Source organism: Theropithecus gelada, chromosome 3 (assembly GCF_003255815.1).
Source record: "Theropithecus gelada isolate Dixy chromosome 3, Tgel_1.0, whole genome shotgun sequence".
NCBI lineage: Eukaryota > Metazoa > Chordata > Mammalia > Primates > Cercopithecidae > Theropithecus > Theropithecus gelada.
Window position 1 is genome coordinate 131,240,497 of NC_037670.1, and position 72,089 is coordinate 131,312,585.

A 72,089-nucleotide genomic window follows, 5' to 3' on the forward strand; every position below is an offset into this window, starting at 1 on the left:
AATGAAGTGGAAGGTCCCATAGGGACCTAGATCTGGCTGTAGGTCCATGGAGTTGTGTTGACTGTGACTGATTTCCCATAGCTTCTTTTCTCAGAACCTGAAGTGTCTCCCCTCCACCCACATGGCATAATAATAGCCTACATTCCTAATGGCATCAAGACTGGTACAGTCTCCTACAATCCTCCCTAATGCCATTTGTCCTTACAGTCAGAACCCTGACATTCGGTTCTGGTGTCCACCACTCTCTAGCTAGCCAGGAACTCAAGGGGCAAATCCTGAGCAGCTTAAACCATTCACATAATTCTATCCCCCTTTCCTACTGAATGGCTGAGGTATCGACAGGCCCTTGCCACAGTTCTTGCCAGAGACATAAGGGAACCCAGAAGACCTTTGGGAAAATCTTCCTCTCTATGAAAAAGAAACACACAAGATGGCATGGACTTTTCTTCCTCTGTGTGTTGTGTTGGTGTTTGATACCCGGAATTCTGTACCTTCTAGAGTCATCTAACATAATATCCGACATAGTACAGTGAGACAAATTTTTGTTCCATTGAAAATTGAGTATTTATATCAACTCCCCATGAAATACATAGGGTAGTTGTTATCCTTTGGTAGATTAGGAAGCCCAAAGAAATGAAGGGGCATATACGAGGCCTGAAGAATGTGCAGGAATAAACCTAGGTCTCATTAATGTGTGTGTTTCCTTTTTTTTTTTTTTCTTTTTTCTTTTTTTTGAGACGGAGTCTCGCTCTGTTGCCCAGGCTGGAGTACAGTGGTGTGACCTTGGCTCACTGCAAGCTCCGTCTCCCAGGTTCACACCATTCTCCTGCTTCAGCCTCCTGAGTAGCTGGGAGTAAAGGTGGCCGCCACCACACCTGGCTAATTTTTGTGTATTTTTAGTAGAGACGGGGTTTCACCATGTTAGCCAGGATGGTCTCAATCTCCTGATCTCGTGATCCGCCCACCTCGGCCTCCAAAAGTGCTGGGATTACAGGCGTGAGCCACCACACCCAGCCTGTGTTTCTACAATACCAGGATGCTTCTCTTAAATCTTACCAAATACAGACCAAAAAATGTCAGGCACAGCTTCATAAAGGTTTGCCTTTGTGCTCAGACAATAAAGCAAGGTATGAAGGTGAACTAAACTGTTAGATTAGATTAAAATGCCTTTTTGCATTTTTATCACAATGTATAAACCATCTGAAGCTGAGTTAAAAAAATATGAAAAAATGATCATGTTTTTTCAAGATGCAAGATTCCCTCAAGTCTGAGTGACATAGATACTCCAACAGTAAATAACCAATAACAGAGTTCCCAGCCAGTATGCCCAAAGCGGTGAGGGCCTTGGGGATGCACCCATTGTCTCATGCTTTGAGGAGCTTCCTCAGTTCACCCCAGTGTGCCATACACATGTCACCACTATTTACATGTGCCAAGACGTGAAATACATGTGGGAAGCACACATTTGTCTTGCCATGTCTCTGCCCGTCTCTCTCACTGCTGTCTTTTGCAAACTCTCCATTTCAGTGAACTGATCTGTTCACTGTCCCACAGATGCCTTCTGGCTTGAGGACTTGCCCCTGTGAATTCTCTTCCTGGAATCCTGGACCTTCCCCTGCATACTTAAAACAAAAATTTTCAAATCCCACCCAAAGTGAGCTCCTCCAGTAAACCGTTGGCTTGCATAATGAAAGTTACATCACACAGTTAAACTTATGCTAACACATCGCATATGTTATTCTTTCCTCTGCATGCTCTGTCTCTCCAAGCAGACCATAAATAATCTCTCTGAAGGCCTTTGCAAAGAGCCTTCCTCATAACAAATAATTAATTTTTAATGTCTATTGATCACCAATACGTCCTACTGTGTCATTTTCTAAACTGTTCTATCTTGTCATTGCTGTGATCACTGATGTGATATTGAAGGTCCGAGCCTTTGATTGTATTTTTCTTTTTCCCCCAGTCAAAATGATTTGTATGTCTACAGATTCACAGAAGGGAAAAATAGTATGTTATTAAAACAGGACATTAATGAGGACTGAAGGTCTTCTAAATATTCTGGGGATATAAAATATTCTTACTCATAAAAGATGCCTCTGCATGGAGGAAGTATCCACAGAGGAAGGAAATCTTTGCCATTACTTCTGCCTGGGAGCATTTCCTACAGATAGTCAAATTTTAGTGGCTATATTAAGATTTGGGGAAAAGCAGGGTACTTTTAATCTCAAGCCACCAATAAACCTGACGTATTTGCAAATTCAGTCATAGAACAGAAAATCCTTTGCCTAATCAAACTTAGCTGAATAGTTCCTTCAGAAGCAGGCAGGGCCAAGAGGCTGACTCTCGTGTTTCTGGAATAATGTAGGGTGCGCGTGTGCATGTGCAGTGCCAGATTGGGACCTGGCCCCCTGGAAGTGACTGAGCCAGGACAGGGAAGGGATGTGTTGAATGGTCCGGGGAACAGAGCTGGCCAAGCTCACGGTCCCTTTGAGGTCAGCCCTCCCACCCTCAAACCTCCTCCTACTCCACCCACCCCCAGGAACCCTCCCACACACTCTGGGTAAAACACAGCTTGTCAAGCTCTCACATCATGGCTTGGTGGCTGCAGTGTTTTGATCTTCCCTCAGGACCAACCAAGAAGGCCAGCCTTGACGCTTCTAAAGCTGCCAGCCTCCTAAGGGAGTATTCCTACATAGGAATATACTTTGGGAAGCTGATAAGCCCCCTCTAAATATTTGGTTGGCAGCCTTTGAATTAAATTATTTGCCTGCTGATGTCAACTATTAGAGTGCTATTTAAAAGTTAAAACCCAAGGGACATATGTAAAAGGAGATAAGTCAAATCCTATCTCAGTATCAGAGTAATTCAGAGGAACTCTTAATTATATACTTCCAAGAGACTTGTGAGGCCACCTCCATTCTATCTGCTGCCCTTGAAGCTCAGGTGGAGTCCCTGAACACCCCGGTTGGAGGATGAACTCTTGCGTAGGGAACTCTGAGATGGAGGAGAGGGGGCGTGGGTTCAGGATGCTTGGAGGTTCTGGAAAGAACTGAGGTCACCTGGAAGATACAAAGCTACTCTAAAAATGATTTAGGATGGCTTTTCTATGCATTCTCTACTCCCATAGGCATCAGGAGCCAACTCCCAGGATGGACCCTGTCTGATGCTGTAACAGTGTTCAGCTCCCCAATGTCCCCACGATACCAAGCAACCTCCTTCTCTTTTGTCTACAGTCAATTAATCAATCATTGCTGACAATAAGGCTTCATCCTCAACACAGGATATTTTCTGAATCATTAATTTTTGTTTCAGTAGTTGATCCTTGTTTGGAATATAACGTATTACAATGTGGTGGTAGTAAGTATTAAAATCAAAATACCTTTTTATTCATCTTTCAATTTTAATACTTTTAGCATTTCAACCATTATTTGAAGGGTTACTTACTGCAGTATGTCACATTTATATACACACACCATGCACATGCTGCAGTGCTTTCAGCTTCAGCCAGTGATATTTTAGGCCCCAAATGCTCTGAAAAAAAAGACAAAGCTCTCACCAAGCTAAGGAAGTGAGCTTCGAGACCGTGCCTTTAAAAATTTTCAGCTGGATAACTTAGTCCTCAAGATGACTAGGTTTCTCTTTCCCCACTCCTCAGTTAGTGTGTACGAACAAGGATTCTTTTGAATTCCCAGGAGGGAAATGAGTTTAATTTGACTGGTAAAAGTCTTCTTAATAGGACACTTAATACTGTGGCTCTTAAACCTTTTCTTTTACTTAGAACTAGCTACAAAGATATTTCATATGTTTATGTCTCATAATGGGTAATTTTGGTTTGGATTTATGTCATTTTGTCTCAGTATCACAATTTTTGAAAAATTAGTTCAAAGAGAAAAAAAAGAAAGAAAAACCATGGTAAACATTGCTTAGTCTCATACTCTTACCCTCTCTCTCTATGCTAAAACAGGAAATGCATTTCTGACACTTTTAAAATGAGCAATCACACGTATAATCAACTTGGTTAAAACTTCCTTCCTGGTAACTGCAACACTTCCTCTGCATCTGGATATGAAGGGAGCCCCAGAAAAGCGGAAGAATTTAGAGGCACACTGGGTAGGTCTGAATTTGTTTTGTTTTTAAAAATTAAACAAATGATCCTTCAGCATCATCGCCTCCGCTGCTTTATCAGGTATTGCTTCCTTCTATTTTTTGCTCTTTGTTGGGTCTGACTCGGAATAGTGGCACTTCCTCCTCGGCTAGATTATTTTTATCTGGAACTGTTGTCGGTTCTCGAGATGATACTACCACCGAATGTCTGTGTTTCATTGTCTAGTCCAACCTGTATTGTGGATATTCACAAGGTTCCGGCAAAAGTTTTGCAGGTGCATCAGATTTTTCTTTTTGTTTTGGGAGGAAAAGGGAGGGCACGGTGGCCAGGCTTCATATTCCTACAAGTGCATACTTCAAGATTACTGTACTTACTGTGTTTCCAACATCTTCTCATAAAAGGGGAAAGTGTCATAGCCTCAGCCATGAAGGAAACCAGTGAGTATTATCCTGTTTTCCTCTGCATCTTATAAGATCGTTCGGTATCACTGAGGCAGAAGTTATTGCTGTGTATTTATATGCTGCCTAAATTTGGACATGTTTTATTTCAAGTTAGTGTCAACATCAATGTATCTTACAGTTCTCTTGTTAGTTATTCTATAATGTAGCAAAAGACCAAAATGAATGTTTTAAGCCACAAGAGACAGTTCTTTGGGACAGTTGGTTTCACTTACTAAGTATAACTTCATATTTTAAGAGAGGGAATATTGGCTTTAAAGTTAAGCCAAGATTTGAACATAAGTTTGGATCAAATGAAATGTGTCTTTCTTATCTTTTTATCAAGCTCTCCTTTTTGGTACACATCAAATGCTCCACTATTTCTTAAAGAAATAATGTAGTTTTGAGTCTAACATTAGTTATTTAAGAGAGTAAATGATATTTTCTGAAACTTTTTTTCTTTCAGTGATTGATTCTTGTTTAGAATATAATGTATTACAATGTAGTGATACTAAATATTAAAAGCAAATACCTATTAATCTTTCAGTGTTAATACATTTCAAATTTCAATTATTACTTGAAGGATTTCATATTGCAGTATGTTCCATTTATACTTAAGTGCTTTGTGAAGGGTAGGTACTTATTGAATTCTGTGGAAAGAGTAAGTTAATGAGAATAAATTTGTGAACTTGTGTCATAAAAATGAAAATATTAGAGCAAAAAAGAAGTTAGATGATTGGGGGTCTAAACAGAAGGTCACTGGAATCCAGAAATCCTGCCTTCCATCCTGTGGCTCTTCCACTATTAAGCAGAGACAGATCAAATTAATTTAAATTAATTAATTAAACAATGTTAAAGTTACCTACATGTTCCTATTGGGAGAGTACAGGCTTGGGTGACTCTTCTAAGATACTGACCTAATATAGCAATGACAGCCACAATGCTGACAAATTCAGAGATTCAAAATTTTACGTATCTGCAAATGGTTTTGACTGTAACTTTACTAATTCCGACATGTTTTAGCTTTACGAATGAAATGACTTGCTTTCCTAATTAGAAAGAAAAAAAGATGAAACCAAGTGACAGGAAATTTATTAGGGTGTAGATCGTGGGTCCAGGCAGTTTGAAAACAGACAACATGAAGCAAGGTTGGGTGAGGTGTCTGGGTTCCAAGAAGTGTGAGACTGAACAAAGAGGAAGTAAGTTAAAGGCCTGTTTTCAAAGTGAGGTTTTTTGGCATCTCATGTTGCACCTTGTAAACTAGGACTTGATCCTTAACTGTACTATTTTAGTCATCTATGTTTCAGTATGTTTAAGAACAATTTCCATTCTCAGCCATTATAATGTGTCATGCACTGTGCTGGCTGAGTGTTTTACCCACCTCTTTAAAATTTTCAAAGTATACAGAAGTAGAACGACCAATAAGCCCCCATATACCCGTCACCTATATTGAACAAGTATTATTTAATTCTCCCTCTGGGACATTCATTACTAACCTGTCTGAGAGATGAGAAACAGGATCAGAGATTAAACAGCCCAAATCACCCAGAAAGTAAGTGGCTGGACCAGGCCTCATGGGCCCGACTCCAAAGCCCATGCTCTGAAGGGCTGTAGTGCTTCCAGTTTAAAATACTTGGTCCCTCTGGGTGCCTGCACACATGTACGCCGCCTACACCTCCTCTTTCCTCATCTCACCAGAAAATATAAAGGGAAAGTGCCTTTCTTGTGACAAATCCCTGTCTCCCTCTGCTCCCAGGTCGCGTAGGGCATGGAGCTGGAGAACTATGAACAGCCCGTGGTGCTGAGAGAGGACAACTGCCGCAGGCGCCGGAGGATGAAGCCGCGCAGTGTTGCGGCCTGCCTGTCCTCCATGGAGCTCATCCCCATCGAGTTCGTGCTGCCCACCAGCCAGCGCAAATGCAAGAGCCCCGAAACGGCGCTGCTGCACGTGGCGGGCCACGGCAACGTGGAGCAGATGAAGGCCCAGGTGTGGCTGCGAGTGCTGGAGACCAGCGTGGCGTCGGACTTCTACCACCGACTGGGGCCGGACCACTTCCTCCTGCTCTACCAGAAGAAGGGGCAGTGGTATGAGATCTACGACAAGTACCAGGTGGTGCAGACTCTGGACTGCCTGCGCTACTGGAAGGCCACTCACCGCAGCCCCGGCCAGATCCACCTGGTGCAGCGGCGCCCGCCCTCTGAGGAGTCGCAGGCCTTCCAGCGGCAGCTCACCGCGCTGATTGGCTATGATGTCACCGACGTCAGCAACGTGCACGACGACGAGCTGGAGTTCACGCGCCGCGGCCTGGTGACGCCGCGCATGGCGGAGGTGGCCAGTCGCGACCCGAGGCTCTACGCCATGCACCCCTGGGTGACGTCCAAGCCCCTCCCGGAGTACCTGTGGAAGAAGATTGCCAACAACTGCATCTTCATCGTCATTCACCGCAGCACCACCAGCCAGACCATTAAGGTCTCGCCCGACGACACCCCTGGAACCATCCTGCAGAGCTTCTTCACCAAGATGGCCAAGAAGAAATCTCTGATGGATATTCCTGAAAGCCAAAGCGAACAGGATTTTGTGCTGCGCGTCTGTGGCCGGGATGAGTACCTGGTGGGCGAAACGCCCATCAAAAACTTCCAGTGGGTGAGGCACTGCCTCAAGAACGGAGAAGAAATTCACCTGGTACTGGACACGCCTCCAGACCCAGCTCTAGACGAGGTAAGGAAGGAAGAGTGGCCGCTGGTGGATGACTGCACAGGAGTCACTGGCTACCATGAGCAGCTGACCATCCACGGCAAGGACCACGAGAGTGTGTTCACCGTGTCCCTGTGGGACTGCGACCGCAAGTTCAGGGTCAAGATCAGAGGCATTGATATCCCTGTCCTGCCCCGGAACACCGACCTCACAGTTTTTGTAGAGGCAAACATCCAGCATGGGCAGCAAGTCCTTTGCCAAAGGAGAACCAGCCCCAAACCCTTCACAGAGGAGGTGCTCTGGAATGTGTGGCTTGAGTTCAGTATCAAAATCAAAGACTTGCCCAAAGGAGCTCTACTGAACCTCCAGATCTACTGTGGTAAAGCTCCAGCAGTGTCCAGCAAGGCCCCTGCAGAGTCCCACAGTTCTGAGTCCAAGGGCAAAGTTCAGCTTCTCTATTATGTGAACCTGCTGCTGATAGACCACCGGTTCCTTCTGCGCCGTGGAGAATACGTTCTCCACATGTGGCAGATATCCGGGAAGGGAGAAGACCAAGGAAGCTTCAGTGCTGACAAACTCACGTCTGCAACTAACCCAGACAAGGAGAACTCAATGTCCATCTCCATTCTTCTGGACAATTACTGCCACCCGATAGCCCTGCCTAAGCATCAGCCCACCCCTGACCCGGAAGGGGACCGGGTTCGAGCAGAAATGCCCAACCAGCTTCGCAAGCAATTGGAGGCGATCATAGCTACTGATCCACTTAACCCTCTCACAGCAGAGGACAAAGAATTGCTCTGGCACTTTAGATATGAAAGCCTTAAGCACCCAAAAGCATATCCTAAGCTATTTAGTTCAGTGAAATGGGGACAGCAAGAAATTGTGGCCAAAACATACCAATTGTTGGCCAGAAGGGAAGTCTGGGATCAAAGTGCTTTGGATGTTGGGTTAACAATGCAGCTCCTGGACTGCAACTTCTCAGATGAAAATGTAAGAGCCATTGCAGTTCAGAAACTGGAGAGCTTGGAGGACGATGATGTTCTGCATTACCTTCTACAGTTGGTACAGGTAGGGGATGTTGGTGTTATCAATGGAAGCCTTCTCAAAAGGAATTTATTTGCATATGCACAGGCACCCCATTCAGTTGTCATCAAATGCCCTTTGTTCAGAGCTTCATCATCGGCCAAAGTAGATCTGATGAAGCCACCTCAAAAAGTAGTAAACTGTTGCATGTACATTTTTACTGTCTTGGAGGGTTTGCCGACAAGCGTTTTGCAGACATTAGTACTTCACGTTTTTAGGAGAATTGGCCCTGTGGGAATACTTTGTTCTCATTTATTATTTTAATGATAGATTCCACTTAATGTGCCAAGGCTCCAAGTGACTGACATGCTTTCAGTGTATTATCTCATTTAACTCTTTCAATAACTATGATGGAGGTCAAATTAACATTTGCACTTTTTCCATGAGGAAACTGAGGTACAAAGAGGCTAAGTAATGTGCCCAAGATCACATACTTTGAAAGAGGCAGACCAGAATTCAAACCCAGGAGGTCTGCCTCCAAATCCTGCTCTTTTCACTACCCGAAACCCTTCACAAATCCACCACCATATCCTTTGTCAGTCTGGTGTCAGGATTCTGGGACTAGAGATAAAAGGTCTTACTCTCTGTCTAAGTCTATTACAGTTCACAGAATAATATCTCATATCTGGGTAGAATCTTGAAAGCTCCTCTCTGCAGATAGGTACAGGACTGTATGTATTTCTACTCCGTTTCTCATGATGTTTCTTGGGATCCTGAGAGGACAAGTGATTTTTCTAAGGTTTAGCTAAGAAGTTAAAGAAAGAAAGGGGAACAGTTCCCCTGCTCACTTTAGCAGTTCTCAACTTATATTGTACTGCTTGACAAGGGAAAGGAAGTAAAGGAATTTGAATAGAAGTGCTATTTTAGAGCACAGACCTATTCATTCATTAATTCAACAACATGTACTGAGAAGACTGGCATTAAATGAGTAGACACACAAACAGATGTTTAATACCAAATTGTGACAAATACTTTCGGGAAAACTATACCGTATTATGAGAAAACAGTCCAGGGGTCCAAGGTACACTTAATTTTGATTAAGGGACCCAGGGACAGTTCTGAGTAAGTGATGTTTGACCTGAGATCTTTAGGAGTAGCCAGGCTAAATATTACACACTAAACTGTCTAATCACTATCTGTATTTATAGGAAGTTCTGGAGTTTTCTGATAAGCATTTTGGATAGCCTCAACTTTAACTCTCAATCTTCACCTTCCTGTTAGTCAGATTCTTGAAACATTACATTTGGGTTTGTTTTCATCCGTTAAATATATTCAGTAGTTTTTTCACTACATCAGATATTTGTATAACACTAAAGAATTTTAGAATAATTAAATAGTCTTCAGTTTTCTAGCTCTCCATAAGAAAAACAACATGAAACAAACTTGAATGAGCTCTGTTGCAAATCCTAAGGCTAACATGAATTATTTTTCATTGTCATGTTCACAAGTGAACTTTAAAGAGCTGGAAAATGAATAATCTTCTTTTTAGAAATGTGTTAAATGGAAGAGGTCAATACATAATATTAACATTGAATTTGTGGTCTTAAATCTGAAGAAGAGTAGTCATTTGTAAAACTACTTGAGACATTTTCAGCTATGGCTAAATGACTCATTCCTCATCAAAATGGTCTCCTAGTTGAGATCTGCACTGTCTTTACAGAAGTGAAACCTGAAGAAGGTCAGAAAGACTCACATCTGGGTTAGAAACTTAAAACATTGTGAAAATGAGTACTGGTGGCTAAAAGACCACATTCTCAGAATTAAGGCCTTTGATGCAGTTACAGTGGCACCTATTTGACCATAACTTTGAAAAGCATTTTTGTAAAAACTTGTATAATTGAAACATGATGAAGTCACTACTGATCATGTCCAAACTGGAAAACCAGAGGAAGAATTGTAAATCCTTCCAAGGAGCCTCCAGTTTCTAAAATACAAACTAGAATGGGAATTTCTTCCGTTCCTTAGGAAAAAAGGATACTCCATTTCTATTCATAAAGTGCATACTCAGAGATATTTAATATTAAGTCTCTCTTCATGTTTACATATGATATCTATCCTCTAACTTTGTATATGCTTTTATAATAATCTGAACAATGTTAGTGTTGCTGCTTTTAAAGTTACGAACTATTTCAAACTTACAGAAAAGCACAGAGAACAATGAAACAAATACCCATGCACTCACAAAATTTAATTGTGTTTTTTACATTTTATCAGTTCTTCCTCTTCAGTAATAGAGCTGTACTAAGTCAATAGTCTCTAACATCAGCCAAGTGATATGAAAATTACTAAACACTAAAAATGAAGATCAAATTATACCTAAGAAAACATAAAATCAGGGACTTTTGGACAGAAAGCTCTGTACACACCACAGTGTGGCAGGGGGTAGTGATTGCTCTATGTGGATTGATCTAGACCCACTGTTTACTTGTAGTTAAGAACCTGTGAGACAGTTCAGTGACTTGCCAGTAAGATGCCAAAAAGAGAGGCTATAGGGCTTTTAGGATCTTTTCATCTAACAAATATTTTTCTCCTTATGTGTATTATACTATATGTCCACTGTCCATTTTCTTTCTCACATTCTCTCTTACCTTCCACTTTATAGATTTGTTACAGTGTCTCCATCTTTCCCCTCTACCCCTCCAACAAAACCAGTAAGACCTAATTAGAGCAAATTCCCTCACCTCTTCACCTTTGAATTTATCAATAGCACATGACCGTGAGTCAAGAGTTTCAGCCTCTAATCCCAGTTATGTCATCGGTTGCTCTATGATCTTAAGTCAAGTGGTTCAGTCTGGTCCTAAGTGTCCTCTAAAAGACAGAATTAAACTTAAGTTACTATTAAGATTTTCATCTTTCTAGCCATGAAGTCCCACTAAAGCAGAGCACCAGTTCTCCATTTCCTTTTCCCTGATTCAACAATGTAGAGTATAGTCCTACAAATGCCAATGTGTTCTTCCTTTAGGCTGTGAAATTTGAACCATACCATGATAGCGCCCTTGCCAGATTTCTGCTGAAGCGTGGTTTAAGAGTAAGTACTTCCATTTTGATAATAGCATGACATTTTAAGTTGCCAAGAATTGACTGGTAGACCTAAAGCATTAGTCATAATAATTTCAACTTTCTTGTACCTGCCCTCAGAACAAAAGAATTGGTCACTTTTTGTTTTGGTTCTTGAGAAGTGAGATAGCCCAGTCCAGACACTATCAGCAGAGGTTCGCCGTGATTCTGGAAGCCTATTTGAGGGGCTGTGGCACAGCCATGCTGCACGACTTTACCCAACAAGTCCAAGTAATCGAGATGTTACAAAAAGTCACCCTTGATATTAAATCGCTCTCTGCTGAAAAGTATGATGTCAGTTCCCAAGGTATGGTGGCTATATTTTCTTGGTTCTCTTTCCAAATGCCTTCGTCTCCAAATGCCATTGTTCCTATAATTATTTTTCTTCCTGGAATCCAAGTTGCATCCTCCTGAAGGCACCAAGAACACATTTTTGAGTCTTCTGTCTGCATGGAGTAAACAAATTTAAAGTTCTCCTTTTACAAGTTCATAATTTTTAACTATATATTTACATATTCTTAACTCTGAAAAATTAACTAGCATTATGCAGATGTAAGATGTATTTTTTAAGAACAGTTGCATACACAAAGATTAGATATTTCCAAATCTTTACCTTTTTCTTCACATCTCTGAATATGCACATATAGTTTTCAAGTTTTCAGTCTTATAAAATGATGAATTTTTGAGAGGCTATTTTAATTTTTTGGCATTTCTTCGTCTATATATCTCAGAGTAATATATAGAGATACATTCATTCTTCCCTATCTGTGGCCCAACATCTGTAAATTCAGCCAAGCACGGATAGAAAACATTTGGAAAAAAATTGCATCTGCATTGAACACGTACAGACTTTTATTCTTGTCATTATTCCCTAAACAGTACAGTATAACAACTATTTACTTAGCATTTACATTTTATCAGATATTATAGGTATCTAGAGATGATTTACAGTATATGGGAGGAAGTGCATAGGTTATATGCAAATACTACACCATTTTATATCAGAGACTTGAGCATTCATGGATTATGATATCTGCAGGAGGTCCTGGAACCAATCCTTACAGAGACCAAGAGATGACTGTATCTGTGTCTGTTTGTGTATGTGTGTGTAAAGGTAATAAACACACACACACACACACACACACACACACACCCCACCTTCTCTCTCAAGCTGTTTCCAATATCTTATCCCTACCCTAAGAAAACCTGCTTCTGCCCTAGGAAAATTAATCACTCCTTCTCTGTAATTCTGTAGATTTTGATTGATATTACATTAAATTAAAGTCTTTAACATATCTTCCTGGTCTGGTAAACTGTATGAACCTTGAATCTAGAGAATATCTCGTTTTCATTTTTACATACCTAGACCTAGCACTGTGGCTTATTACATAGAGCCTTCATGTACTCAACCAGTATTTTAAACTCCTGAAAATTTAAAATGTCTTTCTCCCTTTGATTCTTACAATGCTTCCTCCTAAAAATGATAATGGTAATAATAATATTTCATTTGTATCTTAAGAAAGGAAAACATTTGTACTGACCCTCATTCTGTCAGTTATCCAGTAATTTTTAATTCACATATTTTGCTTTTAGAATTTTGAGGCTGTCACATCCATCTTCTCTACAGAACCTAACTTCCTCTTCTGAAAAGAAATTACAGAACCCTAACCAAATTCCATTTATTATTTTCCTCAAATGTCTGTTCCTCAAATCAGATGGTAGTTTAAAGTTTAACATGCTGGAAAGAAAACTACAGTATTAATTCCTTAGCATTACCCTCAGAGCATCCTTCTCTACTTGGATTGTGTTGGTGTCTATGTGTTATCCCACATATATTCACATATTTCTGTCCCCTGTTGTAGTATGTGCACATGGTTATGTTGCTCACAGTAAGCCCAATGTATCTTACCACCTCATATGGTTAGTTCCTCAAAGGCAGGGCCCACCCAGTTTTCTCCTGCTCTACACCAGAACAAATATATAGAATGCTATGAATAAGTGTGTTCTCAGGAAATGTAATAGATAATATTGATGATTTCTTGAACTCACATAACTCTTGTGTACTTTTGACAATTACAGTTATTTCACAACTTAAACAAAAACTTGAAAACCTGCAGAATTCTCAACTCCCCAAAAGCTTTAGAGTTCCATATGATCCTGGACTGAAAGCAGGAGCGCTGGCAGTAGGTATCACTTGGATGTCTCCACGTGGTCTTTATGTCTTGAAGATGTCTAACATGCTTGCTGGGGCCCAGTACTTAAAACCTAATGTTTATGCATAGACAGGGAAGCTGGAGAGTCTCTGGATGGGTTTCTCATAAGCCCTTGTCTAATCACTGGTTATGAAAGCCTCAACACCAGATAATTTCCCTTCCATATTTTTTAAATCAGCTTGAGATACTCTTTGTATACAATAAAAATTGTCCATTTAAAATGTAGAATTCAGGGAACAGGCACAGTTCAAGGTCAGGAGTTCAAGACCAGGATGGCCAACATGGTGAAACCCTGTCTCTACTAAAAAATACAAAACAAAGTTAGCTGGGCATGGTGGCACATTCTTGTAATCCCAGCTACTCGGGAGGCTGAGGCAGGAGAATTGCTTGAACTGGGGCCCAGGAGGCAGAGGTTGCAGTGCGCCGAGATCGCACCACTGCACTCTAGCCTGGGTGACAGAGCAAGACTCCATCTCAAAAAAAAAAAACATAGAATTCAGTGAGTTTTGAGAAATGTATACAATTATATAACCACCACCACAATCAAGATCTAGAACATTTCCATAGACATGTTAGAGAAAAAGTTCTGTCATGTTCCATTGCAGTTAATCCTTTTTCTCCTCCCATTCTCTCTGCAAATGCAGCAGATCTACTTTCTATCATAAAATGCCTTTTCTAGACTTTTATTAAGAGGAATCATACAGTACATAGTTTTATATCTGAATTATTTTATTTTCCATAACGCTTTTAAGATTCATTCATGTTATTGTATGTATCAGTAATTTGTTTCTTTTTATGAGTGAGTAGTAGTCCCTTGTATGGATATACCACAGTTTATTTTCCATTCATTTTTTGAATAAATGTTTAACAGTGGGGTAGTTGGGTCAGATGGTGTGTGTGTGCAATTTTACAAGATACCCATTTTTCCAAAGTGGTTGTACCATTTAAATTCCAGCAATGTATACAATGAGTTCTAGTTGTTCCACATCCTAGCAAGCACTTGTTATTATCAGTCTTTTTAATCTTAGTCATTCAAATGAGTATGAAGTGATATCTCACTATTTTTTTATTTGCATTTCCATAATGAGGTTGAGTGTCTTTCTATGTGCTCATTTTCCATTAGAGTACCTTCTGAAAATTTTCCATTCAAATATTTCACCAGTTTTTTTAGTTGGGTTGCCCTTTTTTTTTTTTTTTTTTTTTTTTTTGAGACAGAGTCTCACTCTGTTGCCCAGGTTGGAGTGCAGTGGCATGATCTCAGCTCACTGCAAGCTCCATCTCCCAGGTTCATGCCATTCTCCTGCCTCAGCCTCCCGAGTAGCTGGGACTACAGGCGCCCAACACCATGCCCAGCTAATTTTTTTTTTTTTTTGTATTTTTAGTAAAGATGGGGTTTCACTGTGTTAGCCAGGATGGTCTCAATCTCCTGACCTTGTGATCCACCCACCTCGGCCTCCCAAAGTGCTGGGATTACAGGAGTGAGCCACTGCGCCTGGCCCTTATTTTTATTTATGAGAGTTACTCATATAAACTGGATACAAATTCTGTATCAGATATACATTTTACAGATATTTTCTGTTAGTCTGTGACTTGCCTTTTTATTTTCTTAGAAGTGTCTTTCAAAGAACAGAAGCTTTAAATTTTGATTAAGTCAAATTTGCAACTTTTTCTTAAATGGTTTGTGCTTTCAGTGTCTTATCTAAGAAATCTGTGTAGGCCTAGCACAGTGTCTCACACCTGTAATTCCAGCATTTTGGGAGGCCAAGGCGGGAGGATCCCTTGAGGCAAGGAGTACGAGACCAGACTGGGCAACATGGCAAGACTCCATCTCTATAAAAAATTTAAAAAATAGCCAGGCATGGTGGCATGTGCCATAGTCCCCGCTACTTGGAAGGCTGTGGTGGGAGGATCACTTGAGCTCAGGAGTTTGATACTGCAGTGAGCTGTGTTTGTGCCACTACATTCCAACCTGGGCTACAGAGTGAGACCCTGTTTCAAAAAAAATGAAAACTATCTAATCCAGTGCCTCAGCTTGGGGTAATCCCTTTGTCTGCCAAGGCCACATTTGGCAATGTCTGAAGACATTCTTGATGGTTAGTTATAACTGGGAGAATGCTACTGGCATCTAGTGGGTAGAGGCCAGGGATGCTGCTGAATACCCTGCAATGTACAGGATAGTCCCCCAGAACAAACACTATCCACCCCAAAATGGCAACAGTGCCAAGGTTAAGAAATTCTGGTTTAACTCAATGTGGCAGATATTTTTTCTTAGAAGGGTTATGGTTTTAATTCTTACATTGAAGTCTGCAATCCAATTTGAGTTAATTTTTGTGTACAGTGTGAGGTGAAGGTCAGAGTTCACTTTTTAACATGAATATCCAGATTTTTCAGCACCATGTGTTGAAAAGACTGTTTTGTTTTGTTTTGTTTTTCCTGGAGAATTACCTTGGCACCTTTGTCAAGTATCGACTGACCATATATGTGTGGGTCTACACCTAGATTCTCTGTTCTTCCACTGATCTAAATGTCTGTCCTTGCATCAATACCACACACTCTTGATTCTGTTTAAACAACAAAGCACTTCATATACGTGTGCTTATACAGGCAACAGTATACTTCCATTAACCCGCACATCCTTTGCATTATTTTTATTATGATTTTAACTTCTACATATGTTATAAATGGCACAATACGTTACTATTTTTGCTGTAAACAGTTAAAAAATAGACTTCACAGATTTAATAGATGAAATAATTTTTAACTATTTACCTACATATTTACCATTTTTGTTACTCTTTATTGCCTTATATAGGTCCAGATTTCCTTGAGCTTCTAACATCTTTTTTACTGCAAGTTTGCTGACAATAAATTCTTTCAGCTTTTGTTTATCTGAAACACTTTTTATTCTGCTTTCATTTTTGAAAAATATTTTCCCTGAATATGGAATTCTAGATTAACTGGTTTTTTTCTTGCAGTAGCATTTTTTTCTGGCTTGCATATTTTCTGATGATGAGTCTTATCTTTGATTCTGTCTGCATAATATGTCTTTTTTTTTCCCCCAGGCTGTTTTTAAGATTCTCTTTTATTTCTGGTTTTCAGCAATTTGATTATGATGTACCCTGGTCTGGGTTTCCTTTGTGTTTAGCCTACTGGAGTTTATGGAGCTCCTTGAATTTGTGAGTTTATAGTCTTATCAAATTTGGAAATTTTTCAACCAGTTTTTTCTGTTGCCTCTTTTTTCTCCTCTCCGAGACTTCAGTTACAGTAATTTAGACTGCTGGACTCTGGGCTCAGTCTGGATTTCTTTCCTCTGTGCTGTAGCCTAGAAACAGCCCCCAGGCAGTAATCTGGGGCAATTACAGGGCTCACTTCATTTGTCTTCCTTTTCTCGGGGGTCAGGGACCTCCACTGCTTGTTCAATGTCTGGAAAGAGTTTTATATATTTTTCATAGTTTTCTAGTTGTTTATGGCAGGATGGCAACTCCCGTAGCAGTGAAGCCACGTGAAAAGATGAGGAAGTTCTTCCCCTGAATGTTTAATTTTATATACAATTACCAGCAAACTGGCCTTATAGCAGAAGCACACACTATCCACTGTCCATTATTTAGAGATTAGAAGGAATTATGACATATTAATACAGCTTCAAATTGTGTGTGCTTCTCTTTTTTTTTTTTTTTTTTTGGAGATGGAGTCTCACTCTGTTGCCCAGGCTGGAGTGTAGTGGCGTGATCTCCACTCACTGCAAGCCCCACCTCCCAGGTTCAATGCCATTCTCCCACCTCAGCCTCCCAAATAGCTGGGACTACAGGTGCCCACCACCACGCCCGGCTAATTTTGTTTTTGTATTTTTAGTAGAGACAGGATTTCACCGTGTTAGCTAGGATGGTCTTGATCTCCTGACCTCGTGATCCACCCACCTCGTCCTCCCAGAGTGCTGGGATTACAGGCGTGAGTCACGGCGCCCAGCCTGTGTTTGCTTCTTTAAACGACTACATAACAATTTTGATCTGTGGTGAACTCACCTTTGCCTGAAACACCTACTTTTTTTATGTTTAAGTGAGTGACTGCCAAGCCACATTTCCCCTACCTTGAATTTATTTAGATGTATGAGGTTTAGGGGGAGGGCATGTTGTACCTAAATGCCAGATTTTCCATTTATTTCTGTTAAATTTCATCTTCTTAGATGTAGCCTATTGCATCTGATTCTGCAATAATAGTTTTTTTGACATTGTGGAAGCATTAGAATTCTTTTTACAAAATAAATCTTAGAGGACAAATGTAACAGCCAGGTTGCTGTCCATTAAAGAGGATGTCGGAGTGCCAGAGCTCTGTGTGCATGGGGAGCGTGAGATCTGCCATACCTCTTAGGCACCTCCAAAGACTCTTGCAGTTCTTTGGAGCAGTTTGAGAGGCACTGGTTTAAGAGTTGTGAATTCACTCTCACATGGAGTTTCCAGATTTGGTGAAAACAACTTCTGTATTTTTACCCAAATATTGAAAATCATTTTCTAACTAGGGCTTTGTCCTTGTTGTTTATAGTGATGTTTTGCAAGAGAATTTGTGTCTCCACCATGTGTGTTCATTGTTCATTGTGTGTGGTAAACATGTGACTGCTTCCTTACAGATTGAAAAATGTAAAGTAATGGCCTCCAAGAAAAAACCACTGTGGCTTGAGTTTAAATGTGCCGATCCTACAGCCCTATCAAATGAAACAATTGGAATTATATTTAAACATGGTGATGATCTGCGCCAAGACATGCTTATTTTACAGGTATGCTAATTTTAAGATTGTTTTCAATTATCTGGAAACACAATTCTGTATTACATCAAAAACATGCCTTCTCCTACTGGCTCTGTTCCCACACTCTTCTTTCATATGATGAATTGTGATCAAATAGTACATAATAGAGAGTTTTCACTTGGGGAATATGGCTGCAGACTATTAGATATGCAATCTAATGAGCATTATAGTTCTGTCCAAGATGCATATCTGGCACTCCCAAGTAGCCAGATATACCTCCCTCACCTAATGTCTTTTTTATACACCCCATTCTAAGCTTGATAACATAGAAAATAGCCATGTTTATCCCCAGCACTCACTTCATTCCTGCCCATAGATATGTCTGCACATCTCTAGGCACTCTTAGATACCTCTCCTCTGATACACATAAACAAATCAAGCAATGATTTGATGGGAAGGAGAGAGAAGATGAGCAAGTAGGTCACCACAGAAATCCTGCAGGTAAGTGACGAGAGTGAAGTACTATTAGGGCAGAAGGTGAATGGTCAAGGTATCAGTGCTAATTATTTTCATATTTTCTAACATTTCTAGATAAACTTTAGCTTCACAAGTCTGTAATGTTCTCCAGATTCCAGTTGGTCAGTATTGTAGGGGTAATCATTTCTAATACTTAATATGATTTATTTAAAGTAGACAAATCACATTGATTTCAAGGTAGCCTATTTAAAACTGGTCATGTTTCCAGTTCTAAGTCTCTGTTTTTACTTATTTCTTTTTTTTTTTTTTTTTTTTTTTGAGACGTCGTCTTGCTTTATCGCCAAGGCTGGAGTGCAGTGGCGCCATTTCGGCTCACTGCAAGCTCCGCCTCCCGGGTTCACGCCATTCTCCTGCCTCAGCCTCCCGAGTAGCTGGGACTACAGGCGCCCGCCATTATGCCTGGCTAATTTTTGTATTTTTAGTACAGACGGGGTTTCACCATGTTAGCCAGGATGGTCTCAATATCCTGACCTCGTGATCCACCCGCCTCAGCCTCCCAAAGTGCAGGGATTACAGGTGTGAGCCACCGTGCCCAGCCTACTTATTTCTAATATAGAAACAGGAATACCTTTGCTTTGCCTTTGCTTTGCTTTCATTTCAAGAATGGTCTATGTATTGCCCAGGAGGTATTTTAGTAAAGAAAAAGAGAAATCCTTCAAACTTTTTGCAAGTTTATTAAATTTCAAATAAATCTGTAGAATATTTCGAATTCTTTGAAGATGGACATTTTAAAAACACAAAAATTACTCTGTTGGTCTTCTCATTTTAAGGGAAAGTTTGCCTTTGTCCTTTAGTTACTTCATGGTTTTGTTTTTTTAATTTTTTAAGGTAAGATCTTGCTTTATTGCCCAGGTTGGAGTACAGTGGCACGATCACGGCCCACTGTAGCCTCAAACTCCTAGGCTCAAGCAATCCTCCTGCCTTAGTCTCTGAAGTAGCTAGGACTATAGGTGTTCTCCACCATACCTGGCAAATTTTATTTTTTGTAGAGATGGGGTCTTGCCATGTTGCCCATGCTGGCCTCAAACTCCTGGGCTCAATGAATCTTCCCACCTCAGCCTCCCACACAACTTTCACGTTCTTCTCCTTTTCTTTCTCTTCCTCATAAGAAAACCAACAGTGTGGACCTAGAAAATAGCTCTCTGGTCAAAAAAAAAAACTTCTCGGCCCTTCACTCAACAAAAACATAGCCTTTCCTTCTCTGGGCCAGGCATCAGCCACCAATCTCCATTAGACCCTTCATCCTTCTATAGGAATGGTTAAGATTGTGAAAGACACCATGACAATGGCCAAAATTGCTGGGATTCTAGGCATGAGCCAGATAATCGCCAAAATTGCTGGGATTCTAAGTGTGAGCCATCATGCCCAGCCTACTTGGTTTATTTGTTGGGGCGCATAATTTGGCAGCTAAGGGCAAGTTATTTAAGTTCTTTAAGGCTTTGTTCCTTCTCCTGTAGAATGGGAATAATAATCTTATCCACATTATAGGGCAATGCAAGGATCACATAAAGCAGCATTCAGTATATATTCGCTATCATTATCATCATTGTAGTTACTGCTCTTTGGTTGTTGCCTTAGAGTGATAAATATATGTAAAAATGTTAGAGTTTTGTGGTAAAATAGACACAAGTAGAGCAGAACATTTTGAGCAGAGAGGTGATGAACCACAGCTAAAACCTACTCCAAAAGAAATTTATTGGCCGAGCACGGTGGCTCACGCCTGTAGTCCCAGCACTTTGGGAGGCCGAGGTGGGCGGATCACTTGAGGTCAGGAGTTTGAGACCAGCTTGGCCAACATGGTGAAACCCCATCTCTACTACAAATACAAAAAAAAATTAGCCGGGCATCATGGTGTGTCCCTGTAATCCCAGCTACTCAGGAGGCTGAGGCAGGAGAATCACTTGAACCTGGGAGGTGGAGGTTGCAGTGAGCCAAAATCACACCACTGCACTCCAGCCTGGACAACAGAGCAAGATTCCGTCTTCAAAATCAAAACAAAACAAGAAATGTATTTATCCTCTTCCCCAAGGTACATTTCGGAAACCAAAATTAACAAGCTCACAAAGAAGAGAAACTTTAGTGTGCCAGATTGACCAATAAACATACAGTTGTTACTTACATGTTTTACATTCACTTTTATATTTTGTGTTACAAGATATGATTGCTATTTTCAAGGGAGGAGAAAAATATATTAAGTTTATATATATATATATATAATATAAACATTTTTGTCTTTTGATGCCCAGATTCTACGAATCATGGAGTCCATTTGGGAGACTGAATCTTTGGATCTGTGCCTCCTGCCATATGGTTGCATTTCAACTGGTGACAAAATAGGTATGTAGTTACCTCAGGAGATGAATAGACCACTCAGCTCATTTGAAAGGATTATAATTCCTTCAGTATAGACATTTAATAACTGAAAAATCATAATCTTAATGAAAAGGAAGAAAATATTTCCATGCTGGTGAATGTGACTATCAACTTAATGTGGATATATTGAAAATACATGAATGCATGATTCAAATCCTTGTGACTATACATGGAAATGATTTTAGTAAGAACTTGTTCCCTCCTCTTTCCTTCTCCACCTCTAAACTTTAACTCATTTCATTACATATTAAACTTTTCTCTCACAAATAACATTTAAAAATAGATGGAAAGATCTGTCACTTATTTTAGTATTCCAGAATTCACATTATCAAAGCTATTACACACTCTACTATCAGGTATTTTTATAGACATTCACCATTAGTTTCAATGAAACATATGTTTATTCAAGTTTCTGATCTGAGAACTCTACAAAATCATTTACATTGAACCCTGTAATTTAAAAAAGGAAAAGGCACAGATTGCCATCTGAGGAAGAATATGCTCAGCATATAAATGCTTTTATTTATTACTATTCAAAACCAGCCCTTTCCTCTTGTCATTCTGGGATATTGAAAGCATATCCCACACAACTTCCATGTCCTCCTTCTTTCCTTTCTATTCCTCATAAGAAAACCAATAGCATAGACCTGGAAAATAGCTCTCTGGTCAAAAAAAAAAAAAAAAAAAAAAAAAAACCTGCCCTTCACTCAACAAAGACATAGCTTTTCGTCCTCTGGGCCAGGCACTGGCCCCCAGTCTCCATCAGACTCTGTGCATCCTTCTATAGGAATGATCGAGATTGTGAAAGACGCCACAACAATTGCCAAAATTCAGCAAAGCACCGTGGGCAACACGGGAGCATTTAAAGATGAAGTCCTGAATCACTGGCTCAAAGAAAAATCTCCTACTGAAGAAAAGGTGAGCTCATGCTTTTTCCCAGTCTAACGGCTCCTTACAAGTTGTCATTTATATAGCAATAGTGGCTTCACGTTTTCAAAGAATCTGTCAGTGTCTTGCCTCCTGACATATCAGTGAAATTTTTTACTTGTGAAATAATGAAGTACTCTCCCATGGTGACAGCACATCTGTGTGAAACAGAGGCACTCAGTTCAGGACTCCATGAGCATTTGCTTCTCTTTTGATTATCAGGCATGCTTTGCTTAAAATTTGGTTCTGTGAAATAATCTGTTAGCACTTTTTATGGCTATTTTTGTTGTTCAGCCAAAATATTTAGTTACCATGTATAAATTCTTATGTACCTGGGAAATACAACATACACAACAAAGTAATTTATAATTTTCTGCTGAACTCTAATCTAAATGGTAAATCATGGATGCTGAAAATGTCAGTTCCACCATTCCTTGGAAGTGCATATGCTCCATCCTTCACAAGCTGTGTGGTTAGGCTGTTTGGCTGTCGTTTAAAGTTCTGCTGCACAGGATTAGCACTTCTCATTTGCATGGTTAGCAGTCTTTTGGGGAGGAAATATAATGAGTAGCACTTATTAATCTGTTATACATGTAGATCTGTGAACCCAAGCATACTCTTAGTGGTCACAAGCAAAACCTGTTCACAAATGAAGGAGAAATTACCATGGGTTCTGTATAGTTGTTGGCAAGTGATGCATGGAGAGGAAGTGAACCCTTTGATTAAATTACTGTTGCCCTTTGACTCTTGTTTCTTCCTCATGCCATTGTGCTTCACTGAATCTTCACCTAAAATATAAGCAGGGCAATGAGAAAGATGGCAATTCATAGATATAATGCTAATGAAATCTGGCACAACTAACTTGCTCTCTGAAAATGGTTTCCAGAATAGTCTCTTTTTAGAAGTCATTTGTAGATTCATGTTGCTTTTTATAGTTAGAAGACAACTAATATTCAAATGCATTTTAATTAGTTTCAGGCAGCAGTGGAGAGATTTGTTTATTCCTGTGCAGGCTACTGTGTGGCAACCTTTGTTCTTGGAATAGGCGACAGACACAATGACAATATTATGATCACAGAGACAGGTGAGTTTATTTAGTGCAGAATAAACTTTTATTGTGGTAAAATATATATAACATTTACTATTTTAACTGTAATTTAACTGTTAAGTGTTCAGTTCAGTGGCATTACATATGTTCACCTTGTTGTACAACCATCATCACCATTCATCCCCAGAATTTTTCCATCTTCCCCAGCTGAAACTCTGTACCCATTAAACACTAACTCCCCATGTTCCCCTCCTTTCAAACAGAGTAGTCTTTAAATGGAGTTTAAGACTGAATCACATATTTAGAAGTCATTGTTTAGAGACATTGGTGCTTCGGTTACTCTAGAGTGGTGGCCCCCAACCCCTTTGGCACCAGGGATCGGTTTCTTGGAAGACAACTTTTCCACAGACAGGGGTGGGGGAACAAGGATGGTTTCGGGATCATTGCACACTTTTTTTTTCAACTTGCTTGCCACTGTAAAGCCTGCCACCAGATGCAGCTCAATTGTCACTTGCCACTCACTGAGAGGGTTTTGATATGAGTCTGCAAGGAATTGATTTATTATGGTCTCTGTGCAGTGAAACCTCTCTGCTAATGTTAATCTGTATTTACAGCCACTCCCCAGTGCTAGCATCACCACCTCAGCTCCACCTGAGATCATCAGGCATTAGATTCTCATAAGGGGCACGCAATCTAGATCTCTCTCATGCACAGCTCACAATAGAGTTTGCATTCCTGTGAGAATCTAATGCCACCACTCATCTGACAGGAGGTGGAGCTCAGGCACTAATTCAAGTGTTGGGGAGCAGCTGTAAATATAGATGAAGTTGCTCACTTGCCCATCGCTCACCTCCTGCTGTGTGGCCCAGTTCCTAACAGGCATGGACCGGTCCATGGCCCAGGGGCTGGGGACCCCTGCTCTAAAGAGACCACCTCACTTGAGGACTGAGGTGTGAGTGAAGGAGGTGGAGCCAGGAAATGAGTCTTAAGAAGGCAAAGTTAGAGCGACAGCTGGGAAACTAGGAGAGGGTCATATCCCAGAAGCTGGCGAAGGTGGGAGTGATCACCAGTGACAGATGTTGCAGAGAAGCAACAGAAAGAACTCATAGATATCCTTAAATCTCCCTAACCCACTCCACTTTAGTGGTTCACTGTCCACTCTGACAACAGTCAGTAGTGGCCACCAAAGCATGAGATTTTTCTCTATGAATTTGAGCCATTTTAAGAGTAGAGTCTGGAAAAAGCATCAGATGGGGATAGATTGCTTACTTCCTATGAGAATTAAAAGAGATAATGTATTTATGGCAATAGAAATGATAAAGGACTAAACAAATAAGATGATGATGATTGTGGTGGTGATAGTAGTAGAGGTAGAAATTGACCCAAAGGAGACTCAAAATGATTTGCTTCTCTCATGCTGCCCAAGTTTCCGAGATCGGACACGCTTAGATACATTCAGGATGGTATGGCCACAGATGGCTACTCAAAAGGAAAAGGTGAATATCCCTGCCCCCAAGCAGAGTGAAACATCAGTCTATCCTGAGTTACATAAAGAGCATAAGAGAGTCTTAGGGATAATGATGACATACTGGCCAGAGAGTTTGATTTATGTTTCTGAGAATAATTTTGAGATGAGAATTTTATAGTGGCATCTGGCTGTCATCTAAAGAACACCAGAAGGATATCAAAAACATACTTGGTTCAAAGAATGTTTTGTAGCTACGACTTTCACACACCTGCTAAGACGAAAAATATCACAAGCTGACAAACATTGTAAAAAATACTTTCATCACAAGATAGCTCATTTTTAGGCAACTCAAAGAAATATTTTAAGGAACAAAGTGCTGTGCCACTGTAATGATGTCAGATACTTTCTTCTCTTAAGGAAACCTATTTCATATTGACTTCGGGCACATTCTTGGGAATTACAAAAGTTTCCTGGGCATTAATAAAGAGAGAGTGCCATTTGTGCTAACCCCTGACTTCCTGTTCGTCATGGGAACTTCTGGAAAGAAGACAAGCCTACACTTCCAGAAATTTCAGGTAAGTCACCTCCTTCTTCATTGCCTGCTGAGAATAGCACCCAAGCAGATGGTACCTGCAGCACGCCGCAGCCCTCACCTCTCACTCAGCTTGGAGGCCAGTCCAGCCTTCACCCCTACCCTTTTCTGGCATGGCCAACCCTACCTCTTCCCTGTCACTTCCATTCATTCCTTCCCCAAGTGCAAAATGACACTTCTCAGTAATCCTCCCACCTAAAACCAAACAGAAGTAGAAATATTTCATAAGCAGTGAGATGGGAAAATGTGGAACATCAAGATGACGCTGGCACTAAAGAGGACTTTCTGGAAGGGTGTCTGCTGAGCAGGTTAGCCACTAGATATTTGTCTATTAAAGACCTTAGCTAGAAGACTCAAATTTTACACGTATTTTCCAGAACTCACAAAACGTTGTGAGCTTCTTTTGGTTTTTGCTACAGGTGAATTCTTGATGCGCCACCTGCGCTTATCTCATTTTTTTAAGGCAGAGTACCCAGTATTTCATTTGAAATCTGTTGGTTTGACTACAGGTTCTGCTAAGACTTCTAGCTTTTCCTGCTCACCTGTAAACAAGCTCCTGCATAAGTCTGTCCATCTCCCTGGGAATATGTAGATCAGGGGAGTCCAATCTCTTGGCTTCCCTGGGCCACATTGGAAGAATTGTCTTGGGCCACATGTAAAATACACTAGATAGCTGATGAACTAAAAAAAATTACAGAAAAAGCCTCACAATGTTTTAAGAAAGTTTACAGATTTGTGTTGGGCCACATTAAAAGCCATCCTGGGCTGCATTTGGGTTGGACAAGTTTGGTGTACATTCTACCTGCTTTCCGTTCCTTCCTGGTCTGTATCCAGTTTTGACTATCAAATACTTCAAATACCCAAGAGAATTAAACACTGGCAAAATTAATACCGTTAATGAACATAATTCATAAGAGTTGTAACTACTACTGTAATATACCTACGTTATAGCAATACAAACACAAAACAAAGACAAAGAATAATTACTTTGTATGTACATTTGCCTTGGGTGCCCTTTAAATAGCCACCTCCCTTAGTGCATCTGAAACATGATGTGCTTTGCATTTCACATCTCAGACTTGCTCTCTTTTCCCTGAGTCTCTTCTTGAGTCCAGGGTTACCCTTGGGAGGTGACACGACCCTTAAAGTTCAGTAGAACAGGAACTAGGATATATTGTTTTGAAACCTGTCTGTTCTTGTTTGTTCTCCTGACTGATTTTCAATATGGTGATTACAAGACTTACCCTCCCACAGTTCCAGTGGTGTTGTCAGAGAAACTGAGATCTCTGTGGCCAGATGGTCTTGTGATTTTTAGTGTGTGTTTTTCTGCATAAACTCAATTGAGTTTCAGACTATTTCCAGGGACTTGACACATTTCAGTCCTGTTTTTCTTTAAAGTTAAAAATCACATGTTTTGACAACTTCCTGGAACAGAGAAATGGTTCCAAAAAAAAACCCTGGAAGAATTTCACCATTTAAAGCGGGGAAAACACTCATTTCTTCTCTCCTCTCAGCGGGGTTCATCCTACTAGCTTCGGACAAACAGACCAGCAATAAACTGCAACTTAAAGAATCAGACATGCACAAGGAATCTGGCCTCACTGACAGGCTCTCCTTTTTTGTTTTTTTTGTTTTTTGTTTTTTTTTTTAGATGGAGTCCTGCCTGTCACCCAGGCTGGAGTGCAATGGTGCAATCTCAGTACACTGCAGCCTCTACCTCCCAGGTTCAAGTAATTCTCCTGCCTCAGCCTCCCGAGTAGCTGGGACTACAGGTGTGCACCACCATGCCCGGCTAATTTTTGTATTTTTACTAGAGATGGGGTTTCATCATATTGGCCAGGATGGTCTCAATCTCTTAACCTTGTGATCCGCCCGCCTTGGCCTCCCAAAGTGCTGGGATTATAGGCATGAGCCAGCGTGCCCAGCCGGCTCTCCTTCTTTTTGTATATATGTTCTCTTCCTTTTAGCCAGTAATTTTTCCTAGAATGACTGCACATTTGTCCTGTTGCTAACAACATTCCCATAGACCCCCTGGTGCCCATGTCACCCTGTCATATCCCAGCAGTACTTCTCTTTCTTTGGTTGTTACTGTTTTTAAGTTTCAAAATATTCTTTCACAAAAAGATTTGCAGTATGGGGAGGCCAAGGAGAGCTTGCTTCCCCCTATCAGCATCTTCTACCCAAAGCAACAAACCTTTGCAGTGAGCCTTTGTGCAGTCTGTCCTCTCAGTCTGGAGTATTTCTCCATCCTTAGTGACCAAAGCTTGTTTCTCAAGTCACATACCTTTTTTACTAAAGCAACGTTTAGGCAGTGTGCCCCACTAAAAACACACTTTTGTACATTTGTTGTACTTGTGTGGTATCCGTGTTTTGGAGTACTGTTAAACATACATGTTAAGCATACACGTTAAACGCCTGTGAATCTGTACACATTGAGCCTTAAGCACACATACGGCTTAACATGGTGGTTAAAAGGATGGGCTTTATAGTGGAGAAACTTGAGTTTGAATGCTGGACCTGCTACTTAATAACCACATCTATGATGATTATTCATCCTTTCATAACATCAGCCTCTTCATCTGTAAAGTGGGAATAATAAGACCTACTTGCTGTGGTTTTTTTGGGATTACTTAAATGAAATATTCAGAATGCTTAGCCCAGTACCTAGATCACAGCAGAGAATCAATAAACGCCAGCCACCATTGTTGTAGTCATCACGGTGTGTCTTCAAACTTTGAAAACTTTTGAGAAACCATTTTTGAAATGAGATCTCAGGTAATATATAAAACAAAGTAGCATGCTCTGCTTGAAGAGTAAATGGAGTTCCAACTCAACCTGCTCTGCTTCCCCCTTCCCCACCCCCTCTCTGCTCACTCTCTCCCTATGTTCCCTCATACTTCACAACAGGAAAAAACCTGAATACCACAGCTTTAAATTACGTATATGCAGAATTTCCAAAGTTTACGGCATGACAACGATGGGCAGCAGATTTTTTCATCATTTGACTCTGACCTCGTGGTAATTTTTTTTTCTTCTACATACTGCTAAGCATTCTGAAAAGATTTTCTGTTTCTTGGTTTTATCTTTTATTTTAGAATTGAAGTTCTTCAAGATCAGGGACCACATCTCTAAACTCTCCAAATAGTGTCTTAGAATCTTGTATAATAAAGGCTGCCATTTTTAGGGAAGCTGGGAAATGTTGTATACATTTGCATTTTGAATTAAAGGCGTCCTCATTTCCAGTGGATTGCTTATTTTGAATTGATAAGGTTAACTAATACACGCTGCATATTTGAATAACGTGTTAGGAACAATGGAGAAAAATTGACCCACTTTTTTGTTGAGGGTGAAGTGAGCCTGGTCCACAAAGAAAAAGAAAAACATACCTAACTGGTGGCCTGAGCATGGAAGTAACAGGAGCTGAAAGAAGCTCTACTGCATCCCACCTCTCTGCTTCCCAAGGGAGCTACTTTAGCCTAGGACCATAGCCACAGTTACTTCTAGAATAGGGGAGAGTTCAGGAACAAGCTATAATTAGATAGAGAAACACAAAACCAAGGCCCAGCATTTGATCCCAGGAGTATCTGTTGGCCTTTGGAGCAGCATCCTACACACAGGTGCTAAACAAAACATTTCAATGATGACGATTTCGATAAATTCTCCATAGAAAAATCTCCCTTATGGGAGGAATAAAAAAGAAAACAATGCTTCTACTCATTGGTAATTTATTCTAGACCACATGATTTTAAATTTCACTGAACAGTTATAGAATGTATATAATACGCAAATATATTTATATCATTGGCAAATGAAATTTGGCTTGTAAGTTTTTTAAATGTCAGAATGTGTTGTTTTGTTTTGTTGTTGTTGTTGTTGTTGTTTTGAGACGGAGTCTCACTTTGTTGCCCAGGCTGGAATGCAGTGGCACAATCTCGGCTCACTGCAAGCTCCGCCTCCTGGGTTCACGCCATTCTCCTGCCTCAGCCTCCTGAGTAGCTGGGACTACAGGCGCCCGCCACCATGCCCGGCTAATGTTTTGTATTTTTAGTAGAGACAGGGTCCCACCGTGTTAGCCAGGATGGTCTCAATCTCCTGACCTCATGATCCGCCCGCCTCGGCCTCCCAAAGTGCTGGGATTACAGGCGTGAGCCACCGCGCCCGGCCCCGAATGTGTTGTTTTTTAACTTTTTTTTTTTTGTTTTTTTTTTTTTTTTTTTTGAGACGGAGTCTCGCTCTGCTGCCCAGGCTGGAGTGCAGTGGCCGGATCTCAGCTCACTGCAAGCTCCGCCTCCCGGGTTCACGCCATTCTCCTGCCCCAGCCTCCCGAGTAGCTGGGACTACAGGCGCCCGCCACCTCGCCCGGCTAGTGTTCTGTATTTTTTAGTAGAGACGGGGTTTCACCATGTCGGCCAGGATGGTCTCGATCTCCTGACCTCGTGATCCGCCCGTCTCGGCCTCCCAAAGTGCTGGGATTACAGGCTTGAGCCACCGCGCCCAGCCGTTTTTTAACATTTTAAAACTAGTAAATGTTGTTTATTAAAATCAAGAGCCAGCAAAATATTGAAAATACCAAAAGATATAAAAATCCATTATCCTGCTTTCCAAAGATAATACTGTCAACATGTTAAAGTTTCTCCTTCATTCAATTAACTGTTTGGTCTTTTTAGAAAATTATAAATTAATCAGAATTTGCTTAAAAACTAAACTTAAGAAATAGCTATGTTCATCTCTCCAAACTGAGTAAGGCTGATTAACATCCATGAGATGGTAGTTTGTCATTTTGAATAAAATCTAAATATCCAGGCTCGGCCTACTAGGCCCTGTGTGAGGAAGCCCCTGCCCCTTCAGCCTTACGCCACACTGTTCCCCTCATCTGCTCCCTTATCACTGTGGCCTTCCTGTACATCTTCCCCCATCCGAGCTACCCACTGCCTTCTTCCCCGAATGCTCTATGCTACCCTGTGGTCTCAGCACAAATGTCATTCTGCAGAGCAGTGTTTTAAATCAGGTTCCCTCCTGTTACCCTTTGCCACAGTCCCCTGCCAGGTCCTTCGTTGCATATATCACAAAATACAGTTATTTGTACTGATTTGCTTTTGGTCTTTCCCTCTCCCAACTGTGAGCTCTGTGCAGCAGGGCCACATGTGTCCTGTGTCCCTCATAAGGGGCTGAGCCACAGTAAGCAGTCGGTAGGTATTTGCTGAGTGGAGTAGTGGAGGGACAGCTCCTCGTAGGGGAGGAGCTAGATAAAACTGGATGACCTCTGGGGTGTCTTCCTTCCATATCATACATTGTATTCCATGAGTTTCACAGTAACTCAGGCCCAGATTGACAGACCACCGTCACGTGGAAGGTAATAAGCCTTCAGGAGGCAGGTTAAACATGCATATTTTAGATGAGGAAATAAATCAGACTGTGAAATCTAATGTTTCATTAAATAATACAAATATGTGAGTGTAATATGGTACATATTCACATTTTTGTAGAGATTTCTTTATTGACATGAATCTTACATATTCCTTTCCACTCAGAGCTGTACCTTTTGCCAAGAGAACAGAGCATGGAGTATATACACATAGTGTACATTCAATACAGGACAGTGGTTAAAGGGCAGGAACAACTTGTTCTTTTATAAACAAGCATTTTGGAATGTTGTGCACACAGTAGCTACCAAGCAAATCTGAAGTCATCAGGGGAGCCAAATAACACATCCACAGACAAATCTATGCAAAGCAGGTCATTTGAGGAGTGTCTTTAAAAGGCACTTGCCCCTAGATGTCACTCTTAAGAAGCATTTTATAGGAAAGAAGTCTGGAGCCCATTCATTGTGTTATTTTAATCTAGGATGACTGTGGAAATTTTCTTGTCAGTTTCATCAGACCTGCCCTGTTTCCAGTTCCGCGGTCTCATCCCCATGCCAGGGTATACCCAAGCCTCCAACCTGGAGGCTTAGCCACATGCCCAGTCTCTATGCAGGGTCCTGACTCAGGAGGTGTTTAAGAACCTTTATTCAACCACAGTCCCTCTCTTCTGTGGTCGAGCTCTACTCTTGGGTCCCACATTGTTTTAACTGCTTCTGTTTCAGTTTCTCCACCAGAGGTGCCTCTGTTTGTTACCCAGCTGCTAGAACTAGGGCCCTAATCCCTTCTGTCATTTTTCTTGCTGGAGACTCGAGTATTCTCCCAAGCCCAGCCACAGGGACCACAGAGACCTTGTGATCTGACATTCTTCCAAGGACTGCAGCCACCTCAGCATCATTTCCGATCACTATTCTCTACCTCCCCTTCCTTTGTGTGGTAGCCCTCATCCTTGTCTACACCTATAACCTGCTAGGCTGGAGTTTCTCAGCCTCCTGCTCTAGCCTGTTGTAGTTACCAGGCCTTATTCACCATATCCAAAGTAAGACACTAATTCAACGCACACTGACTAAATACATACTACATTTTAGGCACCGTGAGAGGCATAAAGAAGGGTCAGGTACCGCCTTTGGCAAGGCAAGATATTTTCCCAGTTTGGTCCCTTTCAAATACGATCGTTCCCTAATGCATCCTGATTTTAAAGTAGTGAATTATGTCCAATATTGAACGTGGCTTCTGTACATTAAGCATTCACCCATCATATCTATTCAGATTATCTGTAGTGTGTCAGACACTGCACTGGGCACAGGTGAGACAATAGAGCATGGCCCCAGAACATGGCAAGAGAGCTACTTACACAACTTCGTGCCAAGGAATACTTTGTGCTAACAGTGTCCACAGTGGTTTGCAGAGGGAGCAATTAATCCTGCCCTAGAGGATAGAAAAGGGCTATTCAGAGAAGCGTGTGTTTTTCTCAGGCCTTAAGGAATGAATTCAGTTTCATTTTTCCAGGCAGATACAGGGAAGGGAGGGAACATCCAGACAGAAAGAACAGCACAAGCAAGTGCATGAAGTTAGAAAAGTACACACAATCAGTATTTAGGAACAAGAAGTATATTTACCTGGTGTGGATAGAAAGTGGATATTTCTGGAAGTGTGTAGTAGAATTTGAGTCAAAAAAGGAAATTTGGGTCCAACTTGAAGCAGTACATAGGCTGGATTAAAGGGGTGGAGGGTAGAGCAAAGCAAAGAAGCCATTTGGAGCTCATTCGATTAATCACAAATAACCATAATTAAGGTCTATTATGGGTCAAGTGGGAGATGACCAGTTTATCTGTCACCCGTAATGTACTGAGCTGATAAAGGATTCCGTCTTGGGATCTGCACCCCAACCCACTGACTAGGCCAGGCTCAGCCTCCTGTCTCATTATGAAGACTTTCAGTACTCACTATCTCTCCATGTTATGCATTGGAACTTATTCTCAAAGAAGGGTCTGATATCAGCCATTTGTAGGAGTTTGAATATGTTGGTGTGGTATCTCCCCCATAATGCAGACTTATGGGAGTTGTCAAATTTAGGACTTTATTAAGCTTGTCAAATTTAAATTACTATTCTGGAAAAGACGCAAGTCCAAAACTGGAAAGATAATAACCTTTTGACTGACATCATTCTCTCAAATTTAGTTTCTTTTAGAACATTTTGTCTAACATAGAATATTGTCAAGGACATTGTTTAGCATATTACAAAACATACTCTCTCTATAAAGATCTTCTGGTGAAATTTCTGTTGGTCTTAGTTTCTAGAAACGCTGTGCTTCTCCTAAATAGAGATGTTTTCTTTTAAATTTTCTGAACATTGACTAGAGTAACAGATTAGTGTCCTTTTAGCTAGAGATATATTTGAAGACTTCCTGTAGCAAGTACTGTCATGCATTGCTTAACAATGGGGATACATACAGAGAAATGCATCATTAGGCAATTTCATCATTGTGCAAACATCATAGAGTTAACTTACACGAATCTACTACACACCTAGGCTATATAATATAGCCCATTGCTCCCAGGCTTCAAACCTTTACAGCATGTTACTTACTGAATACTGTAGGCAGTTGTGACACAATGTTATGCACTTGTGTATCTGAACAGAAAAGTTACAGTAAAAATATGGAATTATAATCTTATGAAACAACTATGATATATGCAGTCCATGGTTGACCAAAACATTGTTACGCAGTAGATGACTGTATATAGGACTCGTGATGTACAGTTTTAAATTAGCCTCCTTCCCCAACCCATTGTGGATTGTTTCCTTTCCTTTTTTCACCCACTTCTAACTAATGTTATTTTGACTTTTGTATCTCCAAATAGTCCACCTTAAATCCTTTTTGGAACAAGGCTGAAAAATAAATCACACACGCGCACACACACACACACACACACACACCCACCCCATGTGCACGCTGTTCAGAATATTGACTAAAGTAGAATAGCTTATTGTAGCATTTAGGTTTCTAATGTGCTTCTAGCTAAATATTCGAGAAGATGGCAGTACAGCCCTTCCCCTGGTAAACAGAGCTAGTCTGAGAATCATTTTTCAAGTAATTATAGATAAGAATCCTAATTCAAACTCATCAAATGCATGGCCAAGTACCAGACACACTCCTCTTTCGGATTTACCAGAAAGTGTGCTCTCATGCACTATTAGGTCTAATAATCAGTGACCTTCTCTGTTTTGCTAAAATAATTCCTAGAGGCTGGCTAGCCAATGCCTTGATTTTTATTTAAAAAATAAAATAAAATCCTCTGTCTTTGACTGAAATGATTTTTATCCATTGTCTCCTTCCTCTAGCATACAAAGGCAACATTACCATTTAGGAAAAGTCAGTGGAGGTTCCACTTCATTTCTAGATGAAAATGGAGGATTTTGATCTTAAGAAAAGTATTTCGTGTGACCTCAGACAGTCTGTAGCAGCCACAGCTCATCAGTGGTTAAATTAGTAGGCTGTATATAAAAGTAGTTTGTTTTCAGTTTAGTGAACTGATAGTTGGGGCAGTTAGCAAATCAAGTAAAAGTTTGGGCCCTGAAATGATAATGAATTCCTTTGTTCCCAAGACTTCTGAGGGCGGTAGCTTTGTAACAACAATTCTTTCTGTTAGTCCTAGATGCTATAATTAAGGCATTTGAATCAACAATGAAATTGAGAGCAGATGTACTACGTAGGCTCAATCTATTTATTAGCTACTAATGGAGAATGTTCTAGCTAATGGCATTAATAATAATGTAATGTTCCCCACATTTGTGCTCATTAACAAGTGTATTAAACCAAGTCACCGAAGTCAGATTTTTCCATTACTCTTCTTTCAATAATACAAATGCTTCAACAGTCAGTTGAAAAGGAGAGAATGAGGATGTTTGAGGTCAAGGAGAGGCAGCCCTGGCAGAAGGGAAAATTACAGCCAGTAACTTCTGTGTTCTGTGTTTTCCCCTGAGCTCCCCAGGCCACATCCTCATAGTCCCTGAAACCACAGGCCTCTAGGCCAAGGTAGTATCAGAACACTCCCACAGACCCTGTGGCTGAGTCCAAAGGGCAGAAATGAAACTTCTGGGGCTGAGTGGGCAGGGCAGGTGCTCAGCTGTGCCCCCCAAGGTGAGAGAACCACCTGCAGGAAGCCAGTGTTGCTGTACGCTTCCATCCTGCCCACCTCAGTGGGCTAGCGCCATGACAGCCTCCCTTTGACACTGGTTGGAGTGAGGCTTAGCCCCAACTCCAACCTACCTCACCCACTAGGCCTTTACTAAGAGACCTTGTGGGCAGGTGGTCTAGAGGGACAGTGAGCCCCTTAGCATTGAACAGAGTGTGTATTCAATAATGCAGCTCCTCGTGGTATTGATTAGTAATCATAGCCAACTACTTATGTAGCACTTAAGTCTCACCACAACAATATGAAATGGGTATCATTCTTATTATTCTTAATCTATATTTAAAAGAGGTTAAGTGACTTCTCCAGTGATATAGTTAACCAGTAATAAAGCCAAAATTAGAATTCATTCAGCTTGATGTGAATCTGTGTTGTTAACCACCACAATACACTGCCTTTCAGCAAAGGGTGATTAAAGCTGCACCAAGTCTCTAAGTGTGTACAGCCAGTCAGAATCTGGACACTGTGTTTGACAAGCATGGGACATGCAGTTAAACTGGGGAAGAAATTTCTTTCTCATAGAAGAGATCCTTGTGTGTGAAAATTAGAACTATCTGAATAAATTAGAATCAACAGAAATTCTTTATATGAGTGAAAGCCTTCAAGAAAAGCAGGGCAGGTTCTTTCCTTTAACGCCTCTCCTTGGGTGCAGCAGGGATAGGTGAATTCCTGCGTCACTGCTTAACAAGTATTTACTGAGCACCAGTGGATTGGTTTTATAATAACTTGGCCTTAGGTTAATTTCCCTCCTCGAAAATTTTCTATTAAAAAGAGTTTGACCACACAGTGGGCTCACACAGCAGGGGATTTGTGTGGATCCCCTAGTGTATAGAAGGATAGAAAATAATTAAAAATCAGAATGTACTCTAATTCAAAACCAAAAGGCGTCCCCATCTATGTCCTTGTGAAAATTGTGCAAGTTGGCAAATTAATGAGGCTGTTGCCTGGGGTGAAGTCTGCACTTAGCCTGTGTAATTACGAAGAAATGAGAGAGACCTCAGTGGGTCCTACAGATGAGCAAAAGAAAATAATTTCCGGACATAAGTGGAGTCATTAAGAATGCAAGAGCACTAATGCACTGGGGCCACTTCCAGGGGACAAGTGATGGCTGGGCAGCAGCCGCAACAGCCCACACAAGTGTCCCACTTCTTGGTGAACAGGGAGGAAATGCAGAGGGGATGGTAGGCAAGGGAGAGGACGACGTTTATTGAGCCCTCACTATGTGCTGGCCTCCATGCTGGGCACTTTATGTATATTGTCTCACTTGGAAAATGCCAGAATAGTCCATGGGTTTTGTATTGCATAGGATGATGTGTACTCTGCCCAGCCTTGACATACAGAATGACATAAGCCTGACCTCAATTATCATTGCAGTCACTCTGCCACATACAAATGTCACAGACAATATCAGCTAAAGGCAAAAGAAAACTATTAGTATTTTGTCCTATAAAATATTCTTTTTTCTATATAAATATTTTGTGTTAATTTACTAAAATGGGATGCGTTGTTTTATACCTACTTCTTAAACACTTTTACATGTTTATTAAATATCCTTCCACAGTATCTTTCTAGTAGTTCCAGGACATGCAATTTTAAGTACTTTTCGTGAATCTTTTTTTATCTGTCCCCTATTGTAGGACATTATTAAACCATGTTCCAATGGACATCCTTGTAGATAAATCACTGCAAAATTATTCAGTATTTTTAAAGGTAGATTCCTAGCATGGAAGTTGCTGAGTAAAAGGATATAGATATTTTTTAAGCCAAGTTTATTGAGGCATGTTTTACATAGAGTAAAAATCACCCTTTCTTTTCTTTTTGGCTTGGGGTACATGTGAAGGTTTGTTACATAGGTAAACACATGTCACAGGGGTTTTGTTGTACACATCATTTCGTCACCCAGGCGTTAAGCCCAGTACCCAATAGTTACCTTTTTTGCTCCTCTCCCTCCTCTCATTCTCTCCCCTCAAGTAGATCCCAGTGTCTGTTGTTTCCTTCCTTAGGTTCATAAGTTCTTATCATTTAGCTCCCACTTACAAGGGAGAATATGCAGTATTTGGTTTTCTGCCTCTGCGTTAGTTTGCTAAAGATAATAGCCCCCAGCTCCATCCATGTTCCGCAAAACACATGATCTCATTCTTTTTTATGACTGCATAGTATTCCGTGGTGTATATGTACCACATTTTCTTTAATCAGTCTATCATTGGTGGGCATTTAGGTTGATTTTATGTCTTTGCTATTGTGAATAGTACTGCAGTGAATATTTCTGTACATGTGTTTTTATGGTATAATGATTTCTATTCCTCTGGGTATATACCCAGTAATGAGATTGCTGGATCAAAATGGCAGTCATGCTTTTAGCTCTTTGAGGAATCGCCACATTGCTTTCCACAATGGTTGAACTAATTTACGCTCCCACCAACAGTGTATAAGTGTTCCTTTTTCTCCACAACCTTGCCAGCATCTGTTATTTTTTTACTTTTTAATATAGCCATTCTAAGTGGTGGGAGATGGTATCTCATTGTGCTTTTGATTTGCATTTCTCTAATGATCAGGGATGTTAAGCTTTTTTTGTATGCTTATTGGCTGCACATATGCCTTCTTTTGAGAAGTATCTGTTTGAGTCATTTGCCTACTTCTTAATGGGATTGTTTTTCTCTTGTAAATTTAAGTTCTTTATAGATGCTGGATATTAGACATTTGTCAGATGCATAGTTTGCAAATATTTTCTCCCATTCTGTAGGTTGTCTGTTCATTGTCTTGATAATTTCTTTTGCTGTGCAGAAGCTCTTAAGTTTAATTAGATCCCACTTGTCAATTTTTCCTTTTGTTGCAGTTGCTTTTGGTGTCTTTGTCATGAAATGTTTGCCCATTCCTACATCCAGGATGGCATTGCCTAGGTTGTCTTCCAGGGTTTTTATAGTTTTGGGTTTTACATGTAAGTCTTTAATCCATCTTGAGTTGATGTTTGTATGTGATATAAGGAAGGGGTCCAACTTCAGTCTTCTGCATATGGCTAGCCAGTTTATCCCAGCACTATTTATTAAATAGGGAGTCTTTTCCTTGTTGCTTTTGTCAGCTCTGTCAAAGATTAGATGGTCATAGATGTGTGGCCTTATTTCTGGGCTCTCTGTTCTGCTCCTTCAGTCTGTGTGCCTGTTTTTGTACCATTACCACGCTGTTTTTGTTACTGTAGCCTTGTAATAATATAGTTTAAAGTCAGGTAACATGATGCCTCCAGATTTGTTCTTTTTGCTTAGGATTGCCTTGGCTATTTGGGCTCTTTTTTGGTTCTACATGAATTTTAAAATAGTTTTTTCTAGTTCTGTGAAGAATGTCATTTGTAGTTTGATAGGAATAGCATCAAATTCCTTTGGGCAGTATAGCCATTTTAATGATAGTGACTGTTTCTACCCATGAGCATGGTATGTTTTTCCATTTGTGTCTTCTCTGATTTCTTTGAGCAGTGTTTTATAATTCTCATTATAGAGATCTTTACCTCCCTGGTTGGCTGTATTCCTAAGTATTTTATTCTTTTTGTGGCAATTGTGAATGGGATTGCCTTTCTGATTTGGCTCTTGATTTGGCTGTTGTTAGTGTATAGGAATGCTAGTGATTTTTGTACACTGATTTTGGATCCTACAACTTTGCTGAAGTTGTTTATCAGCTGGAGGAGCTTTTAGGCAGAGACTATGGGGTTTTCTAGATATAAAATCATGTCATCTGCAAACAAAGATAGTTTGACTTCCTCTCTTCCTATTTAGATGTTCTTTCTTTCTTTCTTCCTCTTGCCTGATTTCTCTGGCCAGGACTTCCAATACTATGTTGAATAGAAGTGGTGAGAGACGGGTTCCTTGTCTTGTGCCAGTTTTCAAGGGGAATGCTTCCAGGTTTGCCCATTCAGTATAATGTTGGCTGTGGGTTTGTCATAAATGGCTCTTATTATTTTGAGATATGTTCCTTCAATACCTAGTTTATTGAGAGTTTTTAACATGAAAGGGTGTTGAATTTTATTGAAAGCCTTTTCTGCATCTATGGAAATAATCATGTGGTTTTTGTCTTTAGTTCTTTGTGAGAATCAAATTTATTGATTTGCATATGTTGAACCAACCTTACATTCCAGGGATGAAGCCTACTTGATCATGGTGGATTAGCTTTTTGATGTGCTGCTGGATTCGGTTTGCAAGTATTTAGTTGAAGATTTTTGTATTGATGTTTACCAAGGATATTGGCCTGAAGTTTTCTTTTTTAATGTCTCTGCCAGGTTTTAGTATCAAGATGATTCTGGTCTCATAGAATGAGTTGGGGAGGAGTCCCTCCTCAATTTTTTGGAATAGCTTATATAGGAAGGGTACCAGTTCTTCTTTGTACATCTGGTAGAATTCAGCTGTGAATTGATCAGGTCCTGGGCTTTTTTTGGTTGATAGGCTGTTTATTACTGTTTCAGTTTTGGAGCTCATTATTGGTCTGTTCAGGGAATCAGTTTCTTCCTGACTCAGTCTTGGGAGGGTGTATGTGTCCAGAAATGTATCCATCTCTTCTAGGTTTTCTAGTTTGTGTGCATATTTGTAGTAGTTTCTGATGGTTGTTTTTATTTCTGTAGGGTCAGTAATAACATACCCTTCTTCATTTCTAATTGTGTTTATTTGGATTTTATATATAGAGAGAGAGAGAGAGAGTACTTTATATATATATTAAGGTTAGTTAAGTCTTCTTGTTGAATTGAACCTATTACCATTATGTAATGCCATTCTTTGTCTTTTTTTATCTTTGTTAGTTTGAAATCTGTTTTGTCTGAAATTAGGAGAAACCCCTGCTTTTTTTCTGTTTTCCATTTGCTTGGTATATTTTCCTCCATCCCTTTATTTTGAGCCTATGAGTGTCATTATACATGAGATGGGTCTCTTGAAGACAGCGTTACTATTGGGTCTTGCTTTTTTATCCAGCTTGCCACTCTGTCTTTTAAGTGGGGCATTTAGCCCATTACATTCAAGGTCAGTATTGATATGTATGGATTTGATCCTGTCATTGTGCTCTTAGCTGGTTATTATGTTGGCTTGTGTGGGTGCTTTATAATGACACTGGTCTGTGTGTTTAAGCATGTTTTTGTATTAGCTGATAGCAGTTTTTCCTTTCTATATTGAGTGCTCCTTTCAGGGTCTCTTGTAAGGCAGGTCTGGTGGGAATGAATTCCCTCAACATTTGCTTATCTGAAAAGGATCTTATGTCTCCTTCACTTAGGAAGCTTAGTTTGGCTGGATATGAAATTCTTGGCTGAAGATTTTTTATTTAAGAATGTTGAATATAGGTTCCAAATCTCTTCTGGCTTGTAGGGTTTCAGTGGAGAGGTCCACTGTTAGCCTGATGGAGTTCCCTTGTAGGTTACCCACCCTTTCTCTGTAGCTGCCTTTAACATTCTTTCCTTCATTTCAACCTTGGAAAATCTGATGATTACGTATCTTGGGGATGATCTTCTTGTGTAGAATCTCGCAGTTCTCTGTATTTCCCAAATTTGACTGTAAGCCTCTTTAGCAAGCTTGGGGAAGTTTTCATGGACAATATCCTGAAATGTGTTTCCAAGTTGTTTGCTTTATCCTCCTCCATTTTAGGGATGCCAGTGATCTGTAGATTTGGACTTTTTACATAATCCCATACTTCTCAGAGATTTGGGGTTTTTTTTTTTTCATTTCTTTTTATTCTCTTTTCGTTATTTTTGTCTGACTGTCTTATTTCAGAGAACCAGTCTTCAGGTTCTGAGATTCTTTTCTCAGCTTGGCTTATTCTGCTATTAATACCTGTGATTGCATTGTGAAATTCTTATATTGTGTTGTTCAGCTCTGTCAGACCCATTAGATTAATTTTTATACCAGCTATTTCATTCTTCAGTTCCTGCATCACTTTATTGTGATTCTTACTTTCCTTGGATTGGGTTTTTCCATCCTCCTGAATCTCGATGATCTTTGTTCCTGTCCATATTCTGAATTCTGTGTCTGTCATTCTAGCCAGTTCAGCCTGGTTAGGAACTCTTGTTGGAGAACTGGTGTGGTTGCTTGTAGAACATATGACAATTTGGCCATTTGAGTCACGAGAGTTCTTTTGTTGGTCCTTTCTCATCTCTGCATGTGGGTGCTCCTTTAACCACAGTTGTAGATTGAGTACAGGCAATAGAATTATTTTCTGGATGTTTTCACCAGGCCGAGGCTTTGTGCAGGGTCTTTATTTGAAGCTGACTTCTTATCCCTGGTTTCAGAGGGAGGTATGTTAGTGAGGTATTTTTGGTGTTGAAGCTTTGAGGTGTGATCCAGCAGGTGGCACTTAGGCTTATTGGTCAGTTGGTAGACTCTTGCTTGGTTGTTTGGCTCCCCCAGGTTACCTCACAGTTGCAGCCATGTTCCCTCTCACTGCTCTGAAAGTGTGGGTTTCTCTTCCCCTTGAGTGCTGGCTGTAGATCATGACTTGGCACTCCTCGGATGCCCACTGCAGCTCTCAGGTAATCTCAATGTTTATGTTCCTTCCCCAACTTGGAGGCAGCAGAGGAAGGGACTGTGGTAGTGGTTGTGGCCAAGGGTCATTTGCTTGTCAACTGGGAACTCCACCCCAGAGAGATGCAGATCAGCAGTGGCTCAGTGCAGTCAGCCCAGGATGGAGAGTCTGTGCTATTGGCCCAAGCCAGGGGTTTCCTGTCTTTTGTCAAGCAGTGTGGGGGATGTGTGGGACGCACAGGAGACAGACTGGCCTCCTCTCCTTGGGTCAACTGCAGCTTGCTGGAGGTGTAAAATCACCCTTTCTAGGTGTACAGTTCTATGAATTTTGACCAATGCATCAGTCATGTAACAACCATCACAATTAACTTATATAACATTTATAAGCACTTTAAAACTTTTGACGCATGTTAATCAAATTATCTACTGGTAACATTATATGTATTCCTATCTACCATCAGTTTATAAAACGTGTACATTGGATATTGTCCTTAAAAGACTAAAAAAAAAAAAAGTCCAGTTTGTAGGTAAATTTTCCATCTCATTTTAAGTTACATTTGTTTGAGCATTAATGAAGTTGCGTATTTTTTCATAGGTTTATCCGTTTTTATATCTTACAGTGTGAAGTTTTGTTGTTTTTGGCCTGTATTTCTAGCCAACTATCTCTTTCTTATTGATTTTTAAGAACTATTAGAGGGCTGGGGTTGAAAGAGTGATCTGTCATGTTGCAAATACATTTTCTTTTGTCATTAAGCCTCTTTTAATATTATGTATAGCTTTTTTTCTCTCAAAAGTTTTAAGTTCCTGTAGTCTCACCATCTTTTCCTCATAAAGTCCACCATGGAAGTCATCTTCATAAAGTCCTTTCCCACTCCATGAATATTTAAATATTTTCCCTTTTTACATTTAATTCATCTGGAATTTATTTTTGGTATATCACATGGAGTAGAATTTTATTTTCTCCCCCAAATGATGAGCTACTTGTCCTAGTCCCATTTATCAAATAATAGACCTTTTCCGCACTAATTTGAAAAGTCACCTGTATTATATATCATATTTATGTATTTAAGTATGTCTCTGAACTTTCCCTTCTGTTCCACAAAATTTCTTGTCTTTTTGGGAGAAAAATAGATACTGGTTCACACTGTTTTTAATAATGTAGTTTTATAAAATGGCTTAATATCTGGTTTGGCAAGTACTACTTTTCATTATTATACTTTTTCAAAATGTTCTCTCAGGCCTTAATTATTTCAGATGAACTTTAAACCATATCTGAGTTTAAACACCCAATAAGAATTTGTATTGAAATTTTATGTTTATAGATTAAGAATAATTTATATCATTATAAGCAGTCTCATCACTGAGGGATGTTCAAAAACTGACTCATTGCTCTTCAGAGATTAAAGTTTTATAATTTTTTAAGCGTATAAAAATTACAAATTATAAAAATTATAAAAATATAGGTTCTACATGTTTTATGTGTTAGTCCTAGGAATCATGCTATTGTTGTTACCATTGATTATAGCATCTGTTTTTGCATTTTACTTTCCAACTTGTGGATCCTATTTACAGCATTCTATTTATTAATTTTTATAAAAAGCTAGTTTATTAAAAACTAGTTACAGTAATATTTTATTTTTTTCCTTCAGTGTTACAAGACAATTAGGTCATTTGTAAATAATAAGTTTACCTTCACTTTTCTGATTTTACTTTATTTTATTTATTTATTTAGAGACAGAGTCTTGCTCTGTTGCCTAGTTTGGAGTGCAGTGGTGTGATCTCAGCTCACTGCAACCTCTACCTCCTGGGTTCAAGCAATTCTCTTGCCTCAGCCTCCCAAGTAACTGGGATTACAGACACTTGCCACCACGCCCTGCTAATTTTTTTGTATTTTTAGTAGAGACAGGGTTTCACCATGTTGGCCAGGCTGGTCTTGAACTCTTGACCTCAAGTGATCCACCCGCCTTGGCCTCCCAAAGTGCTGGGATTACAGGCGTGAGCCACTGCGCCCAGCCCACTTTTCTGATTTTATCCTTCTTTTTCTGGTATTTCATTATTTAGAATTATTTTTATAATTTCAAATAATTCTTCACATTGTTATATTTTAATGACATATGATATCATATATTTTTAAATCAAAAATAGATGTTAACATAGTACCTTATGGTGAATTAATCCCTCAGCTTTAGCATAAACCTTATTTGGCTATGGTGTATTAATCTTTTAACATTATACTCAATATTATTTGAAATATTTATATATATAATCACTAACTTTAGTTTTCTTTAGTATACTATCTTTGTCAAGTTATGGTATTAAGGTTGGGTTATTCTCCTGTTGTAAAATTGAGACTTGCATTTTTCTGTGCTTTGGAACAATTTAAATGGCATAATCGTACCTGTTGCTTAATAAGCAGACTTAACTCACCTGTATCACCTGCTCCAAAGCTTTTTGATGAGCCATCAGCCATGGTATTTTTTAAAGCCCTCTCTCTCACTCAGTGTTCAGAATTTGTATTAAAATTTCAAAGTTCATGTAACAATTTTGATTATCAGACAGTGAAAAGCTAATTCATCTGTTTTCTTAGACTTGAACAGAGTATAAAATAAAGATGAAAACTACATCTCAAACACATTTCCATTAGTTCTATGGATTTCATTAGTTCTTGGCAAACATTATTTACACTTACATAAAGTTTATTGATTCCACTATGATGTTCAAAAGCTGACTCACTGCTCTTCGGAAATTACAGAAATTTCTACCCTCAATCTCTTGGGAAAGAAACCGAATTTAAAAGGTAGAGTAAGAAATAAGATGAAACTTGTCTGTATCAATTAGTTTTCCTTGAGCACTCCCTGGATATACACAACTACACGAAAGTATTTAAGAGATTATAAAAACAGTTTCTCATCAGAGGCAGGGACCTACCTTGTTTGTGATGGTTTCTCTTCATGGACAGGTAATGCTATGTACATTTCACTACATCCCTGTAATCTTCAGCCTACTTGTTAGTTACCATAACAACAGTAACAGCATTTTCTTCTCCTTTATGCAGGACACCTGTGTTAAGGCTTATCTAGCCCTTCGTCATCACACAAACCTACTGATCATCCTGTTCTCCATGATGCTGATGACCGGAATGCCCCAGTTAACAAGCAAAGAAGACATTGAATATATCCGGGATGCCCTCACAGTGGGGAAAAATGAGGAGGATGCTAAAAAGTATTTTCTTGATCAGATCGAAGTGTGCAGAGACAAAGGATGGACTGTGCAGTTTAATTGGTTTCTACATCTTGTTCTTGGCATCAAACAAGGAGAAAAACATTCAGCCTAATACTTTAGGCTAGAATCAAAAACAAGTTAGTGTTCTATGGTTTAAATTAGCAGAGCAATCATTGAACTTGGATTTCAAATGCAATACACATTGTGAAAGCTGGCATTTCAAAAGTATAGCTCTTTTCCTACCTGAACTCTTCCCTGGAGAAAAGATGTTGGCATTGCTGATTGTTTGGTTAAGCAATGTCCAGTGCTAGGATTATTTGCAGGTTTGTTTTTTCTTATTTGTCTGTGGCTTTGGAGTATACTCTCGGTTTAAACAGACTAATGACTTCCTTATTGTCCCTGATATTTTGACTATCTTACTATTGAGTGCTTCTGGAAATTCTTTGGAATAATTGATGACATCTATTTTCATCTGGGTTTAGTCTCAATTTTGGTTATCTTTGTGTTCCTCAAGCTCTTTAAAGAAAAAGATGTAATCATTGTAACCTTTGTCTCATTCCTTAAATGATGGTTCCAAACAGCTCCTTAGTGTCTGCAGGTGTTAGTGGTGTGCTAAAAGCAAGGAAAGCGAGTTAGTCTTTTCAGTGTCTTTTGCAATTAAGTTGTTTTATCACGTACAACTAAAACACACAAACGCAACAGGGGAAATCCGAACCGCTGTGCCTTGACCTTCCTCTGCTGGTCTTGTTCCAGGGTTATGAATATGAAAAAAGAGAGATGAGACTTTTTGTGTCAACTCTGTCCACAAGAGTGAGTTATCTAGTATGATTAGTACAGCTTTCTCCTGCATGGCAGCAGGTTGTAACTACAGGGCCCCTTTTATGCCTGACATTTCTTCTCTTCCTTTTTCCCTGCCTCCCTTTTTCATCAATTGCGATGCTCCCACAACTCTTTACAGACTTGTGGAATCTTCAAGAACACTTTTACTCTAGAACTCAAAAATTAGTTGAAAAAGAATTATTTCTCAAGAATTATTAGAATCTTAGGTACTTATTTGTAAAGATGTTTAGTGATTTTTTTAAGTGTCTTATTAAAGGAGGCATTCTAGAAAATATGAATTAGTTTCCAAATACCTTAATTTTAAACTTTGACCTGAACAGTTTCTTCTTTTTTTAATGGAAGAAGATATTTGATATCTTAAAACTATTCCAAGTTAGGAAGAACACTACTTGTCTTATCCATTTCCCATTTAAAGGGCTTTTAAACTTTGACACATCCTTCAGATTTCCTAAAAATAATTGAGATATCTTACTTTAAAAATATTTTCATCTCTTAAATATCTTGTTATTTATTGGAGGTATTGTTTAACCTTAGAGAGACCATTAAATTATTTATAAAATATTGTGTAATTACCTGTAGTTAATACATTACATAGAAAAAAACTCTATGTTAACAGTGTCTATGTTTAAGTATAATCAGATATAAATATATACTTAATTTTTTAATTTTAAAAATAGATACCTGTTTGACTTTGAGGTAGTCCGGACTTTTTTTTTTTTTTTTAATGTGTGCAAAAGCCCAGTGGTTCCTAAGCCTGGCTGCAAAGAAAAATCCACAGGGACACTTTTTAAAAACACCCTTATCAGCCTGGGCAACACAGTGAGACCCCATCTCTTTAAACAAACAAACAAAAAAAAAGCTGGGTATAGTGGTGTGTGCCTGTAGTCCCAGGTACTCGGGAGTCTGAGGCAGGAGGATTGCCTGAGCCCAAGAGGTGGAAACTGCAGAGAGTCATGATCATGTCCCTACACTCCAGACTGGATGACAAAGCGAGACCCTGTCTCAAAACAAATAAAAAATAAAAACACCCTTGGCTGAGTTCCATTCCCAGGTTGTAATTTAATTACTGTGGGATGAGGCCCAGACATCAATATTTTTCTAGATTCTTTAGGTGATTCTAATTCACAGCCAGAGCTGGAAGCCCTGCGTGGCCTTTGAAGGTCTAGATGATTCTTCTTCCTTGCCCTTTGAGCTTTTTCCCGTCTCACAGGTATCTAGAAAAAAACTCCTCTTCTTTGGCAACCTGTCTGTCCTTTTAAAATCACACTCTACCCGCCTGTACGGAGGACCATGCCCTATAATGAAATGTTTATTCCTGTCTGTAAATGGAGGATAAACATTTTGCGGCACTTCTGGACCAACTATTCCCTACTATTCTTTTGAAGAAAGGCAGGAAGAGTACTTTCTAATTCAGAAGAGGATGTTTTCACTATTCTGATAAACAATAGCCAAGCTCAGACCTTGTACAGATTCTTCTTTTTATTTGAATTGCTGAAATAATTTCTTGATGATGAAAAAAAAAGATTAGAGAGGAATATATTTATATTTAGCTTATTGGCACATGTGCATACATATTTCCTCTTCAAATGAACCAGTTCTTTCATTATGCCTATATAAATATATATACACACACACACACACACATATATATATATCACAGTTGGGCTTGATTCTTCCATATTCCAAAGAGGATAATTTCAGCTCTATAATCTTACACATAAATAAAAATCATCTTTGTAGGCTTCCTTCCTTTACTGTTCCCGGTGAATTACATGACCAACAACTTCTATACCTTTGAAAATGTTCTAGAACTAGAATCATCCTGCTGCTGGGAACTACCCACAGCTCTATCTTCAATGCCAAATGAAAACACAGATCACAAGTCAGATGAATCAGGCCAAAGCAACTTTTATGTTTATCTAGGACTGGCAACATAATTTGCAGAACCCAGTGAAAAATCAAAATGCAGGCCTATCATTCAAAAATTATTAAGAAATTCAAGATGGTAACAGCAGTTGTCACACCAAGCACAGTGCCCTTCTGAGCATGAGGCTCTGTGTGACTGCATGGGTCCATGAGACCAGCACTGTGTGCGTCTGAATGATGGCTTTGGTGTTCAGTTTAGCACACATGGTCTACCACGTCTGCATGAGTAAATATAGTGCCTGGGTCAAAATGTTGCTTCTGTTCAAATTGAAATACCTCATCTCTATGGCTGTACATTAGGACCTAGAACAGTGGCCCATTGCCCTTAGACTGGAATCATGTTCACTGAAATAAACCTAAGCAGATGTTGTAGACCTACCCCCAAAGGACTGCCTTTGACTGCTTCAGTGATACTTTGATGAAAGTATGGGGAAGTGGAGACATTATAGATAAAATATATCAATTCCCAGAGAAAACTCTTGACTTAAAAACTTAACTGTAGTAAATATATCTTTTTCAGGTGATTAATTTTTTTAAAAAAGATTACATATAGGAATTCTGCAGTATAAGTTGGAGGCTGTTAGTGCTCTATTAATGGAAATTAATTATTTTTTAAGTAAGTCCAAAAAATTATCTAGAAAGTAAGTTTCCAGAGCAAATCTGACCTAGCATTTGGTATGCTAGGCTCTGCTTTTCATGATTTTGAAATAAATTGATAATTAGACTTAACAATATAAAGAAAATAAACTTGTATTTTTAAGTGTTCTGTTGGTTTATTTTCTGTTTCATCCAACCCAATAATTCTGGTCAATAAATTTGGTTCTAGTTTGGGTGCTTGTCTGCATATTCTCAAAGATTCATTTCAGGACAGGTATCTGGGGAACATAAAACACACACCTTGGCCAGGCATGGTAGCTCATGCCTGTAATCCCAGCACTTTGGGAGGCCATGATGGGCGGATCGCTTGAGTCCAGGAGTTCTAGACCAGCCTAGGAAACAACATGGTGAAACACTGTCTCTACAAAAAATACAAAAATTAGCCAGGTGTAGTGGCACATGCCTGTAGTCCCAGGTACTCAAGAGGCTGAAGTGGGAGGACTGCTTGAGCCCAGAGGGTCAAGGTTGGAGTGAGGCATGATTACGCCATTGCACTCCAGCCTGGGCAACAGAGCAAGACCCTGTCTCAAAAGAAAAAAAAATCACTGAGGGGCCACTACCTACCAGACGCTGTGCTACATACTGGGGATTCAAATATGGAGCAAGATTGACCTAGTCCTGGTCCTTACCATGTTTATAATATGTTAGCAATAGCTGATACTTCATAATGGGTGCATGTTTGTTGTGGGTTGAACTTTGTCCCCCAGAAAGATATGTTGAAGTCTCAACCCTGGTGCCTGAAATGTAACCTTACTTGGACATAGTTTCCAAATAAGGTCATAACAGATATAAACAAGTTAAGGCAAAGTTATGAGAGTGGCCCCAATCCAAGTAACATCCAAGGTGAGTGCCATGTGATGGAGGCAGAGATGCGTCTACAAGCCAGGGAACAACCTGGGGCTACTAGCAGCTGGAAGATGCAAGGAAGGATCCACCCCTAGAAGCCTCCAAGGGCGCATGCCCTGCCAGTGCTTTGATTTTGGATTTCTAGCCTCTGGAAGTGAAAGAATTTGTTTCTATTATTTTAAGCCACCAGTTTGTGGCACTTTGTTATGGATCCCTAGGGAACTAAAATAGTGTCAATAACCAAAAATTTTGTGGAGGCTTTTATTTTTTAGTAGGGGGACCACAGAGTTTATGTAAGTAAATCTCTTTTCTGCTGTTAACAAAAAGATTGCATGCAAAATATGTGAAGTGCTAATATTCTTAATATATAAAAAGGTCTAATAATTCAATAAGTAAAAGATAAATACCTTATCAGAAAATAATTCACAGGAAAAGAAATATGTGTGGCCAATAAACTTATGACAGCAGACCCCCAAGTCATGATTGATTAAGCAAATGCAAATTAAAATAATTTAAGTCTCTTTTCCCTATCAGCTTAGTAAAGATTGGTAAAGTCCAGAATGGGTACTAATTTTAGAGAAAGGGCACTCTATCAAACTGTTGAAAGCAGTGCAACTTGGTAAATTCATGCATGGCATTTTGACAAAACTTATCAAAATCAAGGTACCTATTCTCTGACCCAGCAAGTCCACATTCAAGAATTTATCCTTCAGAAATTATTGTGCAAGTGTGGGAAGACTTATGGTCAAAAATAGTTGTCAACATTCTTTATAATAACCAAATTTCAAAATAGCCTAAAAGTCCTTCAGTAGAAGACTGAAATTACATCCATATAGTGGACTCACAATGAAGACTTTGAAAAGATAAATTAGATCAAAATGTATTGAGATCTACGTAGATAGATCTATGACATACTGAGGAGTGAAAAAGGTGGTTACAGGACTGTATTATGCTATTATATTTGAGTTAAAATGTAGGCTTATATATGCATGAAAAGGCTGGAAGGATGTATTTACACCACACTGTTAATAGTAATTTTTTTTTTTGAGATGGAGTCTCACTCTGTCACCGAGGCTGGAATACAGTGGCACTGTGTAGGCTCACTGCAATCTCCATCTCCTGGGTTCAAGCAATTATCCTGCCTCAGCCTCCTGAGTATCTGGGATTACAGGTGCCCACCACCACACTCGGTTAGTTTCTATATTTTTAGTAGAGATGGGGTTTTACCACATCGGCCAGGCTGGTCTTGAACTCCTGACCTCAGGTGATCCACCCGCCTCGGCCTCCCAAAGTGCTGGGATTACAGGCATGAGCCACCGTGTCTGACCAATAGTGATTTTTTTTTTTACCTCGCATTTTTTTTTAGGAAGTTTTAGGAAACTTGACTTTCTATTATTTGAATTTCTTTATAAGGAGAAAAGGTTACATCTTTTCGTTTTGAAAACAATACAGTCTGTATAATAATTCCATCCTTTAGCTTACATCATAACTCATTTAAAGCTCAGAAAAATTTGTTTCTCAAAGGAAAAAATTATGTGAAGTCAATAGTTATTAAGTAGTGGCATCAAAGCTATTGTCAGAACTTCTTGGTGTAAAAATGTCCATGTAAAAGTTTCCTGCTTTACCAGCCACACCTGGTTGTGATCTGTTGTACTGCTAAGGCCGACCTTGATTTCTCCCATAAAATAGCAACGCTTTTGGAGAAGAAGAGCCTCTAAGGATGTCGTCTATTAATCAGTGAGGGATGCCTTGGCTGGTGCAGCTCTTCTCAGCTCTGCAGACCTCGTGTAGCCAGTTGGCCATGCTGAGCTCTCTAGCTCACATCTGAGGTCCCCCTTGGAGGTGCAAACAGCTTCATTTTCACTTCTCATGAATGTCAGATTCTTTTCTAAGCATTTGCTCATTAGTATGAGTGAGTAAAGCTCATTGCCTGCTCTTTGGATAAGAATTTTCTCTCTGGGGCTGGACTCTGAGTCTGCATCCATAATGCACTTGGCATCTGTCTTGGGGGCTGCAATGGGGCACAGGGATATACCAAGGAACACAGAGTCCATTGCAGCACCTCAGTGGCAATTCTCTGCCTCTCACAGCAGATGGACAGCCATCTGAGAAGTTTTATACTCTGAGAATCAAACTCAGAATCGTTTGATTACACATAAGAGTTAAAAATGGGTCCTTACTACCTGGCAGAGAGCCACCCATCATTACCACCACTGTGTGCAAGGTTTGTAGCTACACAGCACCTCCCATCACCAGATGTATATGGTGGCCAAAGCTATGCTGGTCCCAGAACCTCTACTCTGTACCTCTCCTTTGCATCACTAAGCACCCTGTTCTACAACAACAACAATAACAAAAAGAAAGAGGAAAAAAAAAATGCCCTGTTACTACTGAGGGCTTCCTGCGGTCAAATCCCATAGCCACACATCACTGCCAAATCCCTGACCTCTCCCAGGATCTGCTCTCCCCAGTCTATGGTTCAGAGAAGACAGTTCTTCATTTTTGAAGCAACTCCTTGCTCAGGCACTGTCTGCTCAAAGTGGCAGGGCACATTCTGCAGGCTTTCAGCACATAGATGGATTTGATTACTTTAATCTGTGTAGAATTAAAGATGTATGAGACTCGTGAGATCCTGGAGAAAACGCAGAGTGAGCATATGTGGCTGTGGACACAAGGTGACCTTAAGCCAGCAATTCGGGGATAATCTATTTTAGAGCCTGAGCAAAACACTGCAGAAGCAGTTAATAGGTAAGATAGAAGTAAAGAGTGGTTGAAGTGGCTTTAGCATTAGATCATTCCAAATTCAAGTACCAGTTGTCACTTGAACAAGTTGTCTAAGTTTCAGCCCTCTCCTCTGTAACTGGGGAGGACAGTACATACCTGCTTTACAGAATTACTGTGCTGATTAATTGAAATAATGAAAGTAAAGCATTAAGTAGAATTCTGGCCAAGAGTTAATGCTCAATAAGTGATCGTTATCATTTCTATATTCTTTTTAAAGAAGGCTAAAAAAATCTCAAGAAATTAAAGCCAAAAGTTCAATGGCATCACCCTTGGAGTGTGACTTTTAGGAGTACTTTGAATGATGAAAATCTTAACAATTTTCTAAGTACAGTATCTTCTCAGTAGGACTTCAAAGGAGAAATAATTTCAATTCTCTGTCAACATCAGATACCAAGGAATCTTCTAAATAGCATCCTTCTCTGATGAGTTATTCTAATCAATGCAAATTAGTTCCTGGGTTCTGGGCTTAAAGAAAATGAGAGAAGCTAGAATCAACTGACAATGCTACCAACTCCCATTTGCCTTTTGAATCAGCTTTATGGAAGATTGCATGAACAAATTTCACCAATTTTAAATGTAGAATTTGTTGAGTTTTAATAAATACATAAACCCATGCACCCACCACTATGTTCGAGATAAAGAACAATTCTATCACTCCAGAAAGTTCTCTCATACCTCTTTGCAGTCAATTCTAACCCCTAAGAACCACCGAATTGCTTTGCATTTTCTAGGATTTTATATAAATGGAATCCTACAATATGTAGTCTTTTGTGCCCAGCTTCTTTCACATAGCATAATGCTTTTGAGATTCATCTATGTTGCCTAAATAAAACATAATTTAGGAAGGCTCAGTTTCTGGACAGATTTGCTGCAGTTCATTCTAGAGCCAAATGCCAAGTTTCATTTTTAATTGTCTGCTGTGTATGATTATCCATGCCAGTTGCTCCTGCTCCATTTTAGAGTATTAAGAGACCCCATTATTATTATACTTACTTTGTTGCTATTTATACAAGATATTAATAGTAGATGATAAGAAGTTTTCATTTCAGAGGCTTTATTTTCTTGGGTTTGGTTTGGTATGGTTTGGTTTGAGACGGGGTCTTGCTCCAACCCAGGCTGGAGTGCAGTGGTGTGATCATGGCTCACGGCAGCCTCGACCTCCTGGGCTCAAGCAGTCCTCCCACCTCAGCCTCCCAAGTAGTTGGGAGCAGAAACATGCACCACCACACTCGGCTAATTTTTTTTCTTTTGTTGAGATGAGGTCTCACTATGTTGTCCAGGTTGGTCTCAAACCCCTGGGCTCAACTGATTCTTTCACCTTGGCCTCCCAAAGTGCCGGGATTACAGGCATGAGCCACCATGCCTAGCTCTGCTCTGGTTTTAAAATAGTGTAGGAATAGAACACATTCTTCACTACTGCTAAAAAAATCCCCTCACGAGGCCAGCAGACAAAAGAGCACAGGAACACTTATAGTCAGCAGAGAACCTTAAAGAGACCTTGTGGAGCAGTTTCTCAAACTTCACCATGCACATGTATTACCTGGGGTTGCAGACTCTGATTCCACAGGTCTAGGGTGGGCCCTGAGATTCTGCATTTCCAACAAGCTCCCAGGTGAAGCCAATGCTGGCAGTCCCCAGGCCACACTTTGCATAGCAAAGCTCTGTAGGATACAGAAGCAGATTCAGTGAGTGAGGAAAATCAAATCAACAAGAGGGTTGAAAATACATACCAATCTATGCTTGAGCAAAATCACTCAGAGACATGAATTGTCATCATACATGATGAACTACACACATACACGCATCATCAATCTCTTTTTTCAAATGGTGCCTCAATTTTCTCAGCCATAAAAGAGGCATGATAATACCTAGCTCTGTGGGAGGTAGACCTCTAACATGGTCCTCGTGATCTTAGCCTCCTGGTACTTATGCCTTTGTGTGATCCCCTTCCCTTGAGTATGAACTGGATCTGTCAACTTGCTTCTAACAAATAAAACATGGCAAAGGATGTACAATTTCACTTCCAAGATTAGGTTATAAAAAGCCTGTGACTTTCATCTTGCAGGCATTCTCTAGCTCCCTTTTGAATCTGCTAAGCTTGATGGAGGCCCTTGCCATGTAGTGAGATGCTCTGTGGAAAGGTCTATGTGGCAAGGAACCCAGGGAGGTCTCCAGCCAACAGCTTGTGAGGAATAGAATTCTGCCAGCACCCACATCAGTGAGTCAGGGTGGGTATCCTTTCAAGTCAAACCTTAGGAGAGACCCAGAGCTATATCACCCTGCTAAGCCATCCCTGGATTCCTGATCTATGGAAATTATGAGATAATAAATACTGTGGTTTTAGGCCACTAAGTTTGGGGATAATTTGTTATGTGGCAATAGATAACTAATACACTTCAGAGTTGTTATGAAGATTAAAGAAGACAAACAAATTAATATACGTGAAAGAACTTAGCATAGTGCCTAGCACAGGGTAATTACTTGATGATGTCAGTCAAATCTAAAAACAGCCGAGTCACAAACATCACCAGTACTTGTAAAAAGCACCTGCAGTCAGTAAACTAAGGATAATCCATGTATATAAAGTTTGCTAGTTTGCCCTTGTCAGGAAACTTTCAGACTCAAAAGTCTGACTAGTACAAATAAGTACAAAGAAAAAAACTAAATGTCCACACATGTGTTACATATATGTAGACAAACCCACTTTTAAAATGTAAGATTGGGCCAGGTGTGGTGGCTCATGCCTGTAATCCCAGCACTTTGGGAGGCCAAGGTGGGCGGATCACCTGAGGTCAGGAGTTTGAGACCAGCCTAGCCAACACGGTGAAACCCCATCTCTACTTAAAAAAAAAAAGAAAGAAAGAAAGAAAGAAAGAAAAAATTAGCTGGGCGTGGTGGTGGGTGCCTGTAATCCCAGCTACTCGGGAGGCTGAGGCAGGAGAATTGACTGAACCCGGAGGCAGAGGTTGCAGTGAGCCAAGATCATGCCATCACACTGCAGCCTGGGGGACAAGAGCAAGACTTCATCTCAAAAAAATAAATAAATAAAATAAAATGTAAGATTGCTTTATTTTTTTTCCCTAGATCTTAGAGTAGGATCAAGTACCCCAGCAGGTACTCAGGCAATGATGATGATGATGATGATGATGATGATGATGGTGGTGGTGGTGGAAGGGGAGCTCCCACTCAGCTGTGTTTTGTAAAATGATGATCCCACTTTTTCTTCTCATTTCCTCTCTCCTAACTTCTAGTTTATTCAAAGAAGCAAGTTCAATCGCAAGCATCAAGCCAAATGGAAACTATCAAAAAACATTTAAGGGAAGTAAGTCCCAGACTTAAAGCTGCTACTCTCTTAACAGCGATAACAGCCATTCATCCTCAGTTAGAAAGAAAGAAAAGGATCAGCATTCAGACAGCTCTTGCAGAAGCCCTCAAAAGGCCTGAATAATTGTTAGCCATGCTTTTGCTTCTGCCTTCATTTAGATTTTAGCAAACACTGCCACAGATCACTCAGAGGTAGCTAAAACTGGCTAGGGTGGCTAATAAGGTGGTGCTGAGGGCTGGAGTGAAGTCACAGATGACAGCATTGAAACCAGTAGTTGAAACTGGCTCAGTACCAACAAAACCTCTATGAAAATGACTGTGAAAGCCTCTAAAACCAAATCCACGTTCAGCAGACATTTATTGAGTGTCTATTATGCATGTGGCCCTCACCCATACTAGATCATCCTGTGGAAACAAAAGTAAGTCAGGCACTGTCTGGTGGAGGGAACGGGCTCATGCACACTTGACTATAATAGAAGAAAATTTGTGATAAATCATGATCTACTGATGCCCACTCTGTTCTAGGCTTGAGCAAGGGGGCAGGAATATAAACAAGACCTCTTGAGGAGGAACACAAGACAGATTGTGATGTGTTATATTGAAGGTACAAATAAAGAGCCAAAAAAATTACAAAGGTGGTAAAAGCTCTTCCAACTAAGGGACCAGGAAAGGCTGTCTAGAGAAAGTAACATTTGAGGTAGGTCTTGAGGCATGAGTAGGATTTCAACATGGGGGTCAGAGCATTCCAAATGGGGTGAGAGTGAGAGCAGCAAGACAAAGGCAGCAAGGGGCGAACATGCAAGGTGAGTCAAGAAATACCAATAGAGCACTACCGCAGGAATGCCAGCTTAGTGTTGAAAAGTGGAAGCAAAGGTTACAAGGGCCTTGCAACTGAGCAGAGGAGGCTGGATTTATTCTGCATGTAATAGAAAGGCATTAATTACTGTTAAGAACAATAGTGATATGGCCATTCATTAGTAAGAACACTTTAGGTTGCCAGTAACTGAAACCTAATTCAAATTGGCTTAAGCAACAAAGAATGTATTGGTTCATTTAACTGGGAAGTTCAGAGATGCATCTGGCTTCAGGCTCAACTGATGCCAAGGAATAAATGATGTCATCTCTTGGCTCTACTTTCCTCTTCTTGATTTCTTTCTCAAGGGAGTTCTTGCCAAAGATGTGGCAAAGATGGCAAATCAAATCAGCTTGAGGCTTATATCCTAACAGCTTAGGCTCCCTTGGGAGAAGAGATTGCTTCTTCCCCAATAGTTTCATCAAGATCCTGGGCTGAGTCTCATGTGATAACTTTGGTCACCCAGTACAAATATGAACACCATGGCCAGGGGGTTACATTGCCCTCCCTTGGAGACAGAGAGTAGGGTCAGCATCATCCAAGCCTCATTCACTCATTTACGGCAGGAGGGGGATGGTACTTAAAGGAAAATCTAAGGGCTATTTTCAAAAGAAGAAATGGTTGCAAATCTGGCAAACGAAACTGTTCATTAAAAAATAGAAAAAAAATAATTCCAGAGGCAATCTGTTGAAGAAAATTGAGAGAGAGGCCAGGTGTGGTGACTCATGCCTGTAATCCCAGCACTTTGGGAGGCCAAAGTGGGTGGATCACCTGAGGTCAGGAGTTCGAGACCAGCCTGGCCAACATGGTGAAACCCTGTCGCTACTAAAAATACAGAAATTAGCAAGGCATAGTGGCACGTGCCTATAATCCCAGGTACTGGGGAGGCTGGGGCAGGAGAATCACTTGAACCCAGGAGGCGGAGGTTGCAGTGAGCAAAGATCACGCCACTGCACTCCAGCCTGGGTGATAGAGCAAGACTCTGTCTCAAAAAAAAAAAAAAGAAAAGAAAAGAAAAGAAAATAGAAGGGTATCCCAGAGGCAAGGAAAACTCTACAATAGAGTAGACAAGAGACAAAATGGTGTGAATCAGGACAGGATCATGGGCGTGGCATGGACCAAATAGTTGTTCAGGACCTCACACAGAGTGTCTAGGGATCAAGAGAGAAGTAGATTTTGGAATCATCTCTGTAATAAATATGATCTCGGGGGGCATATGGTACAAAGTCAAAACTTGGATTTCTTTTATATAGCATGTTTCTACCCATGTTAACTAAGTTCAGGTGACCTTAATGGGTTATCATGGTTTACTGGATATCAGAACAAACACAGCCTAAGACAACTTGGGTTGAAGTCAGGCAAACACTATATACACAGGTCTACTGAAAGAAAAAAAAAAACAATTATTATTTCATATTACCTGTGGATTCACATTTCTCTTCAATTTGCTTTAAAAAGAAATGACTTAAATTTCAACATGAGGATTATAAAATCCATAGCCATATATGTGACATAAGAACTCTATTCTATATATTACTACCACAACCCAAAATGGAAGAATGCAGGATTCTCTCTTCATTAAGAAAATACTAGAAGCAGATGGGATGGAAAGAGAATCTGAGACATAGGGAGTCCTGGCTCCACCCTGGGGCAAAACATGCAAGCCTCCTGGGCTTCCTGATTCTTATCTGGACAAAGAAGAAGTAGAGCTGGACTTTGCAAAAGGTCCCTTTCTTGTCTACCCTTTTATGATCCTAAACCCAAAGGTTCCCCAAACCTGGGAGTCTCCCGCACAGGGAAAACTTTGACTCTCCCCAAATCTGTTTCCCTAGCTGACCTGCTCTGTGTCAGTTCTATAAAAAGCCCCGTGGTCACCATCATCAGAAAAATATAATACCACATGGTTGGGAAACAACATTCCTGGATAGGCCACCAGCCACCTCCAGTATGAAAAGCATGGCCACAGTCATGCCACCCACCCCTCAGAGAGCCAGTGCAGGAGGACATTGCCCTTGCAGTCCCATAACATAGAACATGGAGAACAGCACATGGCTTAGTTCAGAAATGGCAGGTCCAACAACCAGCAAGCCCTGCCCATTTGGATAGAAATGCAGTAAAGGACGGTTCTAGCAAAGCTCAGTGTTTTTCTAAGGGGTGTTTTGGTTGGAAATAATGGAAAATCACTCTCATCAAAAACAAAGTTCGGGCACTGGCTTCCAAGATGGCCAAATAGAAAGAGTTCTGGTCTGCAGCTCCCAGCACGATCAACGAAGAAGACAGATGATTTCTGCGTTTCCAATAGAGGTACCTGTTTCATCTTACTGGGACTGGTTAGACAGTGGGTGCAGCCCACGGAGGGCAAGCTGAAGCAGGGCCAGGCATCGCCTCACCTGGGAAGTGCAAGGGGTCGGGACATTTCCCTCTCCTAGCCAAGGGAAGCCGTGACAAACTGTAACTGGAGAAAGGGTATACTCCTGACCAAATACTGCACTTTTCCCACAGTTTTAGCAACTGGCAGACCAGGAAATACCCTCCCATGCCTGGCTCAGTGGGTCCCACACCCATGGAGCCTTAATCACTGATAGTGCAACAGCCTGAGATCAACCTGGGACGCTGCAGATTGGCAGAGGGAGGGGCGTCCACCATTGCTGAGGCTTGAGTAGCTCACAGTGTAAACAAAGAGGCCAGGAAGCACAAAATGGGCAGAGCCCACCGCAGCTCAGTAAAGGCCTACTGCCTCTATAGAGTCCACCTCTGAAGGCAGGACATAGTAGAACAAAAGGCAGCAGCTTCTGCAGACTTAAACGTCCCTGTCTGACAGCTCTGAAGAGTGCAGTGGTTCTCTCAGTATAGCGTTCGAGCTCCAAGAACAGACAGACTGCCTCCTCAAGTGGGTCCCTGACCCCATGTAGCCTGACTGGGAAACACCTCCCAGTAGGGGCTGACAGACACCTCAAACAGATGGGTACCCCTCTGGGACAAAACTTCTGGAGGAAGGATCAGGCCACAATATTTGCTGTTCTGCAGCCTCTGCTAGTGATGTCCAGGCAAACAGGGTCTAGAGTGGACCTCCAGCAAATTCCAACATACCTGCAGCTAAGGGTCTGACTGTTAGAAGGAAAACTAACAAACAGAAAACAATAGCATCAACATCAACAAAAAGGACATCCATATGAAAACCCCATCTATAGGTCACCAACATCAAAGACCAAAGGTAGATAAAACCACAAAGATGGGGAGAAACCAGAGCAGGAAAGCTGAAAATTCCAAAAAATAGAGCACCTCTTCTCCTCCAAAGGATCACAGCTTCTCACCAGCAAGGGAACAAAACTGGACAGAGAATGAGTTTGATGAGTTGACAGAAGTAGGCTTCAGAAGGTTGGTAATAACAAACTTCTCTGAGATAAAGAAGCATGTTCTAACCCATCGCAAGGAAGCTAAAAACCTTGAGAAAAGGTTAGACAAATGGCTAAAGAGAATAATAATGTAGAGAAGACCTTAAATGACCTGATGCAGCTAAAAACCATGGCACAAGCACTTCATGATGCACGTACAAGCTTCAATAGCCAATTGGATAAAGTGGAACAAAAGATATCAGTAATTGAAGATCAAATTAATGAAATAAAGTGAGAAGACAAGATTAGAGAAAAAAGAGTGAAAAGAAACGATCAAAGCCTGCAAGAAATATGAGACTATGTGAAAATACCAAATCTACGTTTGATTGGTATACTGGAAAGTGACAGGGAGAATGGAACCAAGTTAGAAAACACTCTTCAGGATATTATCCAGGAGAACTTCCCTAACCTAGCAAGGCAGGCCAACATTCAACTTCAGGAAATACAGAGAACACCACAAAGATACTCCTTGAGAAGAGCAACCACAAGACACATAATTGTTAGATTCACCAAGGTTGAAATGAAGGAAAAAATGTTAAGGGCAGCCAGACAGCAAGGTTGGGTTACCCACAAAGGGAAGCCCATCAGACTAACAGTGAATCTCTCAGCAGAAACCCTGCAAGCCAGAAGAGAGTGGAGGTCAACATTTAACATTCTTAAAGAAAAGAACTTTCATCCCAGAATTTCATATCCAGCCAAACTAAGCTTCATAAGTGAAGGAGAAATAAAATCCTTTACAGACAAGCAAATGCTGAGAGATTTTGTCACTATCAGGCCTGCCTTACAAGAGCTCCTGAAGAAAGCACTAAACATGGAAAGGAACAACCGGTACCAGCCACTGCAAAAACATGCCAAATGGTAAAGACCATTGACACTATGAAGAAACTGCATCAATTAACAGGAAAAATAACCAGCCAACATTGTAATGACAGGATCAAATTTGCAAATAAGAATATTAGCCTTAAATGTAAATGGGCTAAATCCTCCAATTAAAAGACACAGACTGGCAAATTGAATAACGAGTCAAGACCCATTGGTGTGCTGTATTCAGGAGACCCATCTCACATGCAAAGACACACATAGGCTCAAAATAAAGGGATGGAGGAAGATCTACCAAAAAAACGGAAAGAAAAAAAAAAAAAAGCAGGGGTTGCAATCATAGTCTCTGATAAAACAGACTTTAAACCAACAAAGATCAACAGAGACAAAGAAGACCATTACATAATGGTAAAGGGATCAATTCACCAAGAAGAGCTAACTATCCTAAATATATATGCACCCAATACAGGAGCACCCAGATTCATAAAGCAAGTCCTCAGAGACCTACAAAGAGATTTAGACTCCCACACAATAATAATGGGAGACTTTAACAGCCCACTGTCAATATTAGACATATCAATGAGAAAGAAGGTTAACAAGGATATCCAGGACTTGAACTCAGCTCTGGACCAAGTGGACCTAATAGACATCTACAGAACTCTACACCCCAAATCTACAGAATATACATTGTTCTCAGCACCACATTGCACTTATTCTAAAATTGACCACATAATTGGTAGTAAAACACTCCTCAGCAAATGTAAAAGAATAGAAATCACAACAGTCTCTCCGATCACAGTGCAATCAAATTAGAACTCAGGATTAAGAAACTCACTCAAAATGGCACAACTACATGGAAACTGAACAACCTGTTTCTGAATAACTACTGGGTAAATAATGAAATGAAGGCAGAAATAAAGATGTTCTTTGAAACCAATGAGAACAAAGACACAACATACCAGAATCTCTGGGACATATTTAAAGCAGTGTGTAGAGGGAAATTTATAGCACTAAATGCCTACAAGAGAAAGCAGGAAAGATCTAAAATCAACACTCTAACATCACAATTAAAATAACTAGAGAAGCAAGAGAAAACAAATTCAAAAGCTAGCAGAAGGCAAGAAATAACTAAGATCAGAGCAGAACTGAAGGAGATAGAGACAAAAAATACCCTTCAAAAAATCAATGAATCCAAGAGCTGATTGTTTGAAAAGATCAACAAAATAGATAGACTACTAGCAAGACGAATAAAGAAGAAAAAGAGAAGAATCAAATAGATGCAATAAAAAATGATAAAGGGGATATCACCACCAATCCCACAGAAATACAAACTACCATCAGAGAATACTATAAACACCTCTATGCAAATAAACTAGAAAATCTAGAAGAAATGGATAAATTCCTGGACACATACACCCTCCCAAGACTAAACCAGGAAGAAGTTGAATCTCTGAATAGACCAATAACAGGTTGTGAAATTGAAGCAATAATTAATAGCCTACCAAAAAAGTCCAAGACCAGACGGATTCACAGCCCGAATTCTAGCAGAGGTACAAAGAGGAGCTGATACCATTCCTTCTGAAACTATTTCAATCAATAGAAAAAGAGGGAATCCTCCCTAACTCATTTTATGAGGCTAACATCATCCTGATACCAAAGCATGGCAGAGACACAACAAAAAAAGAGAATTTTAGGCCAATATCCCTGATGAACATTGATGCTAAAATCCCCAATAAAATACTGGCAACCCGAATTCGGGAGCACATCAAAAAGCTTATCCACCACGATCAAGTCAGCTTCATCCCTTGGATGCAAGGCTGGTTCAACATATGCAAATCAATAAATGTAATCCATCACATAAACAGAACCAATGACAAAAACCACATGATTATCTCAACAGATGCAGAAAAGGCCTTCAACAAAATTCAACAGCCCTTCATGCTAAAACCTCTCAATAAACTAGGTATTGATGGAATGTATCTCAAAATAAGAAGAGCTATTTATGACAAACCCACAGCCAGTATCATACTGAATGGGCAGAAATTGGAAGCATTCCCTTTGAAAACTGGCACAAGACAAGGATGCCGTCTCTCACCACTCCAATTCAACATAGTGTTGGAAGTTCTGGCTAGGGCAATCAGGCAAGAGAAATAAATAAAGGGTATTCAGTTAGGAAAAGAGGAAGACAAATTGTCTCTGTTTGCAGATGACATGATTGTATATTTAGAAAACCCCATTGTCTCAGCCCAAAATCTCCTTAAGTTGATAAGCAACTTCAGCAGAGTCTCAGGACACAAAATCAATGTGCAAAAATCACAAGCATTCGTATACACCAATAATAAACAGAGAGCCAAATCGTGAGTGAACTCCCATTCACAGTTGCTACAATGAGAAAGAAATACCTAGGAATCTAACTTACAAGGGATGTGAGGGACCTCTTCAAGGAGAACTACAAACCACTGCTCAGTGAAATAAAAGAGGACATAAACAAATGGAAGAACATTCCATGCTCGTGGATAAGAATAATCAATATCATGAAAATGGCCATACTGCCCAAGGTAATTTACAGATTCAATGCTATCCCCATCAAGCTACTAATGACTTTCTTCACAGAACTGGAAAAAACTACTTTAAAGTTCTTATGGAACCAAAAAAGAGCCTGCATAGCCAAGACAATCCTAAGCAAAAAGAACAAAGCTGGAGGCATCATGCTACCTGACTTCAAACTATACTACAAGGCTACAGTAACCAAAACAGCATGGTACTGGTACCAAAACAGATATACAGACCAATGGAACAGAACAGAGGCCTCGGAAATAACACCACACATTTACAACCATCTGATCTTTGACAAACGTGACAAAAACAAGCAATGGGGAAAGGATTCCCTATTTAATAAATGGTGCTGGGAAAACTGGCTAGCCATACATACAAAGCTCAAACTGGATCCCTTCCTTACACTGTATACAAAAATTAACTCAAGATGGATTATATACTTAAATGTAAGACCTAACACCATAAAAACCCTAGAAGAAAACCTAGGCAATACCATTCAGGCCATAGGCATGGGCAAAGACTTCATGACTAAAACACAAAAAGCAATGGCAACAAAAGCCAAAATAGACAAATGGGAGCTAAGTAAAGTAAAGAGCTTCTGCACAGCAAAAGAAACTATCATCAGAGTGAACAGGCAACCTATAGAATAGGAGAAAATCTTTGCAATCTACCCCTCTGACAAAGGGCTAATATCCAGAATCTACAAAGAACTTAAACAAATTTACAAGAAAAAAACAAACAACCCCATCAAAAAGTGGGCAAAGGATATGAACAGACACTTCTCAAAAGAAGACATTCATGCAGCCAACAGACATATGAAAAAATGCTCATCATCATTGGTCATCAGAGAAATGCAAATCAAAACCACAATGAGATACTATCTCATGCCAGTTAGAATGGCAATCATTAAAAAGTCAGGAAACAACAGATGCTGGAAAGGATGTGGAGAAATAGGAACGCTTTTACACTGTTGGGGGGCTGTGTAAATTAGTTCAACCATTGTGGAAGACAGTGTGGCGATTCCTCAAAGATCTAGAACTAGAATTACCATTTGACCCAGTGATCCCATTACTGGGTATATATCCAAAGGATTATAAATCATGCTACTATAAAGACACATGCACATGTATGTTTCTTGCGGCACTGTTCACAATAGCAAAGATTTGGAACCAACCCAAATGTCCACCAATGATAGACTGGATCAAGAAAATGTGGCCCATATATACCATGGAATACTATGCAGCCATAAAAAAGGATGAGTTCATGTCCTTTGCTGGGACATGGAGGAAGCTGGAAACATCATTCTAAGCAAACTATCACAAGGACAGAAAACCAAACACCGCATGTTCTCACTCATAGGTGGGAGTTGAACAACAAGAACACATGGACACAGGACAGGGAGCATCACACACCGGGGACTGTCAGGGGGTGGGGACCTGGGGGGAGGGATAGCATTAGGAGAAATATCTAATGTAAATGACAAGTTGATGGGTATAGCAAACCAACATGGCACATGTATATCTATGTAAAAATCTGCATATTGTGCACATGTACCCTAGAGCTTAAACTATAATAAAATAATAATAATAATAATAATAATAATAACAACAGTTAAAAAAATACCTAGTGAAATCATCAAAAAAAAAAAGCATAAAGTTGGATTTATTTTGAGGACGTCAATCTGTCTCACAAATCTTGCAACAGAGAGTATACCCAGGCTTCCCAGGCAAAGATACAGGAACTAGAAAGCCAACACAAGTTCTTCCAATCTCTCTTTTCTCTCTCTCCCTCCCTCTGCCATACCTTTCTCTGTGTGGAGTCTAATCTCTTTCTCTCCCTGCGTATCAACTTTCCTTCTTTGAATGAGTAGGTAGTTAAGCATGGATCCCTCTCAGCTCTCCTCTGATTTGATTATCTAGTTTAAATTTCCAGAATCTTTTTGTTCAACTTCAAATGGCATTGGCTGAGCTTTGGTCAGGGGTCCACATCAGGGTCCAGCAGTTATGATCAGGGATGTGGGATCGCATGGTGGAGACGTGGCTGCTGGGATCTACCCCTATGACACTGAAAACATGGCAGATCAAGTATAGTTGACCCTTGAATAACATGGGTTTGAATTGCATGGAGCCACTTATATGCAGCTTTTATTTTCAACAAAACAGTATTCACAAATGCAAAACCCCATACACAGAAGGCTAACTCTTCACGTATCCTATCAGGGGAACTCACCCCCAATAATTCGACATGAGTCCCTTTCTATTTTCCATAGGTGTTGGCCGGTCTAAGAAATAAAGGGATAGAGTACAAAAGAAAGAAGTTTTAAAGCTGGGTGTCCAGGGGAGACATCACATGTCGGCAGGTTCCGTGATGCCACCCAAGCTGCAAAACCAGCAAGTTTTTATTAGTGATTTTTCAGAAAGGGAATCTGCGTATGAATAGGGTGTGGGTCACAGAGATCACATGCTTCACAAGGTAATAAAATATCACAAGGCAAATGTAGGCAGGGCGAGATCACAGGACCAGGGCGAAATTAAAATTGCTAATGAAGTTTTGGGCATGCACCGTCATTGATAACATCTTATCAGGAGACAGGGTTTGAAAGCAGACAACCGGTCTGACCAAAATTTATTAGGCAGGAATTTCCTTATCCTAATAAGTCTGGGAGTGCTACGGGAGGCTGGGGCTTATTTCATCCCTCATCTACAACCATAAAAGACAGACGTCCCCAGAGCGGCCATTTTAGCGGCCTACGTCTAGGCACACATTCTCTTTCTCAGGGCTGTTCCTTGCTGAGAAAAAGAATTCAGCGATATTTCTCCTATTTGCTTTTAAAAGAGAAATATGGCTCTGTTACGCCCAGCTCACAGGCAGCCAGACCTAATGGTTATCTCTCTTGTTTCCTGAACATTGCTGTTATCCTGTTCTTTTTTCAAGGTGCCCAGATTTCATATTGTTTAAACAATTTGTGCAGTTAACGCAATCATCACAGGGTCCTGAGATGACATTCATCCTCAGCTTATGAAGATGATGGGATTAAGAGATTAAAGTAAAGACAGGCATAGGAAATCACAAGAGTACTGATTGGGGAAATGATCAAAGTCACAATTTATGTTCAGAGATTGCAGTGAAGACAGGCGTAAGGAATTATAAAAGTATTAATTTGGGGAACTAATAAATGTCCATGAAATCTTCACAATTTATGTTCTTCTGCCACAGCTTCAGCCGGTCCCTCCATTCAGGGTCCCTGACTTCCTGCAACAGTACCCAGGTTCTGCAAGGTTGATTGTAGAACTTGAATATGTGGAAATTTTGGTTTATGCAGGGGGTCCTGGAACCAAACTCCTGCAGATACCAAGGGAAGACTGTATCTCAAATTCTTTGGCCATAAATGCAGATATGTAGATACAGAAATATTTCAGCCTAATTTTCTGTAATTTTCTTATTCAAATATATATTTGCATATTTAAAAATATACATCAGATGGCTCATGCCAGTAATCCCAGTACTTTGGGAGGGAGAGGCAGGTGGATTGCTTGAGCTCAGGAGTTCGAGATCAAACTGGGCAACATAGTAAGACCCTGTCTCTACAAAAAAATTTCTAATAAGTAGCTGATTATGGTGGTGCACAACTGTGGTCCCAGCTACTTAGGAGGCTGAGGTAGGAGGATCACTCATGCCCAGGAGGTTGAGGGTGTAGTAAGCTGTGATCACCACTGTACTCCAGTTTGTGTGACAGAGCAAGGGCCTTGACTGAAAAAAAAACAAAAACATACAAAAAAAAAAAAGTACATCAAGATATTCTCTGGGCTAGGGGCAGTGGTTCATGCCTATTCCTAGCACTTTGGGAGGTCAAGGCAGGAAGACAGTTTGAGGCCAGGAGTTGAGACCAGCCAGACCCCATCTTTACACACACACAAAAAATACCATGGTAGCACACTCCTGTATTCCTAGCCACTCAGGTGACTGGGCTTGGAGGATCACTTGAACTCAGGTGTTTGAGGCTGCAGTGAGCTATGATATCACCACTGCACTCCAGCCTGCATGGCAGAGTGAGATCTTGTCTCCGAATAAATAAACAAAAAGCCCAAAGCAATATACAGATTCAATGCTATTCCTATCAAGCTACCAAGATCATTTTTCACAGAACTGGAAAAAGCTACTCTAAAATTCATATGGAACCAAAAAAGAGCCTGAGTAGCCAAAGCAATCCTAAGCAAAAAGAACAAAGCCAGAAGCATCACATCATCCAATTTCAAACTACACTATAAGGCTATGGTAACCAAAACAGCATAGTACTGTTACAAAAACAGACACATAGACCAATGGATCAGAATAGAGAAACCAGAAATAAAGCTGCACATCTACACCCATCTGCTCTTCAACAAAGTCGACAAAACTAAGCAATAGGGAAAAGACTCCCTGTTCAATAAATGGTGCTGGAATAGCTGGCTAGCTGTATGCAAAAGAATGAAGCTGGACTCCACCTTTCACCATATGCAAAAATGAAGTCAAGAAGGATTAAAGATTTAAATGTAAGACCTCAAACTATAAGAATCCTAGGCCAGGCACAGTGACTCACACCTGTAATCCAGAACTTTGGGAGTCCTATGTGAAGGATTGCTTGAGGCCAGGAGTTAGACACCAGCCTGGCCAACATGGCAAAATCCTGTCTCTACTAAAAATACAAAAAAAAATTAGCTGGGTGCACTGGCATACAACTGCAGTCCCTGCTACTCAGGAGACTGAGGAATAAGAATCGCTTGATCCTGGGAGGCAGAGGTTGCAATGAGCAGAGATCACACCACTGCACTCTAGTCTGGTCAACAGAGGGAAACTCTGTCCCCCCCCCAAAAAAAAAAAAAAAAAAAAAAAGAATCCTAGAGGAAACACCATTCTAGACATCGGGCTTGGGAAAGAATTGATGACTAAGTCCTCAAAAGCAATTGCAACGGAAACAAAAATTAACAAGTAGGACCTACTAAACTAAAGAGCTTCTGCACAGCAAAAGAAACTATCGAGGCAGGCAGATCACCTGAGGTCAGGAGTTCAAGACCAGCCTGGCCAATGTGACGAAACCCCGTCTCCACTAAAAATACAAAAATTAGTCAGGCGTGGTGGCGGGTGCCTGTAATCCCAGCTACTCAGGAGGCTGAGGTGAGAGAATCATTCGAGCCTGGGAGGCAGAGGTTGAAGTGAGCTGAGATCACACCATTGCACTCCAGCTTGGGTGACAGAGTGAGACTCCAACTCAAAAAGAAAAAGAAACTACCAACAGAGTAAATACACAACCTACAGAATGGGAGAAGATATTCACAAACTAGACATCTGACAAAGATCTAATATCCAGAATCTATAAGGAATTTAAACAATTTAACAAGCAAAAAAGAAATAACGTCATTAAAAGGTGGGCAAAAGACATGAACAGACGCTCTCCAAAGAAGACATATAAGCAACCAACAAACCTGAAAAACCGTTCCTCATCACTAATCATCAGAGAAATGCAAATCAAAACCACAATGAAAAACCATCTCACACCAGTCAGAATGGCTGTTACTAAAGACTCAAAAACCAACAGATGCTGGTGAGGAAGAGAAAAGGAAACACTTATACAGTGTTGGTGAGAATGTAAATTAGTTCAGCCACTATGGAAAGCTGTTTGGAGATTTCTCAAAGAACTTAAGCTATAACTACCATTTGATCCAGCAATCCCACGACTAGGTATATATCCAAAAGAAAACAAATTGTTCTACCAAAAAGACTCATGCACTCACCTGGTCATCACAGCACTGTTCACAATTGCAAAGATATGGAATCAACCTAGGTACTCAATAACAATGGATTGGATTTTAAAAATATGGTATATATACACCATGGAATACTATGCAGCCACAGAAAAGAATGAAATCATGTCCTTTGCAGCAACATGGATGCAGATGGAGGTTATTATCCTAAGTAAATTACACACAGGTACAGAAAACCAAATACTGCATGTTCTTACTTATAAGTGAGAGCTAAACATTGGGTGCTCATGGACGTAAAGATGGCAACAGTAGAAACTAGGGACTACTAGAGAAGGGAATTGAGGGAGGGTTGAAAAAGTAATTATTGGGTAGTATGCTCAGTACCTGGATGATGGAATAATTCATATCCCAAACCTTTGCAACATGCAATATACTCAGGGAACAAACCTGCACATGTACCCTCTGAATCTAAAATAAAAGTTGAACAAAAAAACACATTCTCTGGTATTTACGTTTTCTGCATAGCCTAGGTACGTAAGGGTCTCACTGGGAAGACACCACTGTTCAAACTGAACATCACTATCATTCATTAATAGCCATCACAATGGCACGAAAGAAAAGCAATTCATCTAACAGAAGTTAATCCTCCTTTCTTTCACCCCTTAAGTGAACTCAGGTCATTAGTTCTCCCCAGTGGAGTATGCAGCTGACATTTAGTGAAGGAAGCATAAAAATGATTTCTGGGCATGTGGGTGTGTTTCATGCAAACGCTTTTCTTCAGCAGCTTCTGACTTCAAATGAGAACTCCAGGCACTAGCAGGCACGTTTAGTGCTTAATAAATTTCAGAAAAGAAGAATAGAAGTTATATGGTTTCCCCGGAAACCTTTTCTAAAGAGCTTGCACATGCACCTTCTCAAGAAGCAGGTGCTGCAACTTGGGGACTCTTCCCTGCCCTAGGCTATCCACTAAAAGGTCAAGGCCAGGGTTCCTCAGTTGTAGCTCCAGGAACAGTGGTTGGGCCTATTTTGCTTAAGGTTATTTAATGTCAAGTCTCTCTTTAGCAGCTTGTTCAGTGAGAAAAATGTGCTCAGGTAGCTTTTGACATCTTCTGAAGCATTTGCAAGTTCTGGCTTATCAAAGAGAAGCAGAGGAGGTCCTGTAGTGTGTATCAGAATGGGTGATGAGGATTTCTCAGGGAACAAGAGGAGATAGCTTACTGATTATTAAAAATTATTTGAATCTGAATTATCAATGCAGTCCTATTCAGACCTCATTGCAGATTAGAATAAAAGTAACCTGGAAAAGGGCAGGTCTCTCAGGGCCTTTTCCAATAGCTGTGACCTTACAGAGTCTTGGGTAAGGTAAGAAAGAGAGAGAGACAGCAGGGAGTGAGGGAAGGAGGGAGAGAGAGAGAGAGTGGCGGGGGGGCGGGGAGGAAGAGAGACAAAGAAAAGAGAAGAAAAGAAAGAAGGCTGGGTGTGGTGGCTCATGCCTGTAATCCCAGCACTTTGGGAGGTCGAGGAGGGCAGATCACTTGAGGTCAGGAGTTCGAGACCAGCCCGGCCAACATAGTGAAACCCTGTCTCTACCAAAAAATACAAAAATTAGCTGGGCTTGGTGGCACGTACCTGTAGTCCCAGCTACTTAGGAGACGGAGGTAGGAGAGTTGCTTGAAACTGGGAGGCAGAGGTTGCAGTGAGCCAAGCTTGCACCACTCCACTCCAGCCTAGGTGACAGAGTGAGACCCTGTCTCAAAGAAGGAAGGAGGGAAGGAAGGAAGGAAGAAGGAAGGAAGGAAGGAAGGAAGGAAGGAAGGAAGGAAGGAAGGAAGGAGAGAAGGGAAGGGAAGGGAAGGGAAGGGAAGGGAAGGGAAGGGAAGGGAAGGGAAGGGAAGGGAAGGGAAGGGAAGGGAAGGGAAGGGAAGGAAAGGGAAGGGAAGGGGAGGGAAGGAAGAAAGACAGAGAGAGAGAAAGAGAAAAGAAGAGAAAAGAAAAGGAAAGAGAGACAGAGTGAGGGAGGGAGGGAGACAGGGAGGGAGGGGCAAAGAACTATCAGGTTTGCAGAATTTCAGAGATTATTGATTCCTTAATTCCCAAAGTGCCAAGGGAGCTAGGTTGAGAATGATTCTTATCTGGCATAAGGGGATATATTATAGACAACCAGGCTTATATAAGCATCTAAGTCCATTTGGGCTGATATAACAAAACACCATAGACTGTGTAGCTTATAAACAACAGAAATTTATTTCTTACTATTGAAAGGCTGGGAAGTCCAAAAACAAGACACCAGCAGATTCAGTGTCAGGTGAGGGCCTATTTCATAAATGATAACTTCTTGCTGTGTCCTCACATGGCAGAAGGGAGCCGGGCGCGGTGGCTCAAGCCTGTAATCCCAGCACTTTGGGAGGCCGAGGCGGGTGGATCACGAGGTCAGGAGATCGAGACTATCCTGGCTAACATGGTGAAACCCCGTCTCTACTAAAAATACAAAAAACTAGCCGGGCGTGGTGGTGGGCGCCTGTAGTCTCAGCTACTTGGGAGGCTGAGGTGGGAGAATGGCGTGAACCCGGGAGGCGGAGCTTGCAGTGAGCCGAGACCACGCCACTGCACTCCAGCCTGGGAGACACAGCGAGACTCCGTCTCAAAAAAAAAAAAAAAAAAAAAAAAGAAGGGACTAGGGGTCTCTCTTGGGCCTCCTTTATAAGGGCATTAATTCCATTCATGCGGGCTCCACTCTTAACGGCCTAATTATGTCCCAAGGCCTCACCTCCAAAATCATCACATGGGGATTAGGGTTTCAAAATATGAATTTTGGAAAGACATAAACATTTAGATCATAGCATTAAGGACCCCTCCTTCCACTGCAAAATTTCGGTCATCTTCCTGTTTCCTCCTCACTTCCATCTCCTTAACACCCTATGTTTTTATCAGGAAGAAATCAGCCTGCCTCTGTGATCTTAGCCTCTAATTTAAAGATGCTTATCTTGGAAGCTCCCTGTTATTTCTTCCTTGGAAACTCTTGATATTTTAAGACATGAGTCCTATATCTTGGTATCAAGGTCTTCTCCTATGTCCAACATCAATATAGCAGATGAAAATCACATCGGACAAGAGAGTATCATTCTAAGGTACGGAAGAGACTGCATGACTCCATTTAGTAGATCAGAACAGGCACTACAACTATAACACTGACAACTCTTGAATAGGCAAGGGAAAGAAATAATAGTTCAAGCATTTCTTACTCCGGTCTCCCTTACTAATCAAAGCCTCCAAAACAGCATCCCTCTTTCCACTTGAAACCATCCTCAACACTTAGGATGCCAGGAGGTCAAAGCTGAAAGTACCCAATCTACTTTCAGGATAATGTTCCTTCTCTTTCAGTATGATTTTCAAACATTTCTATGCCAGACACCATGGAATCTCTGGAATTCAGAATTAATAACACACAATTTCTTCAGAGATAGGGTAATTTTATATCTTCTACCTGTATCTTTTCTTGGCTCACTTTTAGGAAAAATTTAATCATGTTCCCTAATTAGTCTAGATGAACTGTTATTTAGGAAAAACTTTCTCATATAAACTTGGCTTTCTAAATTTTTCTAAAACACAAGAGCTCAAGTTCTTCCAATGTTTATCACTGATGAATGATTCTTATCCTTCCTGGCCTTTGCTCTTCTTAGCCCTAAAATGAAGCCAGCAATCCAAATGAACATAGGATTTGTGTGAGCAAGAACTGCCATCAATTCTCCTGCAAAGATCAGTGAGGGCTTAGCATTCCGTTAGTGGCTCTGCCCTCTAAATTCACTGTTCT

General features: G+C 40.4%; 1 protein-coding gene across 3 annotated transcripts; it reads left to right on the plus strand.

Moving 5' to 3' along the window:
- Positions 1–4,037: 4,037 nt before the first annotated feature.
- Positions 4,038–46,669, plus strand: PIK3CG (phosphatidylinositol-4,5-bisphosphate 3-kinase catalytic subunit gamma). Of its 3 annotated transcripts, none has more exons than XM_025379812.1 (11): positions 4,038–4,110; positions 6,299–8,305; positions 11,283–11,348; positions 11,459–11,684; positions 13,457–13,560; positions 18,215–18,361; positions 21,115–21,205; positions 22,029–22,159; positions 23,141–23,252; positions 25,102–25,259; positions 44,371–45,082. In XM_025379812.1, exons 2-11 carry the CDS (start codon positions 6,311–6,313, stop codon positions 44,647–44,649), a joined length of 3,309 nt encoding a protein of 1,102 aa, XP_025235597.1. In that variant the 5' UTR covers positions 4,038–4,110; positions 6,299–6,310; the 3' UTR covers positions 44,650–45,082. The 3 variants fall into 3 exon arrangements, with proteins under 3 accessions (XP_025235597.1, XP_025235598.1, XP_025235600.1); XM_025379813.1 differs by having other exon boundaries at positions 4,056–4,186; positions 44,371–46,385; XM_025379815.1 differs by lacking the exon at positions 4,038–4,110 and adding an exon at positions 4,209–4,542 and having other exon boundaries at positions 44,371–46,669.
- Positions 46,670–72,089: the final 25,420 nt, after the last annotated feature.

What these genes read in the sequence shown, in the direction of transcription:
- PIK3CG (XM_025379812.1), top strand. Translation starts at nt 6,311, where the DNA reads ATGGAGCTGGAGAACTATGAACAGCCCGTGGTGCTGAGAGAGGACAAC. An exon ending in TATTATGATCACAGAGACAG is followed by an intron (nt 23,253 to 25,101) that starts GTGAGTTTATTT and finishes TCTTCTCTTAAG; the next exon opens with GAAACCTATTTCATATTGAC. An exon ending in TACACTTCCAGAAATTTCAG is followed by an intron (nt 25,260 to 44,370) that starts GTAAGTCACCTC and finishes TCCTTTATGCAG; the next exon opens with GACACCTGTGTTAAGGCTTA.